Below are 71,670 nucleotides of genomic sequence, written 5' to 3'. Positions count from 1 at the left end.
CAACATCGGAGCCGTGGACACCCATATTGACTCCTATACCCACACGAATAAATATTCGAGTGAACCTCCAGTTGCAGTGAGCTATTCCTGTTGCTTTGCGATATGTCACAAACACCCGAGGTGAGATTTGTTGCATCCCCGTGGACGAACAATTTTTCCACCTTGCAAGTTACCTCGTTACCGATTTTTTTCTCTTTTCTCGTTTCCGTGTTCCGGCATCCCGGTGATCAAATCACAAGGTGTCTGGCCAGACGATTATTAATAATATAACACCAAGAGGGCCCGAGAATATCTCTCCATCGTCGGAGGAGCAAATCCAAATCTTGAGATATCTTGTTACTTGCCATACTTTTCCGTGAAGTCGTAAGCCGCCGTAATAGCCACCCGGTTATGAATGACGTTTAACAAACCCCAAAGTTCACGAAGCAAGCACGGAGGAACTCGATACTCTCATGGTCTAAGGAATTGTGCACACATTAACTATCTCTGTGATATTAACCATAAACTTGTGATGAAAAGAATCTCATAGCATAACATCAATTTGGGTCGATTCAACACAAGTGTTCTACCAACATCATGCCCTCAAAATTGCCAGCATAGACATGCCCATGATCACGAAAACGGGATCATCAGTATACCACACGTGCACATGAGTTTCCCTCCGAGCCTTGTGGATATTGTAGACTTGAGAATCATTGCAGTTATACCATGGAACATAAACATAATTATGAACTTGGAGATAAATAATATCATTTATTATTGCCTCTAGGGCATATCTCCTACATCCTCAGTTTGGATATGTCTGCCGACGAAGGAGATGGGCTTATTCTCAGCTCGATTTCGAATTGTAAGTGGAGGGGTTCCTCGTCTTGCTCAACTTAAAATCCAAAGGAGAACTGCGAGTAAGCTCAACTCTCCTCCATCGGCAGTCAGCTCCAAACCTTAGGAGGCCACCAAATCACCGACAAGCTCTTGCTATTAAAAGTCATTAATCTCGTACAAACAATTCAAAATCTCATGATATATAAGTCGTGATACCATGTGTTAATATCTGCAACGCCAAAAATAATAAATAAAGTACATGATGTACAAAGTGGATTTCATACAAAACATTCATTTCTAAGTATTTTTCTACCAATTTCAGTCCATTACCAACTACTTAATTAACTACTATACTAAATAGAACAACCAATTTTCGGTGTAATGATGCTTAGGACAATTAACAGAAGTTCATGTGATCCAACACTATATCTAAATATACAACATTTTACAGTTTACTTTCGGTTAGTAATATCAAAATATACAACATTTCACACTTTTAGTTAGAACTTCAGTACAACATTTGATACTTTCCGAATTTGAAACGACAAATGTCTCACATACAACACGGATGTGGGATTAGCTTGTTGAGTGCACGGATGAACGACGTCCTCAGCGAGTAGAATCACGAGGAGGAAGCTGATGAACAACGGATTAGAGAGAGAGGAAGGAGACGACACCTAGCTTGTCGAGCGCATGGATGAACAGCGTCCTCGGCAAGCAGAAGCACTTGGAGGAAGCCGATGACAGAGTTGCGTGTGTGCGTCGTCCCGCCGACGAGCAGTCCCCTATACCTGAAGCTTATGTGCCGGCACCCCAGGCCGCTAGGGTTAGTGGTGAGGGGTGTTGGAGGAGAGGAGCATCGAATCTACTCGGTGGAGGAGATAGATCGGGCCAAGAGGATCTCGGATCTACACATCCCCGCTGGAGACGCAGAAGAAGAGGTCTGAGTTCACGGGAATAGGGTGGCGGGCAAGGCGAAGATAAGAGGATTGGTTATTGCGGCAACAGAGGAGTGAGGGGTGAGTGAAGAGGACCAAAATAGCCGATAGGGTAAAAAAGATAAGGTAGAGTCATCATCTATAGAATATATAAAAAATAATACAAAATAGATAAAGCTCATTGTGTTTCGTCCATCCGCCTGAGCCGCGGGTGCAGAAGAACACGCGAAGAGACACTAAGCGAGAGAGAGAGAGAGAGAGAGAGAGGTACACATAAAAACTAAGTGGGGGCACACCTGCGCCAGAGAGAGCTAGTTAGGCGATTATAAGGTTGATTTGTTACGTCCATCCGCCTGAGCCGCGCAATGGACCGCATGAATTCACTACAAGAAATATGTCAACTTTTGACCTTCTCTCAGTAACCGTGGGTGAATTGGTCGTAAATCTACGACCATTTCGAACCAATTAATCGTAACCTGTTTGGGAGGGTCCAAACCCTACATCATAACGACCATTTTGGTCAGAAAGGTCGTTATTTTCTTACACGAAATGGTCGTAAATTTATGAAGATGATTGCTACCTCTTGAGCATGCGTTGGTTTTCCCTTGAAGAGGAAAGGGTGATGCAGCAAAGTAGCGTAAGTATTTCCCTCAGTTTTTGAGAACCAAGGTATCAATCCAGTAGGAGATTACACGCAAATCCCTAGTATCTGCACAAACAATTAAGAACCTTGCAACCAATGCGATAAAGGGGTTGTCAATCCCTTCACGGCCACTTGCAAAAGTGAGATCTGATAGAGATAATAAGATAAATATTTTTGGTTTTTTTATGGTATAGATTGGAAAGTAAAGATTGCAAAATAAAATAGATCGAAAACTTATATGATGGAAAATAGACCCAGGGGCCATAGGTTTCACTAGTGGCTTCTCTCAAGATAGCAAATTCTACGGTGGGTGAACGAATTACTGTCGAGCAATTGATAGAAAAGTGCATAGTTATGAGAATATCTAGGCATGATCATGTATATAGGCATCACGTCCGCGACAAGTAGACCGAAACGATTCTGCATCTACTACTACTCCACACATCGACCGCTATCCAGCATGCATCTAGAGTATTAAGTTCATAAGAACAGAGTAACGCATTACGCAAGATGACATGATGTAGAGTGATAAACTCAAGCAATATGATATAAACCCCATCATTTTATCCTCGATGGCAACAATACAATGCGTGCCTTGCTGCCCCTGCTGTCACTGGGAAAGGACACCGCAAGATTGAACCCAAAGCTAAGCACTTCTCCCGTTGCAAGAAAGATCAATCTAGTAGGCCAAACCAAACTGATAATTCGAAGAGACTTGCAAAGATATCAAATCATACATATAAGAATTCAGAGAAGAACCAAATATGTTCATAGATAATCTTGATCATAAACCCACAATTCATCGGATCTCGACAAACACACAGCAAAAAGTATTACATCGAATAGATCTCCAAGAGAATCGAGGAGAACTTTGTATTGAGATCCAAAGAGAGAGAAGAAGCCATCTAGCTAATAACTATGGACCCGAAGGTCTGTGGTAAACTACTCACACATCATCGGAGAGGCTATGGTGTTGATGTAGAAGCCCTCCGTGATCGATTTTCCCTCCGGCGGAGCGCCGGAAAAGGCCCCAAGATGGGATCTCACAGGTACAGAAGGTTGTGGCGGTGGAAAAAGTGTTTCATGGTGCTCCTGGATGTTTTCAGGGTATAAGAGTATATATAGGCGAAGGAAGTAGGTCGGTGGAGCCACGAGGGGCCCACGAGGGTGGGGGCGGGCCTACCCCCTGGGCGCGCCTCCCTATGTCGTGGCCGCCTCGTTGCTTCCTTGACGTCCACTCCAAGTCTCCTGGATTGCGTTTGTTCCAAAAACGGTCCTCGCGAAGGTTTCATTCCGTTTGGACTCCGTTTGATATTCCTTTTCTGCGAAACACTGAAATAGGCAAAAAAACAGCAATTTGCACTGGGCCTCCGGTTAGTAGGTTAGTCCCAAAAATAATATAAAAGTGCATAATAAAGCCCATTAAACATCCAAAACAGATAATATACTATCATGGAACAATCAAAAATTATAGATACGTTGGAGACGTATCAAGCATCCCCAAGCTTAATTCCTGCTCGTCCTCGAGTAGGTAAATGATAAAAACAAAAAATTTGATGTGGAATGCTACCTAGCATAATTCTCAATGTAATTTTCTTTATTGTGGCATGAATGTTCAGATCCGAAATATTCAAGACAAAAGTTTAATATTGACATAAAAATAATAATACTTCAAGCATACTAATAAAGCAATCATGTCTTCTCAAAATAACATGGCCAAAGAAAGTAATCCCTACAAAATCATATAGTCTGGCTATGCTCTATCTTCATCACACAAAATATTTAAATCATGCACAACCCTGATGACAAGCCAAGCAATTGTTTCATACTTTTGATGTTCTCAAACTTTTTCAATCTTCACGCAATACATGAGCGTGAGCCGTGGACAGAGCACTAAATTTGGAATAGAATGGTGGTTGTGGAGAAGACAAAAAAGGAGAAGATAGTCTCACATCAACTAGGCGTATCAATGGCCTATGGAGATGCCCATCAATAGATATCAATATGAGTGAGTAGGGATTGCCATGCAACGGATGCACTAGAGCTATAAGTGTATGAAAGCTCAACAAAAGAAACTAAGTGAGTGTGCATCCAACTTGCTTGCTCACGAAGACCCAGGGCATTTTGAGGAAGCCCATCATTGGAATATACAAGCCAAGTTCTATAATGTAAAATTCCCACTAGTATATGAAAGTGACAACATAGGAGACGCTCTATCATGAAGATCATGGTGCTACTTTGAAGCATAAGTGTGGTAATAGAATAGTAACATTGTCCCTTCTCTCTTTTCTCTCATTTTTTTTGTTTGGGCCTTTCTCTTTTTTTATGGCCTCTTTTCTTTCTCTCTCTTTTATTTATTTATTTTTAGTCCGGAGTCTCATCCCGACTTGTGGGGGAATCATAGTCTCCATCATCCTTTCCTCACTTGGAACAATGCTCTAATAATGATGATCATCACACTTTTATTTACTTACAACTCAAAAGTTACAACTCAATACTTAGAACAAAATATGACTCTATGTGAATGCCTCCGGCGGTGTATCGGGATATGCAATGAATCAAGAGTGACATGTATGAAAGAATTATAAAGGTGGCTTTACTACAAATACGATGTCAACTACATGATCATGCAAAGTAATATGACAATGATGGAGCGTGTCATAATAAACAGAACGGTGGAAAGTTGCATGGCAATATATCTCGGAATGGCTATGGAAATGCCATAATAGGTAGGTATGGTGGCTGTTTTAAGGAAGGTATATGGTGGGTGTATGATACCGGCGAAAGTTGTGCGGTATTAGAGAGGCAAGCAATGGTGGGAGGGTGAGAGCGTGTATAATCCATGGACTCAACATTAGTCATAAAGAACTCACATACTTATTGCAAAAATCTACTAGTTATCGAAACGAAGTACTACGTGCATGCTCCTAGTGTGATAGATTGGTAGGAAAAGACCATCGCTCATCCCCGACCGCCACTCATAAGGAAGACAATCAATAAATAAATCATGCTCTGACTTCATCACATAACGGTTCACCATACGTGCATGCTACGGGAATCACAAACTTTAACACAAGTATTTCTCAAATTCACAACTACTCAACTAGCACAACTCTAATATTACCATCTTCATATCTCAAAACAATCATAAAGAATCAAACTTCTCATAGTATTCAATGCACTTTATATGATAGTTTTTATTATACCTATCTTGGATGCACATCACTTAGGACTAAAATTTTAACCAAAGCAAATTACCATGCTGTTCTAAAAGACTCTCAAAATAATATAAGTGAAGCATGAGAGATCAATAATTTCAATAAAATAAAACCACCACCGTGCTCTAAAAAGATATAAGCGAAGCACTAGAGCGAAATTATCTAGCTCAAAAGATATAAGTGAAGCACATATAGTATTCTAATAAATTCTGATTCATTTGTGTCTCTCCAAAAGGTGTGTACAGCAAGGATGATTGTGGTAAACTAAAAAGAAAGACTCAAATCACACAAGACGCTCCAAGCAAAACACATATCATGTGGTGAATAAAAATATAGCCTCAAGTAAAGTTACCGATAGACGAAGACGAAGGAGGGGATGCCTTCCGGGGCATCCCCAAGCTTAGGATTTTGGTTGTCCTTGAATTTTACCTTGGGGTGCCTTGGGCATCCCCAAGCTTAGGCTCTTGCCACTCCTTGTTCCAAAATCCATCAAAGCTTTACCCAAAAACTTGAAAACTTCACAACACAAAACTCAACAGAAAATCTCATGAGCTCCGTTAGCGAAATAAAACAAACCACCACTTTAAGGTACTGTAATGAACTCATTCTTTATTTATATTGGTGTTAAACCTACTGTATTCCAACTTCTCTATGGTTCATACCCCCCGATACTAGCCATAGATTCATCAAAATAAGCAAACAACACACGAAAAACAGAATCTGTCAAAACAGAACAGTCTGTAGTAATCTGTATCAAATACAAACTTTCTATAACTCAAATTCTAACAAAATAGGACGAACTAAATAATTTGTTTATTGATCTACTGCAATTGGAATAAGTATTTTATCACGTTCTGGTGATTTTTAACAATTGTTTTGTGAGCAGAAAGTTTCTGTCTTTTTCAGCAAGATCAAATAATTATCATCCAAGAAGATCCTATAGGTTTTACTTGGTACAAACACTAATTAAAACATAAAACCACATCTAACCAGAGGCTAGATGAAATATTTATTACTAAACAGGAACAAAAAGCAACGAACAAAAATAAAATTGGGTTGCCTCCCAACAAGCGCTATCGTTTAACGCCCCTAGCTACGCATAAAAACAAGGATAGATCTAGGTATTGCCTTCTTCAGTGTTGGGAAAGAAAAGAGAAAATTTCTTATCTATAGCATTTATCTTTCTATTTTGAGAAAGCACGTGGCCATTAATGGTGGAAGAAAGATTAAGCACGCTACGGAAATTTGCATCTAAGCTAGCCTTCATCTCTTTGATAATTTCATTCTGGTAAAAACACAAAAGAGAGGTGGATTCAACCCTCTCACTCATGGGGTGCCCAAATATAGTTTTCATCTTTTCATAGGTATCTATGGGATCCCCCTCAAGAAAACCTTCTTCAAAAATAGAATCTAAAACTTGCTTGAACGAAGAGGGCAAGCCAACATAAAGCTTTTTAGGTATATATCAATTTGATATTGGGGCACATAGCTAGCTCGGATCCTTAATAGCCTATCCCAAGCATCTTTTAAAGACTCATCAAGTAAATAACGAAAAATTCCGGGATCACCTTCATCGAAATTATTCAAACCCTCATTGATAACCCCGGTAGGTCTTTCCATAGCATCATTATTTATGAGCTTAGAGAGGACAGAGGGACTATCCAAAGTATTAAAACCCGAGAAAGAATCCTTAGCCCTTTTTGATTCGGCCATGGCGCAAGAAAAACAAACGGGAAAGAGGCGAATAAAACGGCAAAGGTGAAGTGGGGAGAGGAAAACGAGAGACAAATGGCAATAATGTAATGCGAGGGATAAGAGTTTATGATGGGTACTTGGTATGTCTTGACTTGAGCGTAGATCTCCCCGGAAACGGCGCCAGAAATAGCTAGTGAAGGAAATATCCCCTAGAGGCAATAATAAAGTTATTATTTATTTCCTTATATCATGATAAATGTTTATTATTCATTCTAGAATTGTATTAACCGGAAACATAATACTTGTGTGAATACATAGACAAACAGAATGTCACTAGTATGCCTCTACTTGACTAGCTCGTTGATCAAAGATGGTTATGTTTCCTAGCCATAGACATAAGTTGTCATTTGATTAATGGGATCACATCATTAGGAGAATGATGTGATTGACTTGACCCATTCCGTTAGCTTAGCACTCGATCGTTTAGTATGTTGCCATTGCTTTCTTCATGACTTATACATGTTCCTATGACTATGAGATTATGCAACTCCCGTTTACCAGAGGAATACTTTGTGTGCTACCAAACGTCACAACGTAACTGGGTGATTATAAAGGTGCTCTACAGGTGTCTCCAAAGATACTTGTTGGGTTGGCGTATTTCGAGATTAGGATTTGTCACTCCGATAGTCGGAGAGGTATCTCTGGGTCCACTCCGTAATACACATCACTATAAGCCTTGCAAGCATTGCAACTAATGAGTTAGTTGCGGGATGATGTATTATGGAACGAGTAAAGAGACTTGCCGGTAACGAGATTGAACTAGGTATTGAGATACCGACGATCGAATCTCGGGCAAGTAACATACCGATGACAAAGGGAACGACGTATGTTGTTATGTGGTTTCACCGATAAAGATCTTCGTAGAATATGTGGGAGCCAATATGAGCATCCAGGTTCCAATATTGGTTATTGACCGGAGACGTGTCTCGGTCATGTCTACATAGTTCTCGAACCCGTAGGGTCCGCACGCTTAAAGTTTGATGACGGTTATATTATGAGTTTATGTGTTTTGATGTATCGAAGGTTGTTCGGAGTCCCGGATGTGATAACGGACATGACGAGGAGTCTCGAAACGGTCGAGACGTAAAGATCGATATATTGGACGACTATGTTTGGACACCGGAAAGGTTTCAGACATTTATCGGAGTACCGGGGGTTACCGGAACCCTCCCCCCCCCCCCCCGGGGAACTAATGGGCCTTGTTGGGCCCTAGTGGAGAGAGAGAGGGGCCGGCCAGGGCAAGAGGCGCGCCCCCTCCCCTTGAGTCCGAATAGGACAAGGAAGGGGGGCGGCGCCACCCTTGCCTTTCCCCTCTCCCACTCCTTCCTTCCCCCTCCTTCTTCGACTAGGAAAGGGAGGGGCAAACCTACTTGGAGTAGGTTTCCCCCTCCTAGGGTGCGCCACCCCCTTGGTCGGCCCTCTCCTCCTCCCCCCTTTATATACGGAGGAGGGGGCACCCCATAGACACAACAATTGATCTCTTGATCTCTTAGCCGTGTGCGGTGCCCCCCTCCACCATAATCCACCTCGATAATATCGTATCGGTGCTTAGGCGAAGCCCTGCGTCGATAGAACATCATCATCATCACCACGCCGTCGTGCTGACGGAACTCTCCCTCAAAGCTCGACTGGATCGGAGTTCGAGGGATGTCATCGAGCTGAACGTGTGCTGAACTCGGAGGTGCCGTGCGTTCGGTACTTGATCGGTCGGATCGTGAAGACGTACGACTACATCAACCGCGTTGTGCTAACGCTTCCGCTTTCGGTCTACGATGGTACGTGGACAACAATCTCCCCTCTCGTTGCTATACATCACCATGATCTTGCGTGTGCGTAGGAAAATTTTGAAATTACTATGTTCCCCAACAGCTAGTTGCCAGGAGATCAAATCTTGACTTGACTTGGTGCAAATCTCCCCGGCAACGGCACCAGAAATCCTTCTTGCTACCTCTTGAGCATGCGTTGGTTTTCTCTTGAAGAGGAAAGGGTGATACAGCAAAGTAGCGTAAGTATTTCCCTCAGTTTTTGAGAACCAAGGTATCAATCCAGTAGGAGATTACACGCAAATCCCTAGTATCTGCACACAAAAATAAGAACCTTGCAACCAACGCGATAAAGGGGTTGGTAATCCCTTCACGGCCACTAGCAAAAGTGAGATCTAATAGAGGTAATAAGATAAATATATTTGGTATTTTTATGGTATAGATTGGAAAGTAAAGATTGCAAAATAAAATAGATCGGAAACTTATATGATGGAAAATAGACCCGGGGGCCATAGGTTTCACTAGTGGCTTCTCTCAAGATAGCAAATTCTACGGTCGGTGAACGAATTACTGTCGAGCAATTGATAGAAAAGTGCATAGTTATGAGAATATCTAGGCATGATCATGTATATAGACATCACGTCCGCGACAAGTAGACCGAAACGATTCTGCATCTACTACTACTCCACACATCGACCGCTATCCAGCATGCATCTAGAGTATTAAGTTCATAAGAACAGAGTAACGCATTACGCAAGATGACATGATGTAGAGTGATAAACTCAAGCAATATGATATAAACCCCATCATTTTATCCTCGATGGCAACAATACAATGCGTGCCTTGCTGCCCCTGCTGTCACTGGGAAAGGACACCGCAAGATTGAACCCAAAGCTAAGCACTTCTCCCGTTGCAAGAAAGATCAATCTAGTAGGCCAAACCAAACTGATAATTCGAAGAGACTTGCAAAGATATCAAATCATACATATAAGAATTCAGAGAAGAACCAAATATGTTCATAGATAATCTTGATCATAAACCCACAATTCATCGGATCTCGACAAACACACAGCAAAAAGTATTACATCGAATAGATCTCCAAGAGAATCGAGGAGAACTTTGTATTGAGATCCAAAGAGAGAGAAGAAGCCATCTAGCTAATAACTATGGACCCGAAGGTCTGTGGTAAACTACTCACACATCATCGGAGAGGCTATGGTGTTGATGTAGAAGCCCTCCGTGATCGATTTTCCCTCCGGCGGAGCGCCGGAAAAGGCCCCAAGATGGGATCTCACAGGTACAGAAGGTTGTGGCGGTGGAAAAAGTGTTTCATGGTGCTCCTGGATGTTTTCAGGGTATAAGAGTATATATAGGCGAAGGAAGTAGGTCGGTGGAGCCACGAGGGGCCCACGAGGGTGGGGGCGGGCCTACCCCCTGGGCGCGCCTCCCTATGTCGTGGCCGCCTCGTTGCTTCCTTGACGTCCACTCCAAGTCTCCTGGATTGCGTTTGTTCCAAAAACGGTCCTCGCGAAGGTTTCATTCCGTTTGGACTCCGTTTGATATTCCTTTTCTGCGAAACACTGAAATAGGCAAAAAAAACAGCAATTTGCACTAGGCCTCCGGTTAGTAGGTTAGTCACGAAAATAATATAAAATTGCATAATAAAGCCCATTAAACATCCAAAACAGATAATATAATAGCATGGAACAATTAAAAATTATAGATACGTTGGAGACGTATCAATGATTTACAATATTATTTCTTGTCGATTATGACCAATTTAGATAGTCATAGTTTCTACGATGATTTGATTTGGCATGACTTGGCAGACACCTCATCATTCTCGCCTACATGGCGTGTTTAGGTGTCATTCTCACTTACATGTCACTATTTAGGACTTATTTGTTTTTCCTATTTGACAGGTGGGACCCGTTGATCTTACACTTGAGACCAACACCACCCACATGCTCCCGTTTGACATGTGGGGCCTGCCCCACTTATGGGTTTCCAATGACATGTAGGACCCACCTCACCCAGCAATAACAGCACAGGACCCACCATACTTATATGTGAGACCAGGGGGCCTACATGTCAACAGTAGGTGGTGGAAATATTCCTAAGTAATAAAGAGAAGAGAGAGCACCAACCATCGGGCTACATGGCATGTTTAGGTGTCATTCTCACTTACATGTCACTATTTAGGACTTATTTGTTTTTCCTATTTGACAGGTGGGACCCGTTGATCTTACACGTGAGACCAACACCACCCACACATGCTCCCGTTTGACATGTAGGGCCTGCCCCACTGATGGGTTTCCAATGGCATGTAGGACCCACCTCACCCAGCAATAACAGCACAGGACCCACCCTACTTATATGTGAGACCAGGGGGCCTACATGTCAACAGTGGGCGGTGGCAATATTCCCGATTAATAAAAAGAAGAGAGAGCACCAACCATCGGGCTAGCCTCGGCTTGTGATAATAATCCACACAAACTGTCTTATAGATAGCCTCAGCTTGTGATAATAATCCACACAAACTGTCTTATAGATAGTCCTTTGTTCGTCTAAAACCAAAGAGAACGATGATGCGTGGGGGATTCAAACCTGCGCCCTTCTACATACATCCAGTGAGGCTTACCACCATACCATGCCTCAGCTTGTGTCAATCTACCCTGCCAACTCCTTTTAAACTGAAAACGCCTTGCTGGGTTTGGGCCTCGGTTAGACAAGGCCATATTTTCTTTCTTTCTATGTGACGATTGGGCCAACAGCCCATAGGCCTATAGAACATGCATGTGTGGAAAATACCGGCTTCGAACAACTTTGAGTCCATATAAATAAAGGGAGTTCAAATTTTAATCAAGCATTTAAAAATGTTTAAATGTGTATAGAAAATTTTTGACCATGTATTCAATAAATATTAATCTTCTATATGAAATTTTGAATAAAGCATTTGAAAAATGTTAAAATGTGTATAAAAAAGGTTGACCATGTATTAAATAATTGCTAATCTTGTACATAAAAAATGTTAATCAAGCATTTGGCAATGTTAAAATGTGTATAATTTTTTTAACCATGCATTCAAAAGTAATAATTTTGTAAAAAAAATGTTAACCAAACATTTGAAGAAATGTTTAAAATGTGTATAAAAAATGTTGAACAAGTATGAAAGAACCTTCAAATCTATTTGAAAATTTTTAAACATGTATTAGAAAAATGTTCTTGACATATACAAAAAAGGAAGAATGAGACCAAAAGAAATAGAGAAAACGCTAAAAATATTGAAAACCAAAAAAAGTACCAAAGAAATGAAAGAAAAAATGAACCAAAACAGAAAAATGTAAAACTAGTGCAAAATAATGGAAACAAAGAATAATAAGTAACCGTTGAATACCAAGAAAAAAGAAAAATAAACAAAAAAATAAAGTGAAAACCTCCTTCGTTTCAAAACGAAGGTTTTCCAATTTTTTGATTTTTTTTAATTTTTCATGCCCGTTTCAAAATGCGGTCAAAACTGCGGGCATGACCGTTCCTACCTAGTGGTTGAATGTTGGAAAACTTTTGGCGTTTCTCTGATTAAATAGATACTTATGCACCTAGAAATGGTTTTTGGAAAAAATAAAGAGCAAACTATAAGGCAGCTGCAGTTCAAACTTGACCCGCTTCCTGCTGAATCGGCGGAAATTTGTCTTTTTCACGAGAGGTGGATCAAAACTTTTGACACCTAACCATTTGTTTAATTGTACATTAAATATGGCCTAATATGTTAGAAAATTGATTTGGTTCAATTTTGCAAAATGATTTGGTATGTCCTTCACAAAAAAACTCATTTTGGGCACTTGAAAAAAATGAAATAAGAAATTTTTGTCCAAAGAAAATGAAAACTACTTTAGGCAACATTGTTTGTCATTCCGAGATGCACCCTTGTGCAAAAGATGAGATGAACAAACTAGGCCATGAATGTGGCCATAAAATTGATTATTTGGCTTGAAAGCCATTAATCTTCACACATGATAGCTCATTTCTAAAAACATTTTTTTTAAATAATTGCCGTATTATAAGTTTATTATTTCTTCTGGTAACTTGGTCACATATAATGACACAATGCGAAGGTTTTCCAATTTTTTGATTTTTTTTAATTTTTCATGCCCGTTTCAAAATGCGGTCAAAACTGCGGTCATGACCGTTCCTAGCTAGTGGTTGAATCTTGGAAAACTTTTGGCATTTCTCTGATTAAATAGATACTTATGCACCTAGAAATGATTTTTGGAAAAAATAAAAAGCAAATATGAGATGGCTGTTGTTCAAACTTGACCAGCTTCCTGCTGAATCGTTGAAAATTTGTCTTTTTCATGGGAGGTGGATCAAAACTTTTCACACCTAACCATTTGATCAATTGTGCATTAAACATGGCCTAATATTTTATAAAATTGATTTGGTCCAATTTTGCAACAAATATATGGTAGGTCCTTCACAAAAAAACTTATTTTGGGCATTCAAAATATTTCCCCGACATGTCATATGTGGTCTAGTGTGATTTCAAAATATTTCTTAACTATTTATATTGAACTTTTTTATTTATTCATAACTCAATTTGTCATTGAATTCATTTTTTAGGTGTACCAACACTTTCATTATAAATATGCACATTTATATTAAGACTCAGTTTTTCATATAGTTACTACATTTCTCATTATAATAGATTTTCTAGTGCCAAAGTGGAACATATTTTTTTGTAAATAATTGTCTATAAACTTTTGTTAAGGATCCTTGAAAATATTTTGTTATAATTGGTTTTACCAAAAATCTGAATAAATAATATCATATTACTCAGACTATATACAGCCCATAATGTATTATAGTGAGTTCGCATACATTTTTCATAGTATGCTTAAACATCTAAATAAACTATTAAAGTGCTTTGGAGCATATGTATCTAGCAAATAACTTGGTAGAATATTTTAGACTATGTTTCTAGCATATAACTTGGTGGAGGATCCAGGAGTACAAGTCTATCAAGTGTATGTGTAACTAAATAGATAATTCTAGAGTGTATGATGTGTCAACTAGTAATATGTACTCGAAACCCCATTTTTGCTCTTTGTTCAGGTTGCTTGTTTCAAATTTGACCCTCGGAGCTAAAATCGCGCAGTTGATAGCATCCATGTGTATTTTGAACTTGAACTTTCATATGTTTTAATGTTAGTCATTTGATTATTATTATTTGACATTGATTCTCCTTAGAGAAAACTGGTGTCATGTGCCTCAACATGTAACCCCATTTCAAAAATCCTAAAATCTAAAAAGCGGCCGGCAACCAACTAACAGACACGGGCGGCTGATTCCTGGCCGTTCGATCGCGCCAGCGATCGCGCCCAGACCCGCCAGGTGCCACCTGGTCTGGATTGACCCCGCACCGCGGTCGTGGGCGGTTGTCCATATCCGGACGTGGGCAGGCCCACCTGTAAGCGGTAGAGGAGGGGAGTAGTGGGGGTCGTGGGCGGCGGTTTTCGAAATGTGTGCCTGAAATCCCTCGTCGCAGCGTGCTCTCTCCCCATTCCGTCTTCGTCTTCCTCTTCGCAATCCTCTCCACCGAACGGGGCGTCGCGGCGGAGTGCTCAGATTGGCGGCGGCTTGCGGGTGGTTCTCCTCGCGGGGGAATCGCTGGTGCTCCTCGCCGTCGGAGGTATGCTCGCCCTCCACTTCTACATGCTTCTCCTCCCTCTCTCTATCTCGCGGAGTGCGGATGGTGCTGAAATGTGAGGGGAATGCTCTCTAGAGTTCGGGAACGGCGTGAACTACCCCCGCTTATCCTCGATTTTGGTCACGTTGAGTTCCCTTCTCCTATCTCGTAGCACGCGCCCAACGGTGGTCGGGATCTACAAGGAGGCGTAGTTCACGGCACGGGGGTGGCTGGCCAGGGTCAACGTGTAGTTGGCCAGGGTACGCGGTAGTCGTTAGGTAGAAGGGATGCATGTCCACGGCGCCCGTTGCGCGATTTTAGGGCGATTTGGCTGTTTAGTTCATGTTCCGTTCAATTTTGTAGAGGTTTGAGATCTGTTCATGATTCTTAGTCATTCTGCAAGTTGTATTAGATGTGCGCAATGTTGTGTGCAATGCATTGGCTGATTTTGTAGTTGGTGTTCAGTAATTTAAGTGGTTAGTTGCACAAAATTCTCCTCAGTTGGCTGCGTCCATATAGTACTTGGCTGTCCATATGCTCTGCAGTTGCAGCAGTTGTTTTGGTCAGTTGGCTCACTGTTTGTACTAGTTGGTTGTCTATACGGTGTTCAGTTGCACAAGTGGCCTGCTCAGTTGGCTGCATCACTTTTTACTAGTTGGTTGTTCATATGTTATACACTTTGTGCTAGTTGCTGTACTTAGTTGGCTTTGCTGTTTCCCCCTCTGCTGTGTGCAACTAGGGACTCTTGTTTGTGCAATCTAGCACCAATGCTTGCCAGTTTTCCAATACAGTCTACCCAATCCACCAGCCTTGTGGTGGCTGTGGTGGTTCATGTGTTTTCTCCTGCTTTGTGCAACTAGGGCCCCTTGATTGTGCAAATTAGTACCAATGATTGCCAATTTTCCAATTTAATTTTTCTCAATGTGCAAGTCTTTGTTGTGGATGTGGTTGTTTTCATGTGTTTCCCCTCATGTGCAACTAGGGACGCTTATTTTTGCAAATTAGCACTAATGGTTGCTAATTTTTCAATATAGTATACCCAATTGTTTTGCTGGATTTTTTGCTTTGCATTTTTTTCTTGTTCCAGTTTGCACAAGTTATCTTACTGAGCTTGTTGCCTTTAGTTAACTATTTTCTGCCTAGTTATTACTTGTCACAGTTGGCAAGTAATACCTAGGCAGAAAATAGTTAGTTGGCTTATATGTTGTCCAGTTTGCACAAGGTTTACTGCCCAGTTGGCTGCATCATTGTAGTAGTTGGTTGTCCACATGTTTTTTGGTTTTTTGCATTTTGTGTCCTTCTTATGTGTAGATGTCTGCAGATCAAAGCAACCTTCTATGATTTCTCAAGTTTGTTTCCGCATCTTCTAACTATGTTTTCTTTTGTTGTATTTCCTCCCGCAGGGCAAAAATGGTTATAATAGGAGGAGATGCGGATGGCAATGAAGAAGATGTATTTTTTCAATTTTTCTGTGTTTTTGAGTTGTTTTCAACTTATGCACGTATGCTAATGTCCTTTTTTTCATGTTTTCTTTTTGGGTTGCTTAATCAGCGTTCTGGAAGTCAGTCGCTTCGCCGGAACTCGAAGCGTCCTGCTAATCGCCAGCCACGACCTGCGCGGAGTGTTGAGCAGGGAGAGGATGTTGAGGTAAGTGGCATGCTGATGACACAAGCCCATTTTTCGGTTTTGTTTGGGTCATATAACATTTTTTTATTTTTTTCCCATGCTCATGTTTTTTATTTTTTCTTAGGATGCTGATCACTTCCGTGTTGTAAAGCGGACTAGATGTGCAGCACATGGAAAGGGAGTTGAGTCATCTTCTAGGGTAAGTAAATTCTCGAATATAAGTGTTTCTCGCTTTTTAGACGCTGATGAAATTATGCAGCAGTTCTCACCACTATTTTTGTTTTTAGTTTGTCAATAACAACCTTTGTAGTTGACATCTCTAGTCATCTTGATCTAAATACAGTTGACATTAGTTGGCATCTTGTAGTTGACAAGTTGGCTTCTTTATAGTTGACATCACTGGTCATTTTTTTGTGCAGGCAGCAGTTGCTGGAGGAGCTGTCGCATCTTCCGCAACAGATGCTGAGGTATGTGGTTTTTTTTGTGTTTATGAGCTACTGAACAGTTCCTTGCAAACCTTTTTTTTAGTTGTTATTATCTTGTTGCAATATCATTTCTTATTGTTGCACATCCGCTAGAACTTTTTGTAGTTGCCAGGTATCGTATATTTCTTTAGTTTTTTTTGAAGGTTGCACACTAGCAGTCTTCAGTTGTCCTCATGATCTTTATTAGTTGCACAAATACATCATATTAGTTGGCATGATCCATTTTATGAATATATAGCTTTTTCCAATACTGAATCAAATGATGATTGCTAGATTTTTTTTCATTCTTGTTTTTTCTCTTGTTTTTAATGTTTCCTTAATGTTTTTATATTCTCATCAACAGGCCAGCGGTGAAGGAGTTGAGGTGGCTGCAGGGGAAGATGTGGAGCGACCATCACAAGCGGGCAGGATAAGGGCATCACCAGCGCGGTTTGCAAATTTCAACGCCTCTCTAACCCCACTACAGAAGTCAGAGCTAGTTTCGAGGTTGTTCGGGGGCTATTGAACTTATCAGACACTTCCAGTGGACCTCACTAAGTTCCTGGTGCATTCCTACCAGCCACAGACCTCTGAAATGGTTTTCCCAGGAAGGGGAAGGATCTGTGTCGATGCTGACAGTGTTCAGAGGGTATTTGATCTCCCAAACAGGGGTCAAAAAGTCAGATATTTAGTTGACAAGGATGCCACTAGGAGATTCAGACAGGCTTTCAACATAACTGGAAATTCTCATCCCCAGATCACTACATGCCTCAAGATGATTCAGGATATGGCTGGAAGAACGGATGACACATTCTTTATGGCCTGGCTTGCGGTTGCCTTCAGCACTTTTCTAGCACCAACCACGGCCTTGAAGCTCAGCCCAAAGTGCTACGGACTTGTGCTAGATCATCAAATGCTCAAGAACACAAACATATGCCTCTTTGTAGCAGAACACATTAATGAAGCTTTCCGGAACATGGACCAGGAGAAGCAAACTGTCTGCTGCTGCTTGTATCACTTGATGGTTAGTGAAAACGACCACTTCCATCTGTTCTTGTTCTTTTGTGCAGTTATAGTTTGCTCAAATACTCATAATAATAACTGAACTTGGCTTTTCTTTTGTTGGGTCTGGTGAAGATACTATACCTTGATGCGCTTGTCCATGACATCCCAGTAAGCAACTGCGCGATACGATCGAATGCATGGGATAGTACTCTAATTGCCAAGGTGATCAAGAAGGATACCATCTCTCCTGGTGTGTTCGGCAAATTACAAGTGAGTTCTCTTTGTTTTTTTCCAACAGTTTCTTCTTTTTATGTTCTTTTGATGTCTGGTCACTTTTTTGGAAATTGCACAAAAAACTGTCATCAGTTGGCACAACAATGCATGTAGTTGCACAGCTTGTACCTTTAAGTTTGGCATCTGCACACATGTCCATTTTAAATCGGCACACCATCTTTTTTAAGTTGCACAGTTTTACTAATCTTGTTGCACAGATGTGTGGCATCAGTTGGTAGAAACTTTTTTTTAGGTGCCATGTGGGTTGCACGGTTCTTGTGTCTTTGTTCAGTTTCATATATGTATAGTCGAATTGTCTACCCCAGTATCTTGTTGTAGTTGCACAGGTTATAATGTTTGGTTTCGTTCAACACACAAATCTATTTTGATAACCTTGTTCTTTTCTTTTTCTCTTTTTTTACATCAGCTTAAAGAGGAGTATAGAGGCACGGAGCAGACACCACTGTTTGGTGGAATTTTGCAAGCTGAAGCGTTCGTGGCATCCAAGTTACCAATAACCTACAATCCGCAGGTTAGTGTTTTGCATACAAAAATTTGTACCACTTACCAACATTTTCTTTTGGCTGGGATGTATGTTCAGTTGGACATGTATAACTTTTGTAGTTGCGAGAATACAGGATTCAGTTGGCTGTGATGTATGTTCAGTTGCACATATAAGCTTCTGTAGTTGCACATGTTCTTTTGGACAGTCAAAGTGTTCGTTTACAACCATTGACATCAACTTGGCAGAATGCATGTTTTTAGTTTGTGCCACAGTGCATGTGTAGTTGGCTAGAATCATGTTTTTAGTTGGCCAGAAAGTGTGTATTAGTCGGTTTTTGCTTATCACATCATGGTCAGTTACAGACATTTTTCTTTTTAATATTTTTTTTGTAACTGAATCAGTACTGAATCTTTTTTTTGTGTTGATGCAGAAAAAGGCAAAGATTGCGAAAGTGGTCAATGACCTGTGCAAGGCTGTAACTGAACAGGTTGGCACCTTCATTGAAGCAGTTGCCAAGATCGATGACGAGGAACCGGATATTGATCCTTACGTACAGCAGCCATCAATGCAAACCGGGGCGTCACGCCGTGCTCCAAAAAGAAAGAGACGGGGGTCAACTATACAAGAAGAAGAAGAGTTTGTTGAGGATGAGTCAGAAGAAGATGAGGAAATGGAAGCAGCGATAGATGTTGACGATGACGAGGACACAGATGTGGATGAATCAGAGGAGGAGGACAAGGATGAGGATGACAATGAAGAAGATGCAGAGGAGGAGGAGGAGGAGGAGGAGGAAGAGGAGGAGGAGGAAGAGGAGGAGGAGGAAGAGGAGGAGGAGCAGGAGGAGGAGGAGGACAAACAAGAAGAGGACAAAGGAGAGGAGGAGGACAAGGAAGAAGATAGTGAGGCAGAGGAGGAGGAAGAAGAAGGTGAGGCCAAAGAGGGGGACGGGGATAAAGGTGCAGCAGTTGATGGCAGTGAGAGGGGAGAAGACAAAGGCGCAGCAGTTGATGGCAGTGAGAGGGAAGAAGACGACGATGAAGAAGACGAGGATGGTTATGGTGATGATAAAGGGGGATCCAATGGAGGCAGCGACAGCAGCGATGATGATGATGATGACAACGCCCCTGGTTCTGGTGGTACAGGCGGCAACACATCCAGGAGGACTAGCACTTCTGCCACCCCTGCCAGCAGCAGCAATTCATTGAGTAGCAGGAGCACACTACAGATGTTAATTGACAAAACGTGCTGGAAAGACAAGGATTTGCCTAAGTCAAAGAAAAATGACGAAGCAGAGTCTCAAGGCAGCATTGATATGTTCAAGCTCTGCAACTTGAAGCCAGCTTTGCCAACCACCTTTCCTGTGCCAGATTTTAGCGACCAAGATATGTGTGAGAAGATCAACTTTGCCATTGACAAGAGCCTGTTCTTATCAAGTGATGCTGAAAAGAATCAAATTGACATGGAGGAAGCAGGAAAGGGTCTTGACTGGGTTCATTCAAAGGAAAAATACAAGGAATATTTGAAGCAGCTTCCAGACCTAAGCTCCGGCAAGAGCAAGGCAGCATCCATGGCAAACCCTCACGTGGTCCAGAAGCGTAAAGCAATTTCAATGAAGAAGAATCTGCAGTTGCCTCAAACCAAGGAGAAGATGGTGAGTGCAGATGCTGAAGTAAATATGGTCAAGGAAGCTGTGCTTCAAACTGATATGCCAACTGTAGTGAGCAGAGAGCCAACCACCATCACAGGAGTTCAACTGATATGGTCAAGGACTCCCCTTTCAAAGTCCCACCAATACCACCTAAGCAGCAAAAGATTGTCAAGTTTGCCATGGGCACAAAGGGGGAACAGGCCACAAAATGTTTGGGGTTCAGAGACGAGAGAGAACTGCGAGCCGCAGCCATTGATGCAGGGGTGCCAAGTTCTGCTAGGTTGCTGCCAACTCAGACTGGAAAGATGCCAACTATAGATACCAGTGTGCCAACTGATGTGTCAGTTAGCAGCGTGGTCACAGTCAAAACCACCACAGCTGCTCAGGAAGGCACCACTGCAACTGCAAGCCCCAAGGTGCCTACTCATAGAGATGCTTCAATGCCAAACACAAAAGGAGGTGATCCTACTACCAAATTGCCGTCCCCAAGAGCCAGCACACAGCAGCCAAGCAAGCCTGCATCACCAAGAGCTGACTTTCAGCAACCATTAACACAAGAGGAGGTGTTCAACATTATAAGTAGGTGCAAGCCTCCAAGGCCGCCAACTACAACACTATGGCGAACCAAGTCAGTGAACGATGCACCCGTGTTTGTGCCGCAAGGAGATGCCCTGGTCCTTGAACCCATACGAAGATCAAAGTCTTATCATGGTGACGGGTTCTGCGATGCACCATCTTTTGACCTCGGCATAGATGGTGATGCTCCAGCACCTGCTCCAGCAGCAGAAACAGCGGAAGCCGGTGTGATTTGTATTGATGAGTGTGAGTTGGACCCAGCAGTTGTGAATGAAGGATGCGCTGCTGCTGATGCTGGCAAGGCAATAGCTCAAGAGCTAGATGTTGGATCACCAGAGAATTGCCACACCCCGATCGCAGAACAAGAAGCTGGCACGAGCAGTTCTTCGGGACCACCTATTGCACGAAGACAGAGGAGGGTAATAAGGCCCGCAGCATCTCAAAGGTCTCCATTCATTGACTACAACAAGAAGAAGACTTTCAGCTCCAATGAGGCAGTGAACAAGCTTTACGCTGCCCTCTTGTATTGGGTCAGGCATCACGAAGGAGCAAATGATGAAGCTACCAGGTAAACTAACTCCCCACAGCCTACATACATATCTTTTTCAGTTGCACAGGACCAGCCACTTAGTTGCACAGAAAGCATAGCATGTTGCACAGAACAGGGCTTTTAGTTGCACACTGTTCTGTTTTCAATTTCATGCACTTTTTTTTGCTGCTGTGACCCTTCGAGCTAACTTGTCTTTTTATTGCTTTCAAAAAAATTCAGCCCTGAGATAATCAGGTATGGTGCTTTCTACATTTCTTTAAAGGAGTTAGTTGATTCGATGAAGCCGGTTCAATGGCTGTCAAAAATTGTTATTGAGACTGGAATCTTACACATCATGGATAACTTACCAGAAGGGTCAAAGAAGGTTGTTATGCCACTGAGGTTTTCTGTAAGTTTTTCCAAAACCTGCTTTACCCTCATCTTTGTTCTGTAGCACTTTTTTTGTTGACCAATTGAGGGAGGCCTTTCATCTACTAAGGAGTTTGAGCCATGCTTTATAATCTCTGCAGATGAATTTACAGCAAGGGATCCACAACGTGAATGAGATAAACAAGAAGTTTGATTACAAGAACCGTCTCGACAAGAAAGACTTGGTGAGTGTTGTGCCCACATGGTCCATCTCTTTTAGTTGGCACCCACAGCATGTTCAGTTGCACATGACACATCTGTTAGTTGGCACATAATTGTTGCAACCTGTTTTTAACTTGACCAAGTCTTTTACTGGTTTTCTTAGCTATAGCCTGTATCTGTGTCTGAAATCGTTCACGCTTGCAGGTCATGCTGCCAGTGCTCGAGTGCGCTGATGTAACCGATAAAGAGGGAGGGAGGCATTATTGGGTCTTCAATGTCAACTTGAGGGACGGACTCTTCGAAGTTCTTGACTCAAACAGGACGCTGGACAACATTGAGCTCATGACCACCGCCTCTACCATCGCGGGGGCAGTACGCCAGCTATGGAGGAAGCATTACCCAAAGTTCAGCATCGAGCACTTCCAGATTATTGACATTGACGTACCGAAGCAGCTCGGCAAGAATCTGAGATACGACAAGGACTAGGTCAGTACTCTTTTTCTTTCTCTGCTCCATGGAGGAAGTTGCTGGTTTGCACAATTTTTAAGCAGATTTTGTAGTTGCACACTAGTAGTAATTCCGTTTGCAACTCAATATCATCACTTTTGTTGATACATTAGGAGCACTGGACATACAATTGTTCAACAACTAAATATTTAACCAGTTGCCAACTAAAAAAACATCATTCTTTTCCTTTTTTGTCTCAAAGTTACAAACGATGAAACAGAATCACAGTAGCCTGAGTGGACACACACCAGCAGTGTGCTCTGTAGATTGGCACTGGCTGCATTTGTTTTTCTTCTTTGGGTGTAGCTCCAGCGCCGATTTGTACCGTCGACTCTTTGCCCTACCCTTTGTACTAGACCTTGGAGGATCCCTAGGCACAAAATCATCAGAAGATTGTGCAGGGGATGCAGCCTCCAACGGGGCAGTAGGACCATCACGATCACCTGTGTAATAATCATATAAAAAAATTAGTATTTTTTTTGTTGTGCAACCAGCACTGATGTTCTCTGCAACCACACAGCCCATGTTGTGCAACTAACTGGTTGCTGTGTGCAAGTTAAGTTGAAAAAAACACCTGTAGTAGCACGGCCCGTCATGGTACTTGGATTGTAATCGCCTATGGGCAGAACAGGAAAAACAAGTTAGATTTTTAGCTTGATCCTCAAACTAACACAGCGCACGCAACTAGGCAGCATGTTCTATGCAACTGGGCACTATGATATGTGCAACTGAAGTCACACACCCTAGTTTTGTTGGGAGTTGGGGAAGGTATTTTACCTGGGTGATGAGCCCCCTGAGTCCTGCCTGTAGGTCCATTGGGAGTAGCACGCAGGGCACTGCTAGTTGGGCCAGGCGGGGGAGGAGGTCTTTGAGGGTTGGCATCACCTATAGCCAGAACAGGACAAACAAGTTAGTTGTGTTATCTTTGATGCTCGAACTAACACAGCGTGCGCAACTAGGTAGCCTGTTTCTGTGCAACTGAGCACCATGATGTGTGCAACTAGAGTTACAGACCTAGTTTGATGGGGAGTTGGGGCAGGTAATTACCTGGACGATGAGCCCCCTGAGTGCTGCCTGTAGGGCCATTGGGAGGAGCACACGGGGGAGGAAGGTGGCAGAGGATGCCGTGTACAGCCAGGAGGTGGAGGAGGTCCTTGAGGGTTGACATCACCTATATCCAGAACAGGAAAAACAAGTTAGTTGTGTTATCTTGATGCTTGAACTAACACAGCATGCGCAACTAGGCAGCCTGTTCGGTGCAACTAGCCACCATGATGTGTGCAACTGGGTACAATGATGTGTGCAACTGAAGTTACACACCTAGTTAGATCAGGAGTTGGGGCAGGTAATTACCTGGATAATGAGCCCCCTGATTGTTGCCTGGAGGTGGAGGAGGTCCTCGAGGGTTGCCATCATCTGATGGCCCCGTGGCAGCAGTTGGTTTTTTCTTTTTCTTGGACATGTTCAGGTGGCCGATCTCGGTACGTGCTGCGTGCATATGCTTGTATACAATAGCTTGTGCTGGATCAGAACCACTCGCAAACTTTGCTAGTTTCCGAAAATCGTATATCATGTTCCTCTCCCTTATCTGCTTCTTTGATTGAGGAGGCATTTCATCCGGTTGCTCATAACCAGTCCCTGGCGCACTAGGTACAGCAGTAGGTGTCCACCGTCTTAGCAGGTACCTTTCCGGTTGACATCAACTCCAATATGGGTGAACACCTTGAGGATGTGGCAACAGAGGATGTCGTCCTTGTCCATTTTACAGCACTCACACAAATAGGAACCCTCCTCCACCCTTGCCTGCACCAAGTAGTTTCGAGAACCATATTTGGCAACAAATTCCTGGTTCGGTCTGAGCTCAAATATATCAGCACCAACTTGGAATGCATTATAACATCCAATCAGCTCAAACTCTTCTCTGAACTTGCGGTAAAGGTCCCTAGTATAGGTTTTGTAAGCTTGCTTCTCTATTGGGAAGTTGGACCACAACTCAATCTCAAGGTGTTTTGTCCTGTAATCATTGCAGCCTTCCTTGGCAAGGATGTGGTTCTGGATTTTTTCATATTGCTTGACGAAGTTCAGCATTGAGTTGTGTGGGTTCACATATCTTTTCAGGATGGCGTTGAACCCCTCACTACGCTGTGTAGACTGTAGGAACGGGAAGAACCTGTGTTTGAAGTAGCACGGCACCCAAGTTGACCTGTATTCGTACAACTTCTCAAAGTGCGTGTGTGTCATAGCCTCGTACTTCATCATTAACCCAGCCCAATTCTGCTCAAACTCGTCTATAGTGAAGCTGAAGTCAACACACTTGTTGAAATCATCAGAGAGTCCTGGATTCCGGCACAGCAGCCAACCAACTTTTTCCTGAGCCTTTTTCATGATGTGCCATCGACAACAGCGGTGCACGGTGGTTGGAAAGATGCTTTGTATTGACTGCCTCATTGCACCATCCTGATCGGTGATGAAGTTGTCAGGAGATTTGCCATCCATAGCCTCTAGGAATGCTCCAAAGACCCAATCAAAGCTCGATGCCAACTCCTGCCTCACAAACGCGCAACCCAGCATGAAAGATTGGCCATGTCGGTTTATTCCTATGAAGGGCGCGAACGGCATATTGTACATGTTGGTCATGTAGGTGGTGTCAAACGATATGCAATCGTGGTACGCCTCCACATAAGCTTTTCGAGCTAAGCCATCCACCCAAAATATGTTGACAACTCTGTCCTCTTCATCATATTTCACCTTATAGAAGAAGTCTGGATCGGTTTTTTGTATATCCTTGAAGTGCGCAATTGTCTCAATCAGATCACCCTCCTTTGTGTCATCTCTACGGAAATTTGTACAAAGATTTGTTATTGCCTTTGGTCCGAATGGCACCATCATCTCAGATCCATAGAACTCTGCCATTACATGCATCATACGTCCTGCATAATACAAAAACAAACAGTATATCCTTTTTTTAGTTGCACGAATGCGCACATCCAGCTGCACAGTAATAGGACATGTGTTGGCACAGAAGATAATCGCAGGAAATGGACACCTAGCTGCACCTTTTTAAAAACACTTTTGCATTTTTTGCATACAGGACATTGTGTAGTTGCACAGTAAAGACAATCTAGTTGCACAACAAGCACCAAAAGTGATATACAGACAGTATGGGAAGTTGGACACCAGTTGCACAGTTAAGTCATTTTAGTTGCACAGTAGTACCATAACAGTTGCACACTGGACTGCCTAGAGGAAAACTTAATTCTTTAAGGGATATAGAAAAACACCACACCTGTAGTCAAGTTGCAGTTATACAAGATGCGCAGAAACTCCTTTTCATCAGGTGAGATGCCTTGGTGGGATCTCAAGTATTTGGACAATGAAGGTTTGTTCACGAGCGGATGATTGTGGTCACGAACAAAGTGCGTCACCTCCCATCGCCCATCTATCAGCTTCACCAACATTTTCGCTTTGCACTGAGTCTGCTTTATTGTCTCGCGTTTGCGCTTCTTCTTCTTCTTACTAGTACCAGCCTCCTCTTCAGCAAATATTGGAGGTTCTTCTTCCATCTCCTCATCACTGTAAACAGATTTTGGATCTGGAATAGGGTCCAGGACAGGAGGAGCCTCAGCTCCTCCATCATCAGCTTTGGGCTTCTTGAACTTGTTGCAGCAAAACTGTTGTTTTATCAATTCATTGGTGCGGGGTGTCCGTCTAGATGTGTTCATCTTGATAGAGAAACCCATCCGTAGTGCGTAGCTGTTGTAGTTATCCTTAGCAATTTGAAGGCTGTCAAACCTCATGCCAACATAGGGTTCCATAGGTTGAGAACCAGCCTCATCCTCTCCTTCTTCTCCTTGCACAGCTCCGTCAACAGCCCCAGCTCCTAGCTCAGTCCTGGTTGGACCAGGAACATTTTCCTCGGTTCCCGTGTCATCTAGAGTATGGCTCTCTGACTACAAAGACACCACTACAGGAGCACCACGGTCTGATGACTGGCCTGCCACATTGTCATGGCCCATAGGGTTACCATCATGACTTGCCTGCGTGTAGTAAACAGATCGACCATTTTCTGTCCATTTCCTTGTTGTATGCTGGGTTGCTGCTGATCCGTATCATGAGGAAGCTCATTGAGATCAGGAGGCAACTCATTGAGATCAAGCATTTTTTTCCTTTTTTGGATGCTGCCACACACTCCCTGCACATATTAAAAAGTAGAAATTGATGTCATCTGTTGGTAACCACAGAAAAGAGTGTTTCAAACAACCTAAAAACTTAGAAATAGGCAGTTGCACACCATTTTGTGACAATCTTAGTTCCAAAAGCAACATGACTGTAGCATAATCTTTATTATAACGGTTATGAATTTTTTTTGTTTGCACAGAGTTGTTATGTTAGTTGCATAGTTTACAGTAAATAGCTGGCAAGAGCATGACTTCTTTTTATTACGGAGTTTTCTGACTTTTTCCCTTTGTTTTGTTGCAATGATCTGTAGGTTTTCTGTGTTGGCAAGGAGCTGTTTCAGATTTTTCTGCACATAATTTGATGTTACATTTGAGACGGAAAATCCAGGTGAAAGAAGAAAGAAGAATTGGAGGACAGATTATAGTTATATATTTTCATCGCCGTTATGTTTTTAGTTCCGGTATATTGAACATATTTTTACACTATAGCTTTGCAATAGGTGTGGGACCAGAATATATGTGTGGGACAAGATTATATGCGTGAATATGTTAATATGGTTTGTGGCTTCATTAGCTATGGACAAAAGTTCTTGTGTTTTTGCTGTCACACTACAGATCTCTGGTTTCGCTAGAATAGACGTCTCAATTGCCAGGATGCATTTTTCCACTTGGCCAGCATACATATTCAGTTGGACATTCAATGTTTTTAGTTGGCTAGAATAGATGTCTCAGTTGGCCAGGTTGCATTTATTTTAGTTTTTGGCTAACATGCATGTTCAGTTGGACAGTTAATGTATTCAGTTGGCTAGAATAGATGTCTCAGTTGGCCAGGATACATTTTCTCAGTTTTGGCCAACATGCATGTTTAGTTGGCCAGAAAACATGTTTTTATTTGCACATATATTACAGTTTTGGCTAGCATGCATGCCGAGTACACGTGGGGTACAATGCATGTTTTAGTTTTGGCTAGCATGCATGCCGAGTTGCCAAAATATAGGTTCAGTTGGCTGGGATGCATGTTCTGTTGCACATTTATGAATTTTTCATTGCACATATCTATTGGACAGTCAATTTGTTCATTTGCAAACAATAACTACAAGTTGGTAGAATGCATGTTTAGTTTTTGGCTACAATGCTTGTTGAGTTGGCTTTAATCATGTTTTAATTGGCCAGAGAACTGGTTTTTAGTTGGCTTGTTTAACACATCCAGGTGGGAGAAACTTGTTTGGCATGCATCAAGTAGTTTTTGGCTTGTTTAACACATCCAGCAGTAACATCAAGTAGGCTGGTGTGATGTGCCAGATTCACCTCTTTTTTGAAGCAGCTTCTCCATGGATTTGTCCTAGATCCATGGAGAAGGGGGTTTACATATGCCTACATATATGCAGTAGAAGAAAAGGGGAAGTGAAGAGAGGCAGAGGGGGCTTACCTACTTGATGTTACTGCCTGGTATGGCTCTGACCACCCTGCCCTTAGATCTTCTTTTTTGAAGCAGCTCCATCTTCTACTTTAGGGCTCCCATGACGGCTGTGTAGGAGGAGGAAGAAGGGTTGGGGGGCGATTCTGTTGGATCTCCTTCTGGCGTGCAGAAGAAGAAGAAGGCAGCGTGGGCGGGGCTGAGGCGTGTGGGGCGAGCGGGCGTGGGTGCGAGCTGGTGGTGGCCGCTCGATCGGTCTGTTTTGGTGGCCGGTCGATCGGCCGGGTTGGTGGCCCTTCCTTTTCTGTTTCGCGGGGAACAGGGGGTTTCCTTTTTCAGCCGGCCGCTCGGTTGCACTAGTGGGCAGCCGGCCGCCCACTAGACGCGTCCTTCAAAAATATATCAACTTTGATTCTCTCCAACTCACACAAAACCAACAGAATCCACATTAAATCAACTCAATCCAGTATTTTTTCAACCCACGTGCTGATATAAAAAATCATTCATGGTTCCAAAAATAATGGTTATACAACACCAACACCATTACCTTGTGTCTGTTACTACGGCACCACTCATTTGTGTACCCTTTGAGGCCTTGTTCGGTACTAGTGTATTTCTAGGGATGTGTTGGGATTATCCCCAGCAAACAATAAATCCCCACCTATTTCTAAAATCATGTTTTGTTCTAGTGTATTCGGCTAGTTTAATCCCCACTTTTCCCTATTTTTTACACCAAATCTTAGGGTATTTTCTCCAGTACCCAATACACTACCCCTGCCTAGTGGATTGGGGGTTGGGGTTTTATGGAATTTGAGAGGATTGGGTGAAGGTAGGGGTTTCACCCGATCCCTGTGGGGATTATCCCAACTAATCTCCACAAAACCTCTATACCAAACAAGGCCTGAATGGTTTTGATCCCTGCAAATATGTGATGAGCACATCCTCGACCTTCACGATGCAGCCTGCTACCGAATTCTAGCGGCAAGGTACACACACATACAAAGCTTAGACCAAAAGCTGCTGCAAAGTTGGCCAGCTGAACTAGCGATCAGATTTGTCGGATGGCCGCATACAAATGAGTGGTCAAATTAGCCTTGGAGATGCTCTCAGGGGGCCGTACAGCACACATCAGCATAATGCGAAGAAGTGGCAAAGTGGGATCAAAACCTGTATGACGACCAAGTTACCGGCAAGAACACAACCAAGTTACTTGCAAGGACTATCAGCAATGCCCTAAGGCTAGGCAAAATTTGCTTCTATTCGTAAGTCGTTCTGCTACCCACATACAGCGAAACACACAGCAATACACCTTCACGCATCGATCTTCCATACAACATTCTACAAGAACGTCCGCTAATACAAGTTGTAAAAAGAAAACCACAACCAGCAGTCTAAGAGCCTATAGCAACCAGCCATCGCGTAACAAACAGCAACCAGGGATCGTAAAATGGCATATGGCTACTCTTCTTGGCCAGACTCTTCCTTGTCGAGCTTGATCATGTCGTCGATCCTCACAATGGTAATGGCTGCTTCTGTGGCAAACTGCGGAGCAAAAAGGTATATGAGATGTGCCATGGATCTCAGCATAAACAATGTGGGTGACAAGCGAACAAGCTAACCAACTAACCTGAATGATCTTCACTTTGCTCATTGCTGGCTCGATCACGCCATGTTCAAGGTTGTTGCGGATTACACCTTTCGTCAGGTCAAGACCCATGCTGCAGCAAATTCAAACAAAGTTGAAAAAATGTGCAGTAGTGCAAGAAAAAAAAACTGAAGATGTGGAGTAGCAGAACAAAACAGAAAATGGACAAATATATTGAATTACTGAAGTATAAAAAATTTCTAGTAGCCATCACTGTTACCAAATTATGCATCTAGGTGCGCACTTCCCCAATGACAATTCAAAATTTAAATCATAAGTATTCTGGTACTCTACAAAAGAAAGCTCAAGTGGACACTGAGATGGATCTTGCAGTCTCCTGTACAGGAAACCGATGGGAATATTGTCTATATATCATTTGCTCAACACGCACATCTCAGCCCAGAGTGCATAACTATTTTCCTCAAGAGGGTGGTGATACTAGCCTTCAAGGCAAGGTTTACGAGTCGACGAGTCGTTCCGAGGTTGAGACTCATAGACTAATCATGACTAGTCTAGACTAGTCGACATGGTACTGTAATACTCAACTATTAATACCTAGTAGTAGTATGTAGTACATACTAACAGTACAGTATGCAATAAAACCAGAAGTGCTATGCGACGCTTGCCAGGCCCAGCCCAGCGCCACGCAGCACCCCCACCCCCCCCCCCCCCCCCCCCCAGCTGGCCCATTTGGGCCCAAGTGGCCAGCCTACTTAGCCCCCCAGTCACTGTAACCCTAGCTCCCGATCGATCCCATTTTTTTTTTTTGACTATTTACTGTGAAGCAATAGCTCCACAGTCTTTTATTCAAATAAATAAAGGAGGTCCATATAATTACAAACTATGAAGGAGGTGGGTAGAGAGAAAGAAACTTACCTACTTACCTAAGAAACAAAGTACAACAATCTAAGGTAGGTTGTTAACCCAAGCTAAGAATACAGGTTTAACACTATCCCATTGCCGCCGCCAGCACCATCACGCAAAGGAGCATGCACGCGAGACCCGCGCCTCCGGCCGCCTTCAACCGACCACCGCCATGCCTCCTCCTCTCCTCTCCTCTATCTCTCTTCCTTCTCTCGCGTCTACGGGCCGCGCGCGCCTACGTGTCACGGCCATGGCTGCCGCTCGAGCATGAGCTCCAGCCGGGCTGGGTAACTTATCCCCTCAAAATTTTGAGTCGCTCGACTCAAATAGCTCGACTAGTCCAGACTAGTCTGTCGACTGCTCGACTCGACCAAGTAGTCTAGACGAGACTTGTAGTCGGCACTCAAGTTGCGACTCGTAGACTAGTTTGTCAACTAGTCTCGACTAGTCCCTCGACTCGTAATCAGTGCTTCAAGGCCTATGTAACATAGTGGAGCCACAATATGCTCAGATCTTTAACAGAGATAAATAAGTTCAAGTACCTTGATAAGTGCTGCTTATCAGCATTTGTTTGAGCTTTATTATGATATGCCCTAAGTTGTGCGACAAGGTCAGTTGCATCTTTTGCGGCATTAACAGCGAGGACCTATCATCACAGAGCCATACTCACATTAGTATATCATCATGTGGTTCAGTATGCAAGTGTCATATGTACAAAATATAACTGATTAAACCTTCGGTATGATCAACAAAGATTCTGCAAATTCAGCAATCGCCAGCTGTTCCCTGGATCCAAGAGTTGTAGCAAGATTCTCCAGGTACACAGATAATGCAGCTTCTACAGCACCACCCCCAGCAACTACCTGCATGACCAATATACATGTTAAATACACTCTACCTACAAGAAAACAACAGCTTACAGAACTACATTCACCGACCAGGAAAGAAGAGATCTAATGTTAGCATATTATGTGAAATGGTGAACGAGAGATGCAGATACTACAGAATAAAGTGCTACATTTAAATGATGGCTTTTAACTGTTCCTATTCTCCTTCAAGCATGAAAAAAGTTCTCAGGAACGAGGATTGCAACTTTTGGAAACAAGGCCTCAAAGAAAATTACAAAAAAAAGATTGCACTAGTATGGATCGGCAACAAACATGATATACAAAAGAATCTTAAATATCAAAATTGGGAACAAGGAAGCACCAGCTAAACTTTGAACTCCAAATCACACTTAGTAGCAAGAAAAATGCTAAACAAAGACAAAATAAGATTAATCTCACACACCACATAAATCATGACAACAGGGAACCAACAAGGCAACTAATAAAGCAACAGCAGAAGAAGGATTTACCGTATTGGATTCCAAAGTTCTCTTCACAATGCACAATGCATCATGCAAAGACCGTTCAATCTCATCTAGCATGAAGTCATTTGCTCCTCTAAGTATAATGGAGACCTGCATAAAAGAAATGCAAGTGTGATGCCTCTAGCTTTGAAACTAATGCTTACGTCATTAATCGTAGTATAGCTAGCTCAACATTGGCATGAAGATACATACCGCACTTGTATTCTTTGTGCCTTTCACCAGAATTATTTCATCATCAGAAATCCTTTCCTCAACAACCTCACTGGCATGTCCAAGGAATGATGGATCAAATGTTTCTTCACCCTCCATGTCAGCAAAAGTAGTCACCTGTAGGTTCTTATTACTTTAGGATACTGACAGGCAGTTCATTTTGGCTTGAAAAAGTAATTATTTCCATTATTACTTGGGAATATCAATGATAGAAGTTGTTTTTTTTATTAATATAAAGTCCTACTGTAATACTCCCTCCATCCCATTTTGGGACGGAGGGAGTAGATTGGTAAGCTGCTACGCTGGAATAGCATATATTCGAAACAGGAAATCATCAAATAAATGTATTCCAGTATTGCGAATTTAGTAATATTTCAACAAAATCAAGTCATGAATGAGATTAAAGACTGTAAATTATGAAAATACTCCCTGATCATAACTATCTAACCGGCAATATGAAGAAATAAGGCATACCATTGTTGCACCTGTAGCCTTGGCAACATGGCGCAAGTCCTCCTTGCGCACACGTCTTACTGCAATTGCTCCAGCCTCAACAAAGTACTAAAATAATGTTTCAGGTCATGAGATTTAGTTAGTCAACAGGAAGTGATATCCACATACACCACAACAGCCCAGTACATCTTTTCAAATTCGTAACAATCAAATCATATGAAACGAACACTTCTGAGGAAAAAAACTTGAGACTGAGTACTATTGACAGGGAATGGAAGGTGGCAGTGATATGATGATAACTGTAGTATAAAAGATTCTGCTGTAAGGCCAAATTAACAAACATATGATGCTAACTGTAGCATAACAGATTGTGTTTGCACCACCCCAAAAGTACCAGCAGCTAAGAAGAATGTGAAATTCAGTACTAACGTGGACAAGTTCAACCAAATACATAAATTGTCTGTGTTCTGGCAAACAGTATACAGAACTATATCAAGGATAGGAACAGCAATCTGACTCTACCTGAGGTATGAAAACGTACCTTCAATGACATATCATCAATTCCCTTGGTGGTAAATACAACATTAGCACCAGCCTTGAGAACTTTCTGAATTCGCTCCTTTGTTATGTCAGATTCTCTGCGGAAAGAAGCAAGGTGTTCGGTATATAATATTGGGTACCCTAAGATAGAAGATAAATTGATTGTGAATAGCGAAAGGCATGAAGACCTATCACAGGAAATGAGAAACAAACAGGATAACCAAGAGAGCACATTCATTGAAGATTAATTCTGGAGATAACAAAAGGAAATATATAATGAGATGCAAACTACTCCCTCCGACCCATAATATAAGAAATGCATATACCTCTCACGGATCTTCTCAAGTTCCCTTGGATCGGATACAAGGACTTGAACACCCATTTGCATTTTCGTCTTCTGAAGGTTGAAATCAAGACAAGCAATTCTAGCAGGGGTTACTCTGGTAGGCATTCCTTGAGCTGCACGGCCAGTGTTCAGCGCATAACCATTCAGCAGGTAACTTTCTTTGGCACTTTTACCATGAGCTTTCAAAATATTAATACTCTGCAGAATAAAAAACAAACATTTACAAGCGAAATTGTAAGTGGCACAGATAACAATTCCCCTAACAATGTGTTAAATAAATCAAACATCATGTCCAGTACATAAGAAGGCATTACAATATTAATACGGGAGAACAATTTTAAGTGGCAGTAGAATTGATTATATTAATATCAGGTAAAAGGCAGCCCAACATTAAGGTATATGTAAGATTACTACACACTAGCACAATGAATATCAAGATGTCTAATACACCCAGCAGGAAAAGACCAATGGTGCATAAAGAAAAACAACAGCACAAACTGGTAGAATAAATTTTGCCTAAAGAGTCCACACAAGGGTGTAAAGCTTATATCTACATTCAGAGAGAAGGTAACCAGCAACTTAAATCTACAATTGCAATAGCAAAATTGACATGCCTTGACATATAGCAATTACGAATACAAAATTTTGATTTAATGTAGTATTGTAACCAAATGCACTTTGCTTACCTTGATTGGATACTTCACTTCTCCCTTGGAGTTTGTAGTCTTCACAGCTTGAACTGCTTCTACAACCTAAGAAACCACTGCCACGTCAATTAAATATCACATTGTTTTAGCCAAAACTAATGGAAAGACAAAGGAACACCTAACATTTGGTTCCAAATATGAGCAACTTGTTAGATAGACACCATAAGATGGCAGCATTATCAAAACAAATAATAGACCGGCCCGCTGTAAATGCATGCATGGACTAAATAACTATTTGCAGTTTAACAAATGCCACCAAAATCAAATATATGACAACCATACCATCAGATTTCACTATTTCTGAGCTCCACTGTGCACAGATATGTAAAAAAGAATGCATGATTAAGAAACCAGAAGTACAAATGACCACAGGAACTTACCAGATTTGCAAAGAAATTACCATCCGTGGTAATCAGTTTCGAGGACATGCTGGTTTTAGCACAGTTTATAAGGGAGTCTTTTCCAAGTCTATCCACCTAAAAGTGTAGACGAATATTCATGTTAGCATGAGAGTGCGCATGGAATGGAACAGAGTTGTACTGCCATTTGTTATGCATAGAGTATTCCCTTACCTTGACAGACAGCTTTTCTTCAACATACTTGCAAGCTTCGCGCATAGCAAGCTGGTAAGAATATGAAGGTAGAAAGTAAGTATTAGTAATGCACGATATTACGTGTTTTGCTCGCAATGTTCAACTAAAATGGAAGAGATGCTGCAACCAATAGTATAAATTATAAGCTTACCCTGTAGCCACTAATAATGGAGGTCGGGTGAATCTTATTCCTCACAAGTTCATTGGCTCTCTGGCAAAAAGAAACAGAACAGCATGTGTGAGCACAAATAGCAGGGAAACTCATAAGACAAGAAAAACTTGCCACTAAATCTCGTTCCATCACCTTAAGCAACTCTGCAGCAATGATGACGACAGAGGTAGTCCCATCTCCAACCTCCCGGTCCTGGAGCTCAGCCAGTTCCACAAGAACCTACAGAGAAATGGAACCACAGGAAAATCTAAGAACAAAGCAGCGGTCCAATCAAAACGAGATCAGCTATGCGTGTGTGCCAGGCATCACCTTTGCGGCAGGATGCTCGACCTCCAGCATCCTCAAAATGGTGGCCCCGTCGTTCGTGATCGTGACATCACCAATATCGTCCACCAGCATCTGCAGGCCGCATACGCTAACTTAGCGGATTTCAAAACTAGTGCGGATCCAGAACCAATAGATATCTACTGCTTCACTGATCCTGGCTACAGACAAATCATTTTCTTCAGTGACGGTGTTTTGTTTTCAGAGTGGGAGGCGTGGCGCGTACCTTGTCGAGCCCGACGGGGCCGAGGGACGACTTGACGATGTTGGCCACGGCCTGGCACGCCGACACTGCGGCCGGAGGAGATTGAGCGGCGAATTAGACCTAGATCTCGCGGCGCACCACGCGATCCCGCGGCGCGAAAATCGGGAGGGGGAGGGGGAGGGGGAGGGGGGGTTACCGTTCTGGGTGCGGACGTCCTGGCCGGACTGGCGCTCGCCCATGATGTCGGGGACCTGGGCGGTGATCGCCATGGCGGCGGCGGCGGGGAGGGCGCAGTGGGACTGGAGAGTTCGAGAGGGGGAGGGAGGGAGCTCTTGGCGCTCGAGGGAATGGGGTGGGAGCGGCGGCGCTAGGCTTCGGTGTGGGGGGCGCTATTTATGGGCCGTCGTCGGCCCGTGGGCAGGCATTCCGCTCGCGGCCCGTGTTCGCGGGCCAGGTAGGCCGCTTTCTCCAGTTCTTTGACGCACGCACATCCCTAAAAAAAAAAGTTCTTTGACGCACGCTCTGCCTCCTGGGCGCCCTATTTCTCGCCTAACGCATCACTAAATGAGGAACACTCTCTCCAAAGATCACTTTCACCCTATGTTGCGACAAGTGGCGGCGCGCTGTATGTGGATCACTTGTCGTAAATTGGGAGTTTTTTTTTCGTACGTTCATTTATTCAAAACGTTTTACCTCTTAAACCATGCGTCCAAATGTTGAACCGTTTTCACCGTTACATTCCTCGCATCGAGATTTGAGAAACAAAATCTCATGTTGATAGGAACTTTTTTTCACGAAAAAAATCGGACAAAAAAAATGAACCAGAAGCACTCCTTTTCCTTTCAAAAGCCGTTTTCAAGAAGCACAGCTGTGCCTCTCGCGAAAACAAATCCATGCCTATCGAGGAAACAAAATCGTACCTCTAGCGAAAGGAAAAAACGCACTTTTTTCCATTTTTGAGAGGCATGGTCGTGCCTCTCACGTAAGCAATTGCGTACCTCTCGCGGAAGCAAAACAGTGTCTCTCATGGAAGGAAAAAATGTGTTTTCCCCGTTTCTGGCCCCGCCTCTCCCGGAAGCAAAACCGTGCGTCTCAAGTAAGGGGGAAAAAGAGAAAACGCGTTCTTTTTTCATTTTTCGAGAGGCATGGTCGTGCCTTCCCGAAAGGAAAACAACGCATTTTTTGCGTTCCCAAGAAGCACCTAAAGCAAATCCGTGCCTCTCGCGGAAGAAAAAAATACGTTTTTTCGCACAAATTTTTATTGAATATTTTTTTGTTGAAAAGCTAAGAAAAACCGATCAAAAACCGAAAAGCCGAAAAAAACATTTACAAAGCCAAAAGTATGTGCCAAAAATTTAAAAATATCCAAAGAGAGGGCCCAAATCGCGACACGTGGCGGCAGATAAGAGCGCGCCAAGTGGTGCACTCTCAGCCCAGGAGGCTCGCGAAGGAGCGCTCCTTAATTGGTTACTCTCAGTGAGACGAGGGGGAAGCCTCGCGTCAGCGGAGCCCCAGATGGGCCGGCCCAGCCGCGCGGGAGACCATGGCCTATTTTTTCTATTTTCTATTCTCATTTTTTGCTTTATTTTTGTACTTTTATTTACACTTTAAAATATACTATATATATATGTGTGTGTGTGTGTGTGTGTGTGTGTGTGTGTTGAAAAAGTCTTAAAAAAATTTGAACGAGTATTTAAAAAATGTTGAATAAGCGTTCGAACAATGTTGAACGTGTACGCAAAAAATGTTGATCACTTACTAAAAAATTATTATTGACATATACAAAAATGTAGAGTTCAGACAATGTTGAACATGTATGCAAAAAATGTTGATCACGTATTAAAAAAATTGACATATAAAAATTTATTTTCAATTACAAAAAACACTCTTTAAAAACACATTTGAAAAATGTTGAATAAGTATTAAAAGTGTTGAAAAAGAATTTAAATTTTTTTGAACAAGTATTTGAAAATATTGAATAAGTATTTTAAATGTCGAACAAGTATTTAAAAATTGAATAAGTATTATTAAATTGTGAATGAGTATATGAAATAGGGTTTTCTATTTATGTGGCCCCGGTTCCTTAGTTGTGCTCAGTTTTGTCCAAGCCAACTAACTTTGCTCCCTTTTCCCCTCCTCGCTCCACCACCTGCTCACAAAAAGGCCAAACGGAGCACTGTCGTCCAGTCAACGGCATTGACCGTTATGTCCTAACCAGTGGGCCCGCGTTTATCCTGATAGGTGGGCCAACCTACTTCATGCACGACATTTTTTAACGAGTAATAGAAGGAGAGAGACGCAGTTGGTAAAAAAAAGTTGTTGTGCGATGATTTAAGGCAGAAATAACTAATTAACGACCAGGCGATAAATGGACGTCAACGTAATGAGTTTATGTTAAGGCAGGCGGGTCCTCCGTGCAAGACTGAGCCCTCCCTGCTCCCTCCTTATTTCTCAGCGGCGGGTGGCGGAGCTATCATTCTCGGCTACGGCGGATGAGGTGAGTGAATTTGGAACCCGCGACCTGCCTTTGGCAAAGGTCTTTGCCGAGTAGCCGAGTATCTATCAAAAAAACTAGGTAAACCTGCCTTTGCGGATAGGAGTCCAGCCAGGGAGCTCCCATACGCTGCTTATTGCGGGAAGTAGTCGTTGTTTTGCACAGGAGGCGGGTCACCTAGGCCGGCCCATTCGCTTTACTTCGCGGGATGAAAATATCGCGAAAATAAGAAGCGCTGGGGAGTCGAACCCGCAACCTGCGACAGAGGCTTGCGATGTGCTACCTACCGCGGCACGCGACCTATTGCAAAAGATCTGCAACGCAAATTTATAAGAAACTACCAACAGCAGCAAAAAGTAAAACCACATTGCGAAATTCCAGAAAACATGTTGGCTAAGGATCGAACTCAAGACCTCATGCCCAAGAACCATGTCCATAACAATTGTATTAACTAAGGTTATGTGTCTAATAGGGGCAGCCAGATGCATATGATCTATTATATGCGGCAGATTAAAACTTTTTAAGAAAATTTAAATGTCATTTTAAAAAAGGAAAAACCTTTTGAAATGCAAACATTATTTGGGAAAATAAAATTGAATACCAGAACATTTTTCGAGATTATAAACTACTTCTTGTAAACGCAAAACATTTTTTGAAAAATAAAAAATTGAAAGAGTGAACATTTTTCACAATTACAAACTATTTTTTACAAAAATTTCAAAATTAATTTTGAAAACGTGAACATTTTTCTAATTTGTGAACAAATTTGGAAAACTGTAGCATTTTTTGAATATGTGACAAATTCTGAAAACAGGAACATTTGTTGAAATCGGTAGGCATTTTTTAATTTGTCATAAAACACTAAACATGTGAACATTTTTTGAATTTGTAAAAAAAATTGGAACAAGAATATTTTTGAATATGTGAACAAATTTTGAAAGTTTTTTTAATTTGTGAACAAAAATTTATAAATGGGAATATTTTTTAAAATAACAATTTCCAATTTGTGAAAAAATAGTCATGTGAATTGTTTTTGAATTTGTGAACAAATTTTGGAAATGGGGACTTTTTTGAAATAATATTTTTTTAGTTTTTGAACATAATTTAAATATGAACATTTTTCGAATTTCTGAACAAAATTTTAAAATCATGAACATATTCTGAATTTTTAGAACAAATTTCGAAATGGAGAACAATTCTGAAAATCTCAAACAAATTTCAAACTCGAACAATGGTTGAATAAATGAACAAAAATTTGAAACAAGAATATGTTTTGAATTTGTGAACATGTTTTCAAAATAGGAACAATTTTTTAAATCCGTGTCATAATTTGAAAAGTTTTGATAAATTTGAACAAGAAAGTTCCAAACAATTTTTGAAAAATATTCGAACAAGTTTTGAAAAATAAACTTTTCTTAAAATTCCTGAATATCTTCTTAAAATGTAAACATTTTTTGAATTTATGAACAATTTTTTAAAACACTACCATTTTTAAAAACATTGAACTTTTTAAAAAGCACAAACATTTTTAAGTTTCTGAGTAATTTTCAAAACATAGATATTGTGGGGGAATGAATTTGTATTCAAAAGATGTTTTCAATTATATAATTTTTTCCTCCCACCGTAGTCGGTCTCATTGGTTAAATTTATGGTCAAAGTTGAACCTCAGGAAGCGCGGGCGCACTATATTTTGAAACGGAAGGAGTACTTATCTGGCTCCATCCCTTCCCTACCGTGCCTATAAATAGAGGAGCAATACCACGCTGTAGTATCCATCACAACATACAAACCAGTTCACTAGCTAGCTTTGCATGGAGTAGAATCACACTGATCAGGCAAGCATGCGTTCCATCTAGCCTTTCTAGCTGTCATATTCCTTCTCTTTCTCTGTCGTCATGCCATGCTCTATAGCTAGTAGTACTTCTGAAGCTATATAAGGTGCACCGTTCTTGAAAATTTGATTCTTGTACATCCCTTCAAGCTAGCATGCTTATCACAGTACTACCTTTTGGTTTATGATCACGGTGGAGAAATTCTTGGTACATGCATGTTAGCACATGGATTAATGGCTCATGCATGGATGGTTGGTTATGTGAAAAGCCTAGAGATATTTATCTTGGTCTTGCATGTATTTCCTCTTGCTAATCCTTGTCTAGTAAATTTTATAAAATCTGGTGTCACGACGGAAAACGTATTGTACCGGTCACAGTTCAGGTATGTGACTGTCTGAGTTCTCCGCTAAGAACGACACTCGTTCGGAAGCGTGTCGATGATGGATCCGTAGGAGCGATCGACACTAGTAAGTCGAGTGGTCGGTTCTTGGGGGAATAAAGAGCTCTGCTCTTCTGGAACCTGCATGGTTCTAGTCGAGGCTGCCGACGTCGGAGTACCCCTCTTAAGAGCGTAAAAGTGTGAAATTTCACCCCTGTGACTCCCGGGGCGGGAAGCTTGCGGTCATATGTGCCAGTTATTTCCTATTTTTTAAAAAAATTAAATCTCCATTATCTTCCTCTGCCATCAAACTCTTTCTATACAACTAACCCTGTGTTTTTGTCGCATTTGCCGTGAGAAGTTCCTTTTGTACCCGTGTGCTTGCTGAGTATGAGATCATACTCACTCTTGCTATTGTTGTTGATTTTGCAGAGGTAGCAAATGATGGATGTGATGATGAAAATAATGAACAGTAGGAGTAGCTCTACGGGTTGGGAATAAATAAAGAAGTTGCATGTATCATGACCTTTGTAATAGCTAGTAATGAATAAAGTTGGCTTTTGTACATATTGGAAAATAATTTGTTTACTAGCCTAACATGCTTATAAGTTTGAGATTTATAAGCATGTGGCGATTGTCACAGCTAAGACCGACTTGGGGGCGTGACACTTTATTATCATCGTCTTGCAATACTTGAAAAACACTTATAGATGAGATCATATTAGTGACGGGCATGCTTTGGAATCCGCCACTGCTTATTTTGAATTCTTACCGATTTAGCCATGGGCTTAATGCGTCAATGGCGGGCTCTCGCAGCATGCCCGCCATAGGTACTTCTTACGGCAGTGGCGTGCACATCTCTATCCCAATTTAGGTGGATCTAGCTAATGGACATCGGACGTGTGCAGAAGGGGCCCCTCCTCGACCATGCTACGTCAGATTTCTACAGTGACAGACAAAAGGAAAAACGAGCATCGATTGGGCAGCGTAGGTCTTGTCTCAGACTTCCAGTTGGTCCACCAGATGCGGCCGCCTCCAGATACGCTGGGTGTGATAGCGCTGCAGAGGAAATATTGCGTGTGCTTCTTTCTTTTCCTCGCACTCACGCAACCTCCTCCTCTTCCCCTCCTCGACCCTCCGCCTCCTCTCGCGATTTTCGCGTCTTCCATCTGCCATCACGCCAACCTCCCCCGGCTCCCCGCCACCTCCTGCGCCGACGAGCTCATGGTTGCGTTTACTCCGCCCTACGACGCCGTCTACGTCGATCTGAAGCCCGCAGAGGACGGGGTCGAGGTGGGGGTGGAGATGCAGGTCGTAAGGAGACGGGAGGCGCTGCAGTCGGCCCGGGTCGCGCGGGCGCTGGGGCCGATGCAGTGCGTCGGCGACGGCGCCGTTGTCATGTACTCATCAGATCCAACCTCGCGGCCGCGCCCGCGCCGGCTGCTGACGGAGCAGACGCTGAAGGGATGCCCGTTCTCGTCGACCACTGGCGCTGCGCCGCGGTGCTCAGCCTATGCAACTACGCCGTGATGGTGAGTCCATCGCCCATTCATTCCTCTCTAACTCGCACACATTCAAATTCGTTGTCAGTTTCCATGCGTGTATTCTTAATAGGAGTACCAAATTTTGGCTGTGTTAAACAGAAGGCCTTTTTGTGTGTGTACCCAGCCTCAGATTGTTTGCATAATGTTCTTGATATTGAGTTGTATACTTGTATCAAGTGATCAGTTTCATAATAGGTGTTTCTGAAGTTGTACATGTGGAATGTTGTCTTCAGTTATCCAATAAGAAGCAGACCTACTTACGTAGATTCTGCATTTCAGAGCAAGCGAACAAGACCGGTCATCGATTCTTAACAAGACCTCATGTGCGCTTGTGATGCAAATCAACTCATTGCCAGCTCGAGCACACACGGCTTTGCATCACAAAAGAAACAATGTCTTAGAAGTTAATTGTATTCATAGATTCGATTCAGTTGTACATCCAATCATTTATGTGTGTGAGTAGGTGTTCCTTTCGTCCCTTGACATGAGGATAATATAGGTCATGGCAGGTTACGTATTTTAACTATTTTTTCCAGATTTGCAAAGAGGTTATGATTTTGGTGATTAATGCATATAAAATGCTTGCTTTCCTAACTATAAATTCCTTTGTATTTTCGGTTGGGTTCTAAGGTGATACGTTAAGCTAATCAGTATGCTGAGAAATAAATGCATGTATCCAGATTATATATATATTTTCCTGATAGATTGGCCATTAATTTCTTATAGAGCAAGAGTTTTTTTAGTCATCTCCCAAGGAAATCGATAAAAAGAAACATGTCTAAACACTAAATGTCTTTGCAGATCTTGTCCAGATTGTCAATTCAATGTGACCACAAGATATTCTCATGCAGTTTTAGAAGGTTCAATTTTAGGGATTAAAATGTTGATAATGCTTCTAATCCATTCGGATGACTTGGCTCTTATCCGCATTATGTTTTTAAATGCCGATGCTCCATATAATTGCTCATTCAATTAGCGTTAGATTCCTCAACCAGTGCAGCTTCATACTTTCCTTGCTTGCAGGAACACAACTATTCAAAGAGAAAAAAATCCCATGAATCCCCCCCCCCCCCCCCCCCGCGTCGTCTCCTCTGAGGCGACTCGGGGGCAACCCTAGCGCCGCCGCTCGCACTCCCTCCCCTCTCTCCCTCCCCTCCGCCGCTGCCAGAGGGGCTCGCGCGCGGCCCCGATGAAGGTGGCGGCGGGGGATCTGGCGCCTCCTCCATGGGTGGAGGGCTGCGGCTCCCGGGGCGGCGGCCCCGGCCGGTGGCGTGCGGCGTGGCCTGGGCGGCGGGCGGCGCCGGCAGGTGCTGGTGGGCGGCCTCCACGGCTGCGTGGGCAGGTGGTGGTCGTGGACGTCGGTGCTGCGGTGGCGCCTCGCCGGCCGCTGGTCCACCTTGGAGAAGCTTCGGCGCCGCCCGATCTGCTCTGATGCGTGCCTGTGTTGGTCCCCGACGGCTGCGGCCGGCGTTTCTTGGTGATTGCTGGCCGGATCTGGCGTTTGGGCGAGGATCCGGGGGAAACCCCTGGCCGGCACGGCGGCCCCCCCAAAGTTCGACGCCTTTGGCGCCGATCCCCTTCTTGGAGGCTTTGGGGTGGCTCCTCTCCCATTCGCCTCCCCCCTGAGCTCCGGCGAAAGTCGGCACTCCCCTGATCTGGGCGTCGACGACACCTTGGTGCCGTGATCTTTCTTGAAGGCGGCGACCGGGATGTGCTCTTGGGGGTGGAGCGGCTGGTGGCTTGGCTCCGAAGCATGACGGCCTGGTCTTCCTGTGACTTCCTGCTCGGCTTCGCCCGGTGCATAGTGATGCCTTCTTCGGTCTTCTCCATCGGTGTGCGCCTTCGTTCGACAGCTCGCGCACCGTGCTCCGTGCTGCCACTGCCGGCTTGGTGCTCGTTTGGTTGGTCCTCTGTGGTCCGCTGGTCAGCTCCGTCTGCTTCTCCTACGGCAGCTGGACACCTTGAGTTGGGCTTTGTGATAGCCATTCTGCTGTTCGCCGGTGCGACACTCATCGAGCCTGGATGAAAGGGTAGTGGCCCTTTGCGACGGTGGAGACAGCTCAAGTGTAGCCCATGTTTGGCCTGTGGATGCAGCCGACGCTCGATGCTTGCTCAATGTGGCCCTCCTCCCGTGTTCTTAGTTGGCTAGTTGGTGTAGGCGTAGTGCTGGGCGTCGGCATCAGTGTTTCTGCTGTTGCCATTGTGTTGTTCCACCTAGTGCCTTGTATCTTTCTTTCCGCTTTCCTTTGCATTTCATCTGTATCATGGTGCCTTTGTAATCCTGGCCGGTTGATGGCTTTGTTAATTCAAAGTCGGGCTAGGTTCGAGCTCTTCTCGGGCTCGGCCGGCGCCTTTTCTCTAAAAAAAAGGAACACAACTATTGATTTCAACAATAGGTGTGAAATAGTATGTGCACAGCTAGACACTGCAAAAGCTGCGGACGCCATGAGCGGCGGCGCCGTTCCTCGCGGTCTATTACCAATCGCCGCTGCCCGCAGTGGTTGCGCCACTGCTATTTCGGTGTCCAGCGGCCTCACCCTCTTCTCGTCCGCCATGGCGCTCGCAGGAGGTTATGTTCAAGATCTTAATAACTTTTTTTTCATGTGCTCATTGTTGCTTGATTCTCTATCAGATGTGGGATGGCCTGATTTGGAAGGCCAAGGTCGTCTTGGCTCTGATCCAAACTTTTATCTTTTGCATTGGATATGAGTCAAGTCCTCTAACATTGTACTGACTTGCTGATACCCTATAGTTAGCATAAAGAGGAGCTTGCTTGTGTGACAGAAGAATTTTATTATATTACAAGTTGTTGTATTGGGATTTTGGAATAAAGTGCTTCATTTTAAGTCCGTAAGAAAAACTTTGGTACTGCTTCATAGGATTTCGGTGAGGTCATGATATAGTGCAAACTTTCGTACTACCTATTTGATGAATGCTTCTACATATCTCTAGGATGTGCATTTCTATGTTTGATTACTGTATTTTCTCTCAAGCCCTGTTGGACTTGTATAATTTGTGTTTTATGTCATGGAACTGAAACTAGCATTTTGGACATCCATTGGACAATATTGTATACTCCGACTTCAATTCCATGTGAGTACTGAACTAGGCATTGAGAGTCATCCCATGGAATTGAAGTTGGCATTGATCTCTAAAAGCAGAACATATAGTTACTACTGAAGTAGCTACCAGAATTTCGCAAGGCGTTGGACATTTTCACATATGTTGTTGATCATTTCTTATATAATTTTATCTCTACTATTTCTTAGTTTTCTTCAGAAATGAGTGTATTTTATTAGAATGGAATAGCATAGTTGTGTCTATAAGATTTTGGCGTTGTTTTAGTTCTTCTGATTATATATTGCCTTCCTGAAGGGTTGATGTTGGACTCTTCTATTTTCTCAAACAAAAAAAAGTGTTTGTAGTCTGTATGATGTCCAGCTTATGGTTTCTTCTAAATGTTTATTAGAACTCAAGATGCTTTCTCTAATTGTGTCGTAATCAAGTGTTGAATAGGTTCCACTACTGATTGATTTTAAATATCGATCTACACTATTTGAAGATTTATTTTGACCATTATATATGCACAGTGTGATGAGCTACTGGTGCAAGAGAAAAGCCTAATGATCAAAATTAAAAAATGAACAGATATTATATATGCACAGTGCGATGAGCTACTGGTGCAAGAGAAAACTATTATCGCAATAGTTTCTTCATCAATTAATACCATAATAGGTTGTAAATTTCAGAATTTGGTTTATCTAGACCTGTCATTAGCCGTTTAACTTGACATGCATTTAAGAAATATCAGTTTCTACTTAAGCCGCTGGACCTTGGAAAATTATTTAGTAGAAGTGATTGATGCTCGAGTATCAGACTTGAGTACCTAACAGTGCACATGACCATGATACTATTAGCAGTATCTTGCCAACACGTGCTTGATGTCGCACTTCTGTGTAATGCTCCATGCTTATATTTGTTCTCATGACAACTTAGTTATAGATTTTTGCAGATAATGAAATGGTACAGTATCGAGCGTACTCTGAGCGCCATATGTATTGTAGCACGCCACGACGACCGGCGCAGGTCATGTTTCTCTCCATTCTCCTCCTCTAGCTCCCTCCCTCTAGATTCCACTGTAGCTTTTATGTGAAAGAGGCCAGATCATGAACATCTGCGGTGAGCTTTTGTGCTACTTTATTTTCAGAGTGATTACCAGTACTGCAAATGTCGGCAGAAACTTTATTCATTTTGTGATGCACTTAGCTCAAATTATTTTCTTTTGTTTAGATATAATTTCAACAAGTGAACCTGGAATTGTTTGTGTTTGCAACAAATACATATTTTTTCTGTTGGCTGATATTACGCCCCTTTGTGATCATGTGAGATATTTGCTACTACTCCCTCCGTTCCTAAATATAAGTCTTTTTAGATATTTCAAATGGACTATAACATACAGATGTATGTAGACATATTTTAGAGTGTAGATTCATTCATTTTGCACCGTATGTAGTCACTTGTTGGAATCTCTAGAAAGACTTATATTTGGGAACGGAGGGAGTAGATGTTTAGTACTCCCTCTGTAAACTAATATAAGAGCGTTTAGATCATTAAAGGTAGTGATCTAAATGCTCTTATATTAGTTTACAGAGGGAGTACAACCCTATTTCGCAAAAAAAGGTACAACCCTTCATTTTATTTAACTTGGCAAGAAAAGTTGTTTAATTATCTTAAAATTTCCTCCAAGATGATTATTCAATGCATGCTGGAAGAAGCTTTATCGTGAACTATCAAGCATTGTGAACTCATTTGGCTTTTGTTCATGTTTTCAAGATACTTGGTCAGCCTCATGTCTAATTCTATCAGATGTATCAGCAAACTGAGCCACTTCACTGAATATATTGGCGGCCCATGAGGCTCCTAGCCATTTTTTTCTTCTGAAGATACATGTCACTTGAGGTTTGGATGGAGTACGGGCAACAATGTCTTAACTTTAGGATCACTCTCTGAGTTCCTAAAGTCACATACTTCCATTTTTTTGCCTATGTTCATTGTCAAAATACTCTTTTGGTTAGCCTGTTGGATAAAACGTGGTGGGTAATACTTGTGTGGCAACAATTATTATGTTCCCATGAAATTAACCCTTTTCTTCTTTGTTAATTATCATCTTCCATGAATATTCGTTCCATCTATCTGTTCTTCTAGCTGAAATTGATCATGTCGGATAACTGTCTTTCCTGCATCACAAGTTCTATCCTTCTGATAGATTGTCGAAATATTTATCGGTTTGCTTGAAATCCTATTGATCCACCCCGAAACGCATGCTCTAAAGCTTCTTACTCTATGGGAATCATTTTTTATCAGAATCTACAGCTGTCATGCTTCAAACTGACTGGTTTTATTCATAATTTGCTCATGCCTGACATATTCTTCTTTCCTCTTAGCTGATTTGAGAAAAATGATCCACCTTGTAAGACTTCCATTATCAGAATCTATTGATCCACCTTGTAAGATTGGCCCTTCTATGTTAGTATATAAACCTATTAGTATCTATGGAAGTACTAGGCTTGCTCTTCTTTATGAATGGGCACTCTTCCTGCTGTAGTTATATTGTTGTATTCCGCGGGTTGGCGTTGGCCGCCAACAACGACGAGGCTGGCGGCTCGGGCGCGGGGTCATCAACCTTGATCAGTGTCCTGTTTTTTCTTTGGTTTTTAGTTTTTGTTATGATCTGTGTCCTGTTTTTTCTTTTATAAATTGCATTGAACGACCGAAGCTCGATGGATGTCCACGAACTTGTTGGTGGTATCTGTTTGCTGATCCACATTGGAGATGTCCTAATCTCATTGTATTTGAGTGTCAATTATTTAGCTCTTTCAAAATTATATTGTGACTTCTTATAACATTGCCATTTTCATGTGTTACCAAGATTGCAAAAAAGCAACTCGAATGGGCGGCTGTCAACCTGGCACCGCCCCAGTTTCCTTTGAGGAGGCGCCACAAGGTGGCGCCCCAACCCCTAGTAGAAATTACTAATGGGGGTTCCTTTACTCGTCGGCCACTGATAGCAACGCAGTAAGTGAGGTGCCTGAAACACTAGCTTTCCGAACCCCCATTCTTCTTCCTCAAAGTACACTCCTCCAGGCTCCTCTCCTCACCCCTACTCCTCTCCCACAATTTTTTCATCTTAGCCATATGCTCACCTCCACCACCTTATAATATAGCCAAGTGCTAACTATAGCATGTTGCCATATCATCTAAAGCCAATGTACTTCCTCCGTCTAGGTGTATAAGTCACCTCACGAAAACCAAATTATGTCAAAACACTTAGGCGCATTACATTTACTTCTACCTCGTTTCTTGTTTCTTGACATAAATAAAAAATCAACCAATAAGAAATGTGGGACATGTATGCTTTAATTGACTTCAGACTATCAAACATGACACACAGTGGTTAGTTCATTGCATGAATGCTATTAATTAGCAAATAAACTTTGAGTTCTCTTGTTTTCCCCTCCGCCTTGGTCGCAATGCATAATCTAAGATTTTTTTTTTGCATCGATGCACACAATCTAAGATGACTAATGCACCTGGATGGAGGGAGTAATAGTCAACTCGTATAATAGTCGGCTCTAAGAAAATACTACTTTATCAACATACGGTCCATCTTTCACTCTCATAGGGTCAACGACCACACCGCCTCACGCACGTCCATGGTCTCCACCATCGGCCACATCAAAGATCCCTTCGCGGGAGACACCCATGGGGTGGATATTCTTGCTTCGGTGGCCGTGCCGGTAGCACCGACGCCATAGCATGAGGAGAGCAAGCACGACACCCAGAGCAACAACACTGCATCCAACACCGACACCAACGCCAACGGCGACCTGCCACCTGCTGGATTCATGGGAACTCGCCGATGGGGATAAATCGGACGGTGCTGGTTCCGTCGCTGGAGCGTCCTGTGGCAGGGCAGCTACTTGAGACATGGACGGGTCCTCTTTGCAGTTGTTGGCAGACTTGGGCAGCGTGCGATCCTTGATGCAGGCTGCGTCGGTGCCTCGACACACGGTTAGAAAGCGTCGGGGATCCCTTCCCACTTGCTAGTTGACAGCGGATATAGCGTGACGGCATGTCAGGCTCTCTCGACGGTGGGGGGCAGTTGTCCATGACGCGGATGCCAATTTGTTAGGCTGCGGCGAGGTCTTGAATAGTCTGAGTGCCGCCGCCGGCTGTGGTTGGTGTTTTGACTCTCCGAGGTGCGCGGCCGCAGGGGTTATCTAGGAGCTGGACATAGGTACGCAGGTGTCGACAGCTGAACATGCTGCCAGCGTGTAGCCAGCGATGAGGCCTATGTTTTTTTAAAGGGAATACACTAATATTGGGTAGATATCAACTACACCCAGTCTCTGCATCAACATAAGTTCGATCAGCTTGAAAGCGGTGACTGGGATCGATCCCTTTGTTAATTGAGGAGCATGCAGTATGCACCACACTCTCTTAGTTTTAGCTGTCAAGTCCTCGGCTAGCGTAATAAAATTTTGAATTTGAACTACATCAACACGATCACGTAGCATGCGCACTAGTTCTATTCATGTGGTCGCCAGTTCGAGCTCTCACTACCTCACTTTATTTTTGGGATGTTTACAACAAAAATTGAAATGGGTGGCCGCAAAGGTTCCAACCAACGACCTGAGCTAGGTATGTAGGCTTGCTTGCAAACTTCAGTTAAACTTTTTCATTGGAAAGCTGGTTGGCTCGCTTGCAAACTTTAGTCAAAACTTCGTTTTGAATAGAACTAGTTGACCGAGGAGTTATATAGTTACCTCATGATCCAGCCCTCCGGTTTTTCAGTCTGCGCGCCGCATTACGCTGCAGGTCCGTCCTATTGACTTTGGAAAGAGTTGTGCACCTCATGCTCTGTAGTCTATACCATGAAATTCCTCTTGCTGTTCTATAACACTAGTATGCATCTATCTGCGTGTACAAGCAAGGGAGGCTGGATAAACCTGCCACTTGGAGAGAATTTTCCATATAATTAGCCGGTGCTGTTTTCCTGATAGTGGGCATAGTTAAGTGTTGTATGACAAGAGAACAACGAGCATGGCTTTTGAATCTCAGCTCAACTCCACATGGAAGAACACGCAATAACAGAGCCCATGTCTGCAAGAATCAGGAGTAATCCTACAATAAGCAGAGGCAGCAAAAGGCTCTGAATTCTGACTTCACCAAGAACTTCACGTGTTGGTACAAGCTATCCAATCATTGTGAATTTCCACAAGAATCAGTAATTTGCAAGGATTATACTTGTTCTTTTTGACAGGAAGGAATTCTACCTTTCTTTGACAGGATCAGGGTGGAATTCTACCTCTACTTCTACTTCTCTTGATACAAGCCTAGGTTTGGCATCTGCAGCTGCGCTGCTTATGGGCTTATTGAAGGTCGAACAATTATTTGTATTATTCTAGACAACAAACTGTTCTAACTGGAGTGAATTGTGGGGTTACCGCTCCAAGAAAGAATACAATTACATGCTTATGAATATTAACTATTAAGGCAGTGAAGGCGTTGCACGACCAGAAATGCTAACTTGTTCTAACTGGAGTGAACAGGGGCAGCATCACTTCCGTCTTCTGATAACACAGGGACAACCACAGGCGCTTGCTCTCTAGATGGAACATTAAGCCAATCCCTCATGGAATCGTACACAGTAAACCCTAGGGCTGCCGATGGGACAACCTGTAAAAATGGAGAAATTAAGAAAATTTATGCTTTTACCATGAACACAAACTGTACCTAAAAGAAGAAGCACGTTACCTATGCAATGCGCGTAACTATATCCATCGATAGTTGTTAAGCATGACACTGAATATTCTGATTTAGAACTTCTTAAAGCGTGATCACATACAGGGAGCAACAATCGTATGAAATATTCCGAACCAAGAAAATCTGAGCCTAGTGGATTACTAAATTAACATAACAACATAAGTGCAAAATGAACAAAGCATTGTGGAGATTTGGAATGACAGTACACTCAAGAAGTTATAGGCTAGTATTTTTTAATTTTTAATAATTAGTATCATTGACGACAAATGGGAATTGCAGTGTTCCAGCCGCATATGTCTACATCGGTCATCAGGAAAGAGCATGTCATTTTAACGACTACTAATTAGTGTTATAAGCTGCAGCCCTGCATCCCACGAGGGCTGAAAACTGCCCCCACGTCGTCCGCCTAGGCGACTCGGGCGGCGCTCGATCCGCTTTTTCAGGCGTCATCCCTGTGCGCCTTCCCCTCGCCGCCGCCGGTCGGTGTCATCGGGCCTTGCCCGAGCGGCTGACGGCGGCGGCGGGGTTCCGTTCCCGTGGATCTTTGGGCAACGTGTTCGACGAGATGCAGATGGCGGCTGGCGGCTGTGAAGGTTGATGCTGCAGCGGCGGCTCCGGCGCTCCACTTGAGATAACTAGGTCGGCACCATGGGCGCTCGTGACGTAGTCATCTTTGTTGACAGGACCACTGGAGCATGCACATATGTTGCTCTTCTGCGTCTTGTGATGTGACTTCCTCCAGTGCATCCAACCTGAGAGCACATCCATGCTAGGGCCACTGCTCCATGGGTGCATTTTTGGCGTTGGTGCGTAGTGCTCATGGTGGTTGTTCCCTCCAGTTCGGCCGTGAATCTGGTCCACAGGCTGCTGTGTGGTTGTGGGCTAGACCGGTTACCTGAAGAGCTTCAACCTGGATGATCTGCGTCCACTGGCGAGGACGGCGGAGGTAGTGGCAGCTCGTGGAGCTGCCGTCTGATACAGATCAGTCAACAGCTGCTACTTGTGAGGATGGTGTAGGCCTTCAGAGTGTCCCCATCCCGGGATTTTGGTGGTGCCGACAGTCCTTCTTCCCCGTCAAAGTCTTTGTCAGATGGTGGCGAGAGATGATCTTGTCTCGTCTTGTCAGCTTGCTCGTACGGGCGTGGACATCCCCCGTCACAAGGACCGTGCGCATATGCAACTACTGGGATCGAGGAAAGTGGAGGAGACGACACAAGACTACTTCGATTGGGTGGTACTTCTGTTTTTTCGATAAAGGGTGGTACTTCTGTAGTACCTAGTCTCGAGCTCCGTGGTGAAAACCATAGGTTTGACCCTAGTTGGTCATATCTGGCAATGGCGGAGTTCTTTTGCGTCGTTACCCTGATGAGGGCATTGCTCGGAATTGGCTCGGACAACATCTTCAGGGTGAAAACCCATGATCTAACCTTGGTGTGGTTGGATTCTGCGACGGCGGCGCTTGAACGTCGTTCCCTTCCTGGAGGCGTCGCTTTTGAAGAGCCTTTCTCATAGTCCCTGTGTTGTGAAGAGATGGTTGACACCGATGGTCACTGCTGTATACCGTTTATCGTCGCTTTCAATTCTTCGGGTTTTCTTTTCTCCACCTAGGCATATCTTTGGTCTTTTATGACTTTGCTCTTTGCCGAAGTGATCGTGTGGGTGCGTGTGTTGTGTTGGCTGTGTGCATCCTAGTTGTGCAGAGGCCGGGTGTGTACTCATTATGATTGTATCCCTCGACGCTACACTATGAGTCAATAAAAAAGCACCCTTTGTCGAAAAAAATTAGTGTTATAAGTGTCTCACCTTCAAATAGTTGATAGATAGTCCTGAAAACAGTTGCTTCCAACCTTGATGTTTCACTATCATAGCAAGGCTTCTAAATGTTTCTTTCCCCTTTACGAGGTTGGACGATGAGAGCGCCTGAACCTAAAATTGATGCATCAAAATCTACTTTAGAACAACCAAGATGTTTAACAACCACAAACAATGAAGGTAATTATACCTGCATTTGCCGCCTAACGACATCAAGGGGATACGTTATTGTCTGTCCTAACAAACCAGCAACTGACCCACAAGCAAGTTTTGGTATAATATCTTTTCTGTGCTCTTCAGGAACATGAGTCTTCATCTTCTCATAGAAATAGAATTTAAGACCGGAATAAGGGAAGATTCCATATAATGATGGAGCTGGAGACCAATAAGTCAGTTAATATAGCAACATACTTAAATCTTGGCAATAACAACAAAGACTTTTGTCCCAAGAATATAATCTTGGCCTTGAGCAAAATTTGGAAACCAAAAAATAGCATACCCATGCCACAGTATAGGCCTTTCAAGCCATTTTGCCTGTAAATTGTTTTCAAACAATGAAGGATCCCTTTGTAAACCTGTTCTGAGGGCTTAGATTCTCTTAAACTGAGGTTCACTGCACCTTTGACCTGCAGCTGATTATTAATCAGTTAGTGCTGAGTTGAACAGGTACAGTACCACAAACTGAACGAAACGAGTCAATACTCATATAAGACTAACAGCAAACTATTAGGTAGACAGGTCGACTCAAACACAGCAACATCAGTATCACCAAAAATCGTTCCTGTTATATTATTTCAGAGAACAAGTTGATGTGATACATCAAAAGCTAACTTTTGGAACCATACTGGACAAGTATTGTTTTCCTCTGCAGTTAAGGATACAAGAACTAAGTAGCTAACCTGATAAGCCAACTTCGTGCGAACCAGATCAAGCGGATATGTGGACACGACTGCTGTTCCTCCAGCTATTGATCCAGCCACTAGATCAAGAACAGGCCCTTGTTGAACATTAGGAAAACCAAGAATGATCCATCGGCGATACTCTTCGTATGCCATGTAATGCAAAGCTGCATAAGGAACAATCCTAGCAACGCTGGCACCATTGCCCCTTAAGAAAAGAAATTCAAAAGTCAGCTTACGTTTGCACTATACAAGTATGTATTGCTAGACTACATTTGTTACGTATCTATACCTATATCTATACCATTATATAGTGTGTGAATAAGTTTGAATATGGATCGTTGGATGAACTCAATCTGACGGTCAAGAGGAGGCAAATCCGAGCATTGCTGACCATTCGATTTCCTATCCGTTATATCAGATTCTGCCATTTGTGCTATCTAGAAGTTTCTAATAATTAAAAACTTAGTACAACCTTGCAATGCTCACATATACTATCTTTACACACTTCTCATTTATTCTAGAATCCTTCATGCATGACCTTGCTTAGAGTTTCTCGCTTGAATATAAGTGTATCCATTTTGAGATTACGTGTCAACTTTTACTCAAGGCAGAAGACTTCTGATCAACAATTTCTCAAAATACATATATTTTTCAGAGAATTTCAACCAAAATATCGCAACACTATCTTTGCATATTCATAACAACAAAATAATCCTTAAGGTTCATACATATAATGTGTTATATACACGTCTTGGAGCACTATGCAACAAAGGTTTTCCTTTTTCAACAAATTTAGCTATCATTAGTAAGAAATTTGTATCTTGTACTTTATGCACATAATATGTAAATGTCAGTTGTTTGTCAAAATTGTGTTTTCTTAGAGTATTTTTCAACATTGTGTTGTAACGACATCTCACAACCCACGTGCAAAGCATGTTCAGCTCACTAGTATACTAAGAAGTGACAAACCTGTAAAACCCTAAGGGACCTTCTGTCCGACAGATTGTCCGAAACGATCCAACCAATCCAGACCCACGGAATTCCGCCTTTCTTCTATACCATTACATAGTGTGTGAATAAGTTTGAATATGGATCATTGGATGAAATCTATCCGACGGTCAAGAGGCGGCAAATCCGATCGTTGCTGACCATTCGATTTCCTATCCATCACATCAGATTCTGCCATGTGTACTATCTAGAAGTTTGTAATAATTAAAAACTTAGTACAACCTTCTAATTGTCACATATACTATCTTTACAAACTTCTCATTTATTCTAGAATCTTTCATGCATGATCTTGCTTCATTAGAGTTTCTCGCTTTAATAAAAGTGTATCCATTTATGAGATTAGGTGTCAACTTTTACTCAAGGCAGAAGACTTCTGATCAACAATTTCTCAAAGTACATATGTCTTCTCAGAGAATTTCAACCAAATATCGCAACACTATCTTTGCATATTCATACCAACAAAATAATCCTTAAGGTTCATACATATAATGGTTATATACACGTCTTGGAGCACTATGCAGCAAAGGTTTTCCTTTTTCAACAAATTTAGCTATCATTAGTAAGAAATTTATATCTTGAACTTTATGCACATAATGTGTAAATGTCAGTTGTTTGTCAAAATTGTGTTTTCTTTGAGTATTTGTCAACATTGTGTTGTAACGACATCTCACAACCCACGTGCAAAGCATGTTCAACTCACTAGTATACTATAAAAAGTGACAAACCTGTAAAACCCTAAGGGACCTTCTGTCCGATAGATTGTCCGAAACGATCCAACCAATCCAGACCCACGGAATTCCGCCCTTCTAGTCTGAAAGCACCAGCAGAAAATTTTAACTACATGAGGGTTGCACAACTACCATGCAAAGTTGCAGGGAGGTGGTTCTGTACAAGCATAAATGTCAATAACTCGGTGAGTATTCGCCTCCCAGAAGAAGAAAATATTAGTACTCCCAGAGATCTCTTCCTTACAAAGTTTTTTCATTTCAACAATTGATATTTGCTGGCTTATCTCATCATTATACACTTAAAATTACTGTTAGGAGCTTAAGCATATAAATAGGGTTTGCGATCAAGCAGTAGTTCAGCAATCAAGAGTTACTGACGACGCTTCCCATCCTCTGAGAACGTAGCAATCAGGAACGGCTCAGAGTGAATTGCGGTGGAGATAGAGGATTGGCAATACGTGCCTGGAGGAGGATCTTGACGCGCTCGAGCGGCGCGACGGCGCACTTGGCAACGCCACCTGCGACCCCGCCAGCGATGAGCTCTCTCACGGCGAGCGGCACCGCCCAGCCGCCTCTCTCCGCTTCCTCCATCACACCCACCGCCGCCTGGGTCATCGCGCACAAATTGTGTGGAAGCGCAGGAGCAGAGAGAGACGAAAGTGAATTGTGTGTGCGCGCGCTCCGTACGTAGGGGGCGACCGGCCGAGGGACCCATAAGTAAGCTGTTTTCGTTAGTTGTTTGGTAGCAGATGGTGGGCGCCAAGCTGCCCATGAGCGGTCGAGCGTAAGGAAATGTTTTAAGCATGCACGGGTGTGTGCTTACATGATTTTTGCATGCGGACTAAAGCATCTATGGCACCGGTAGCTCAAGATGGGAACCGGGACGAAACCAACCGGGTTTTGCCTGCCCTAACCCATCTCCATGAGAAAATAGTAAACCCATCCCCGTCTCCGTCATCGTACGCGAAGCTAGTTTTTTGCCCGCCCCCTAAATCCGTCGGGTTTTCTAAACCCACGGGAAAATCGGCATATTTAAGATAACATAATAGGAACAAATAATAGCATTTTAGCAGCAAAAAAAGCAAATTTCAGTACCATAACTTAGAGCAAATTTCAGCACAATACATTACTACATGGTTCAGCAGCTACAAAGAGCATGTTTTAGCAGCATAGCTTGAGCAAAAAGATCAAAAACAGCAGCTACAAGCATCCTTTTTCAGCAAAATACAATACCCCATCTCAGCAGCAAAGATAAGCATATTTCACAATAATAACCGCGATAAATCGGCATATTTAAAATCATTTTGCCTCGTATTGTCGGATTTTGGGTTCGGGGACTACCGAAACGGGTGTAAACCCATGAAACATGCTGGGTTGTATAATGTGCCCAGCAACAGCCCCGCGGGGATGAAAATACGCCCATCCCCGTCCCCTAATAGGGAAAAACCCGCGGGGACGCGGGTTTCGGGGCCCCATTGCCATCTTTATCCGTAGTCGTCCTGAACGCCCGGGCGGCCTGTCATTCACTGACCATATAAAAAAGCCACCTAACCGGCCTCCACAAACGTGGCCCAAACCCCACTCACTCGAGTCCTCTCGACCTCTCCGCTCCACTCCCTTCTCATACCTTCCTCTCCCCAATCTCTCTCATCCTCTCCGTCATGGCCGGAAGCAGATCCGATGTCGCCTCCGATGAGATTGACTAGGCTAAGCTGGCCGCCGACTCCTCGAGCTCGTCCGGCGACGAGGAGGAACTCACACTCCGCATTCCTTACTGCGTCGCTAGTGGCCAGGGTCTGCAGCTACAACTCCGCGGTGCCCCACGGCCACACTAAGCGGTCTCTCCCTTCCCCAGTGAGGCGACAGGGCGACCAGCGGCACCCGATACCGCTAGTAGCTGATCCTACTGAGCGTCGCTGGGTGCTAGTCCCAACACCATTGATCCTGTGGTAGGGGTAGCCGGAGACCGAGGGGTGCATGTATCATTGTGCCATGAACAAGGTGCCTCAGGCCGTGTCAAGCCCCTATGGTTGCAGGTCGTTTAGATCTGCACCGAAGCCGGTGCCGCCCGCCTCCAACGACGCCGAGGCGCTCCGTGATGCAATCCTCTCATCATACACCTCCGCGGAGACCAATGCCCGACGATGGTGCCGCAAAAATGCGGCGCTGCTCCGCATCATGTTCGAGGAGTCAGAGAGGTTGGCGACGCAGAGGGCATTGGCGGCAGAGAGAGCCGGACGAATCACGAGGGAACAAAACCGCGCCGCCCGTCACATGGTAGGGATCATCAGTTCCTCCTCCTCCTCAGACAGCGGCACGACAGGTGATGATGAAGTGATGAACTCCAGCCGCCTCCATATGTTTAATTAGTTTTAAATCTTGTATTTTAGGTATGTTTAATTAGTTTTAAATCTTGCATTTTAGTATAGTGGTGAAGTCTGATGGCCCTTTTGGATGTAATTTTATGGAATTTAGCTATGTCGGGTTACCCTATCTATGTCCGATTGTTTTGTTCATATTAAGTTGTAGATGATCTACATAGCATACATCGGTTTGTATGTATTTGGGTGCGGACATACGGAGGGTGCATTTGTGGACAGGGACAAATGGTGTGTGCCCGGTCACTGATCGTGGACGTGCTCGGCAATGTCCGTAGGCGTATAGGGCCCCAAATTACGCAACCGGGGTTGTAGGTGCTCTTAAATAGTAGTCCTTGAATCATATCAGATCGCGGATAATTGTACCAGATCACGACACAACACCATAGTATCAGATCCAATGTTGTGTTGTATTTGTGTGTGTTAGCCGATCCTTCTATTCACTAAATGATGTGTTAGCGCGAGGACTCCCTCGATGATGTCATCTTGTGCATAACTGAAATGGCTGAGGAACATGCATATTTATTTTCCTGCCATCCCTCCCTCTCTTTTTTGCCCTTCTCCACCACCAATTTTTCTCGCCCTCCACCCACTTTTCCCCGCCCTTTCTTTCCTAATATTTATCTCCACGTCCTATAAAAAGGATCTCACCTATATTGTGTGTTGCATCGGTGTGTTAACCTATCTCCCGCTCTTTTCTCCAGACATGTTTGTTGATCCTTTTATTCATGGGTTTACTCCTTTGGTGTCTCATGAGATTTTGGAAGTGTCGTCAAGATCAAGCTGGGTAAAGTTAGAGGGGGGGGGGGGGGTGGAGGGCTCAGTTCCATTAGATGAATTAGTAAGGAAAGATAGCCACCTCATTGAGTGTGGTGCGATTTTAGCCTAATTTGGGCACCCTGAAAGGAACCCAGGGGCAATACAAGTAGAACTTCTGAGGTTGTGTGATAGGTGGAACATGGTGGTGAACTCGAAATGGAGGTGTGCCTTCATATGTTAACTATGAATGCTTCATCACCAATAATAAAGTCCCCACAAATGGAATATGCCTACCACATTAAGGTAATTGAAATCACAAATTCATTTAGTTATAAGATGGTGTCATAGTTCTAATTGTTGCTTATATTACTATTGGTATTTGTAAAGTGTAGTGGTACCTTGCGGATGCAGAGTCGTCGAGTACAAAGATCCCTAGCTAACTTTCAGTGGGTGGTAGATCCAATGTTGTTAGTGGACAGTGGCAGAGCTTGCCAAAGTTGCTTGGGGAGGCCAAGTATAGTATATGAGTTAGTGGGGGGGGGGGGGGAGCACACAACCTCGATGACAGAGAAAAAGAGTACAAGTAGTTAAGATGCCAGAGAAAAAGCTGGGTTGCAGTTTGTAGTTCCAGTGACTAAAATTAGTTGAGTAGTGCCATGAGTACTGTTTAATTACCTCTTATAAATTCTGGGACAACTTTTATACACACACGATGTTGTGAGAGGCAACCGGGTCTATTATTCTTGAGCAACTTGTTCTTGAGGGTAAGCAATGTAAGTAGCCCAAATGGAAGTCCTTTCAATGAATTTTTATATTGCCCTTAGTTGTAATTCCATCTGAAAAATCTTGTTTGATGATCCTAAAAAAAGAATCCTATTGACAATCTTCCATAGGTTCTGTTCCCAGAAACAATAGTATGAGTCTTCCATAGATGTCCTGATGAAAGTCTTGAGTGTGTCTTTATCTTCCCTATATTACTGCCACTAGTAGAAAACAGGGCTTTGGTTCGGGCAGGGCAAGCCCATTAGTCCCGGTTCTGTCACGAACCGGGACCCATGGGGGCATTCGTCCCGGTTCGTTAGCCCAGGGGGCCGGCCGGGGCCTCATGGGCATTGGTCCCGATTCGTGGGGACCCATTTGTCCCGGTTCTAGGCACGAACCGGGACCAATGTGCCTCGCTCCTAGCCCACAACCATTGGTCCCGGTTCTTGGCTTGAACCGGGACAGATGAGCTGCCTTTAATCCCGTTTTCAGCCACGCACTGGGACAAATGAGCTGCCTATATATACCCCATCGCCACAGCAGAGCACTCCACAGTGCTCTGTTTTTTCTGGCCGGCGAGGGGAGGGCATTTTGGTGCTCTAGCTCACCTCCTATGCACATGAGGTGTTCGATGAAATGTCTGAGCCACACTAGTTAATCTTTCTCCTCTCGAAACTCGACCTCCGAGCTCCATTTTCCCCGAGATTTGTCCAGGTTTAGCGGTCTGTCACGTCCCGTCCCCGTCTTCACCGCCTTCGATCGCCCGTGCCGATCTCGTCGCCGGCACCACCGTGGTGAGCCTCTTGTTCTTATCTTCTTTCTGAAAGAAAAAAAATCTTACTTCAGATAGATACTTGTCTAATTTTCTTACTTTTATTATTCCTTGTTATTATATAGTGCGATGGTTTTGGTATCCGCCCCCGTTGGCCCTCGTCCTGTCTATGATTTGGATGTGGTATATATTATCTTTTTATAACTATTTGGTTCATTTATTGTTTATGACAATTATGCCGACCACCGTGACATATATTTTATTTATCTAGAAGGTGGTTGAACCGAAAATTCCAACCGACCCTATTGTCGAGAGGTTAAAATTTAGTTGAAGAAGGAAACAATTACTTGAAGGAAAAAATAAAAAAATTGAGGAGGAGAAGATGATATTGGAGTTGCATGTTGCGGATGTCGTCGATGATCACAAGATCAAGATTGATGCAATGCGGTTGAAGATTAGAAAGATTAGAAAATATGCCATTCATACAGAGGCTTGGTATCATTATGCAGTTGGATCAATTGTTACCTTGGTTGCGATTATGATCACATTTCTTGTTGCATTCAAATGTTTTACATAATTTCAATGTATGGTTTAATTAGATGCTCTAGAGATCTATATATGTTGTTCAATGAGAACTATGTATGTACTTTGGTTTTAATGTGATGATGGACTTCTATTAATTTGGTCACTTATCAATTTCAGGGTCTTACAGCTCAAAATAATCAGTAAATGCATGAAAAATAACAAATGAAGTCAGAAAGGGTTGAAAATTGATGATGTGGCTTTGAATGGTGCATTTTTAACACAGAAAACTCTGGAGTTCAAATAAGTTAAAAAAATGAAATCCCTTTATAATAGACGAGTTTCCGTATGAAACCCTGATACTTCGTAAGAGATTGTCCGTTTTGTACACGAAGTCCATCCAGTTTTTGCCGTAACCCTCTCTACTTTCTTGCACATGCTATGTGGGTCAAATGATGATACCATGCCAACTTTCAACCTTTTCAGAGTTCATTTGAAATGCTTAACAATTTCAGGGTCTTACAGCTCAAAATAATCAGTAAATGCTTGAAAAATAACAAATGAAGTCAGAAAGGGTTGAAAATTGATGATGTGGCTTTGAATGGTGCATTTTTAACACAGGAAAACTCTGGAGTTCAAATAAGTTAAAAAAATGAAATCCCTTTGTAACAGACGAGTTTCTGTATGAAACCCTGATACTTCGAAAGAGATTGTCCGTTTTGTACACGAAGTGCATCCAGTTTTTGCCGTAACCCTCTCTACTTTCTTGCACATGCTATGTGGGTCAAATGATGATACCATGCCAACTTTCAACCTTTTCAGAGTTCATTTGAAATGCTTTTCAATTTCAGGGTCTTATAGCTCAAAATAATCAGTAAATGCATGAAAAATAACAAATGAAGTCAAAAAGGGTTGAAAATTAATGATGTGGCTTTGAATGGTGCATTTTTAACACAGAAAAACTCTGGAGTTCAAATAAGTTAAAAAAAATGAAATCCCTTTATAACAAACGAGTTTCCGTATGAAACCCTGATACTTCGAAAGAGATTGTCCGTTTTGTACACGAAGTGCATCCAGTTTTTGCCGTAACCCTATCTACTTTCTTGCACATGCTATGTGGGTCAAATGATGATACCATGCCAACTTTCAACCTTTTCAGAGTTCATTTCAAATGCTTATCAATTTCAGGGTCTTACAGCTCAAAATAATGAGTAAATGCATAAAAATAACAAATGAAGTCAGAAAGGGTTGAAAATTGATGATGTGGCTTTGAATGGTGCATTTTGAACACAGAAAAACTCTGGAGTTCAAATAAGTTAAAAAATGAAATCCCTTTGTAACAGACGAGTTTTCGTATGAAACCCTGATACTTCGAAAGAGATTGTCCATTTTGTACAAGAAGTGCATCCAGTTTTTGCCGTAACCCTCTCTACTTTGTTGCACATGCTATGTGGGTCTAATGATGATACCATGCCAACTTTCAACCTTTTCAGAGTTCATTTCAAATGCTTTTCAATTTCAGGGTCTTATAGCTCAAAATAATCAGTAAATGCATGAAAAATAACAAATGAAGTCAGAAAGGGTTGAAAATTGATGATGTGGCTTTGAATGGTGCATTTTGAACACAGAAGTGCATCCAGTTTTTGCCGTAACCCTCTCTACTTTCTTGCACATGCTATGTGGGTCAAATGATGATACCATGCCAACTTTCAACCTTTTTAGAGTTCATTTCAAATGCTTTTCAATTTCAGGGTCTTATAGCTCAAAATAATCAGTAAATACATGAAAAATAACAAATGAAGTCAGGAAGGGTTGAAAATTGATGATGTGGCTTTGAATGGTGCATTTTGAACACAGAAAAACTCTGGAGTTCAAATAAGTTAAAAAATGAAATCCCTTTATAACAGACGAGTTTCCGTATGAAACCCTGATACTTTGAAAGAGATTGTCCGTTTTGTACACGAAGTGCATCCAGTTTTTGCCGTAACACTCTCAACTTTCTTGCACATGCTATGTGGGTCAAATGATGATACCATGCCAACTTTCAATCTTATCAGAGTTCATTTGAATGCTTTTCAATTTTAGGGTCTTATAGCTCCAAATAATCAGTAAATGCATGAAAAATAACAAATGAAGTCAGAAAGGGTTGAAAATTGATGATGTGGCTTTGAATGGTGCATTTTGAACACCTAAAAACTCTCGAGTTCAAATAAGTTAAAAAAATGAAATCCCTTTGTAACAGACGAGTTTCCGTATGAAACCCTGATACTTTGAAAGAGATTGTCCGTTTTGTACACGAAGTGCATCCAGTTTTTGCGGTAACCCTCTCTACTCTCTTGCACATGCTATGTGGGTCAAATGATGATACCATGCCAACTTTCAACCTTTTTAGAGTTCATTTGAAGTGCTTTTCAATTTCAGGGTCTTATAGCTCCAAATAATCAGTAAATGCATGAAAAATAACAAATGAAGTCAGAAAGGGTTGAAAATTGATGATGTGGCTTTGAATGGTGCATTTTGAACACAGAAAAACTCTGGAATTCAAATAAGTTAAAAAAAATGAAATCCCTTTGTAACAGACGAGTTTCCGTATGAAACCCTGATACTTCGAAAGAGATTGTCCGTTTTGTACACGAAGTGCATCTAGTTTTTGCCGTAACCCTCTCTACTCTCTTGCACATGCTATGTGGGTCAAATGATGATACCATGCCAACTTTCAACCTTTTTAGAGTTCATTTGAACTGCTTTTCAATTTCAGGGTCTTATAGCTCAAAATAATCAGTAAATGCATGAAAAATAATAAATGAAGTCAGAAAGGATTGAAAATTGATGATGTGGCTTTGAATGGTGCATTTTGAACACAGAAAAACTCTGGAGTTCAAATAATTTAAAAAAATGAAATCGCTATGTAACAGACGAGTTTCCGTATGAAACCCTGATACTTCGAAAGAGATTATCCGTTTTGTACACGAAGTGCATCCAGTTTTTGTCGTAACCCTCTCTACTTTCTTGCACATGCTATGTGGGTCAAATGATGATACCATGCCAACTTTCAACCTTTTCAGAGTTCATTTGAAATGCTTTTCAATTTCAGGGTCTTATAGCTCAAAATAATCAGTAAATGCATGAAAAATAACAAATGAAGTCAGAAAGGGTTGAAAATTGATGATGTGGCTTCGAATGGTGCATTTTGAACACAGAAAAACTCGGGAGTTCAAATAATTTTTAAAAAATGAAATCCCTTTGTAACAGACGAGTTTACGTATGAAACCCTGATACTTCGAAAGGGATTGTCCGTTTTGTACACGAAGTGCATCCAGTTTTTGCGGTAACCCTCTCTACTCTCTTGCACATGCTATGTGGGTCAAATGATGATACCATGCCAACTTTCAACCTTTTTAGAGTTCATTTGAAGTGCTTTTCAATTTCAGGGTCTTATAGCTCCAAATAATCAGTAAATGCATGAAAAATAACAAATGAAGTCAGAAAGGGTTGAAAATTGATGATGTGGCTTTGAATGGTGCATTTTGAACACAGAAAAACTCTGGAATTCAAATAAGTTAAAAAAAATGAAATCCCTTTGTAACAGACGAGTTTCCGTATGAAACCCTGATACTTCGAAAGAGATTGTCCATTTTGTACAAGAAGTGCATCCAGTTTTTGCCGTAACCCTCTCTACTTTGTTGCACATGCTATGTGGGTCTAATGATGATACCATGCCAACTTTCAACCTTTTCAGAGTTCATTTCAAATGCTTTTCAATTTCAGGGTCTTATAGCTCAAAATAATCAGTAAATGCATGAAAAATAACAAATGAAGTCAGAAAGGGTTGAAAATTGATGATGTGGCTTTGAATGGTGCATTTTGAACACAGAAGTGCATCCAGTTTTTGCCGTAACCCTCTCTACTTTCTTGCACATGCTATGTGGGTCAAATGATGATACCATGCCAACTTTCAACCTTTTTAGAGTTCATTTCAAATGCTTTTCAATTTCAGGGTCTTATAGCTCAAAATAATCAGTAAATACATGAAAAATAATAAATGAAGTCAGAAAGGGTTGAAAATTGATGATGTGGCTTTGAATGGTGCATTTTGAACACAGAAAAACTCTGGAGTTCAAATAAGTTAAAAAAATGAAATCTCTTTGTAACAGACGAGTTTCCGTATGAAACCCTGATACTTCGAAAGAGATTATCCGTTTTGTACACGAAGTGCATCCAGTTTTTGTCGTAACCCTCTCTACTTTCTTGCACATGCTATGTGGGTCAAATGATGATACCATGCCAACTTTCAACCTTTTCAGAGTTCATTTGAAATGCTTTTCAATTTCAGGGTCTTATAGCTCAAAATAATCAGTAAATGCATGAAAAATAACAAATGAAGTCAGAAAGGGTTGAAAATTGATGATGTGGCTTTGAATGGTGCATTTTGAACACAGAAAAACTCGGGAGTTCAAATAATTTTTAAAAAATGAAATCCCTTTGTAACAGACGAGTTTACGTATGAAACCCTGATACTTCGAAAGAGATTGTCCGTTTTGTACACGAAGTGCATCCAGTTTTTGCCGTAACCATCTCAACTTTCTTGCACATGCTATGTGGATGAAATGATGATACCATGCCAACTTTCAACCTTTTCAGAGTTCATTTGAAATGCTTTTCAATTTCAGGGTCTTATAGCTCAAAATAATCAGTAAATGCATGAAAAATGGTGCATTAAAAATAACAAATAAAATAAATAAGTAACTAGAAACAAAATAATATAAACTTGAATAAAATATATAAGTCGAAACAAAAAATAATAAACTTTAATAACATTAATAAAATTTATGAAACTAAAATCATCAAATTATTTTCTGTTCAAAACATTATAAGCAACCTCTAGTATTATTGAAAGTAAAATTATATAAAATTGATGCAACTAAAATTATTGAAGTATTTTTTTTCAAATCATTAAAAGCAAAAAGAATTTTCATAAAGAACTTTTTAGTTAGAAACTTTAATAGCAAAAAAATTATCATAAAGTAAAATAAATAAGTAATTAGAAACAAAACAAAACAAAATAAATAAGTTTTTTGTTGTAAGTAGAAACAAAACAAAATAAATAAAGCAAAAAAATAAAACAAAAAGGCAAAAAATAAAAAATATGCCACCTACTAGGCCACCATGGCCTGAATACGACTACAAACCCAACGATGGGCCAGGATTCAGGCCCGCAGAAGGCCCACTAGGCCCATTAGGCATAGCAGTGACAATTAGGCCCGTTAGCCTGCAATGGAGAGGAGCTCGAGATGGGTGCGGCAGTGGGGCTTATAAACCACTGCGCGCCCCTCTCAACTAGCGAGGTGGGACTAAACTTTCGACGCGGGCGCAGCAGCACAGGGCCTTTGGTCCAGGTTGGTGGCACCAACCGGGACTAAAGGGGGGGCATTGGTACCGGTGACCAAAGGCCGCCGCTTCCCGCCCTTTGGGCTGCCGAAAACTGACCTTTGGTCACGGTTGGTGGCACCAACCGGGACTAAAGGTAGCATTCGTCCCGGTTGCTGCCACGAACCGGTACCAATGCTCTGTTTATATAAGCTGGACTTGTGAAAATTTTACAACTTCACCGTCAGTTCGTGCCCGACGCCCCAGCGCTGCTCCTCGTCGCCGTCGCCGTCGCCGTCATCGCCCCTGCCTCCGACGCCGTCGCCGCACCGCCCCTGCCTCCGACGCCGTTGCCGCACCGCCCCTGCCTCCGACGCCGTCGCCGCGCCGCCCTGTCTCCGATCGACGCCGTCACTGCGCCGCCCTGCCTCCGACGCCGTCGCCGCACCGCCCCAAACCCTTGAAGCGTTGCCGATCGAGGCCACCCCAAACCCTAGAGAAGCAGCGTCGAGGCCACTAATTAATATGATTCCTTATTGTGATTAGCTAGCTAGTTCTACCTTTGCCACTAATATATCCATCTGTCATGTTTGAATAATAATTGCCATGTTGTAAAAATTTGCAGAAACTATGGACCCCCGAGACGAAGCAAAAGAAGCGATGTTGGGGGACATAATCGCACACGGAAGTGAGGCCGTCTTGTCGTTTCTCAACGACACCGATGGTCTGGAAGGAGAGGGTGAAGAAGCAGACTACGGTGATCGAACAATGGAGGAGGAAGGACATGATCATGTTGGCTCCGGTGACCCAATGCCGGTGCAAGAAGGACACCGTGATGACGGCTCCGGTGACCGAACGGAGTCCGGCCAGGTATATATATTAATTAAGCATGTGCTGAATATAGCTAGCTAATTGATGCATTAATTGTTTTTGGTATGTACACATATATTAATGAACTCTCGTCTTTCTTCTTTTTTCTAGCCCTCCGGATTGAGCACAACTTCGGTAAAGAGACGAGGCCCGAAGAAAAAGTTGCGCTCGGATGAAAGGTTTGAGATCATAGAAATCGCGCGTGATGGCATGCTGATTGAACCGATCCGGACAAAGGAAGCATTTGCTGCTCAGTGCGGGGTTCTTGTTAGGGACAAGATCCCGATCAGCATCCACCAATGGTTAAAGCCGGCTAAAGAAGACCCTGAGGTGTCTTATGTCTCCGATATGCAGAAAGAAGATCTTTGGACCGCGCTGAAGGCAAATTTCACCCTACCGCCAGAGGAGGATCCGGAGAAGCCAGTTAAAGAGCAATTGATCAAGTCTCATGCTCTTAAGAAGATGGCATAACTATTCAGGAGGTGGAAGAATGAGTTGAAAAGATTTGTCGACAAAGAAGAGACACCAGAATTCATCGGCTGGTATGAGAAGATCAGAGATCACTGGCCCGCATTTGTGGCCCACAAGACATCGGACAAGAGTAAGAAGATGTCAGTGACAAACAAGAAGAATGCTGCCAAGAAGAAGCTTCACCATCGCACGGGGTCAGGTGGCTACCTCAAAGCCCGGCCGTTGTGGGCCAAGGCTGAGAATGACCTGCTTGATAAAGGGGTCGAACCAGAGACATTAAGGTGGCCAGACCGTTGCCGGACTTGGTTCTTCGGGGCTGGCAGAACCTTGGATCCTGTATCAGGGAAGTGCGTTTGGACGGACGAGCACATGAGAATACCAGTCACGAGGCTTCAGGAGTATATCGATGCAGCCCAGAAAGGGACGTTCATTCCAGATAGAGAGAACGACGAGCTCACAATGGCCCTCGGGAATCCTGAGCACCCTGGACGGACACGAGGCACGCCAGGCTCCGTTCCGTGGAAGGCTGGGTTTCTGGACGCAGGCAGTTACAAATGCCAGGACAGGAGGAAGTAACAGGAGCATACCCAACTGCAGGCGCTGCACGCAAGGGTACTAGCGATAGAGGAACGAGAAGCAAATCGCAGGAAACGACCTGCCAAAGTTTCCCCCGAAGCTACCCCGCCATCTCAGCGGAGAAGCAGCGTGGCTTCCACCGAGCTACTTCAGCAGGAGCCTGTCTTCACGGCTCCTGCTAGCTACCCCGTGGATGCTATCACGGAGTCTCAACATTGCCATCTTATGACGCAATGGCAGAACTTCAAAGTCAAGGCGGCTGTTGGTTCTGTTTTACCCACTGAACCTGGTGCAACCTACCACTGCCGGCCGATTCCAGAAGGATATGCTAGGGTGATGGTGGATCAAATAACAGACGGATTTGAGGACCTCCAGCTTGACCACCCTACGGGTGAAGGGGAGACTCGGCTGGGTTCTTCTCTGAAGACTCCATGCCTATGGCGGAAGGAGCTCATCAACCTGCCGAACTGGACGCCTCCGCCTCCTCCTCCTCCTCCGGCGAGTCAGGGCACTCAGCCTTTTTCTCCGGCGCGTGGCGGCACTCCGCCTCCTTCTCCGCCTGCGCCGGCGCGCCCGAGCAGCCAGCCTCCTCCTTCTCCGCCTCGCCAGCAAGGGCGGAAGAGACCCGCCGCCGCCCCGGCTGCTCTGGCGCGTCGTACTCCTTCTCCTCCTCCTCATAAGCAAGCACGAAAGAAGACAGCCGCAGCCGCTCCGTCTGCTCCGGCTTCTAGCAGTACAGCCAGAGGCGGGAGGCAATACAGATTCGGTCCTTCTCTGAAGACTCCAGAGAAGTTACCATACAAGAGGACCGTGGAGGAAAACACGGAGATCTGTCAAACCCAAGTGACGAAATTCTTTGAAGGGGTGAAAGCAAAGAAACATCCACCTCCAGAGGAGAAGATAGATCCGGTGAAAGCGAAGCGCACTCTGGATGCCCTGAAGAAACCACCAAAGTCTCCGCCAAAAGCCAATTATGACTGCATTATTGAAAAGTCATTTAACGAAGCGAAGCGGTCGGGAAGTACTATCAGTGATCAAAGGTTAGCAGAACGACGAGCTGGAAAAAAATTGCCTAGCTTAGCGAACAAGCGGACCAATCGTGCCCCCCGCTCAAGGTGTCTAGCGACATCGTCGCTAATGATCCAAGGATGGTGCCCGGTTATAGCAATTTTGGAGATTACCTGTTCGACGATGTACATTATGATTTCTTTGAGGTGGACGAACACAGATACGAGTACGGGAAGCCTCTCGTCAAAGATGAAAAATCTCTAACAACGATGATGCGAAGATTCCATGATTGGTACATGAAAACCTGCAGAGAGTCTGGGGGACGAATACTTTGACGCTTTTCGTTAAAGAGGAGCATGACCTCGTTGGAATTGATCTCTTGCATGTTCCATTTGAGGAGTTCTTCTAGTTTTTCAATCAAATGGCCCTCGATAAATTAACGGTCACTTGCTACTGTATGTAAGTAGTACTATTTCTGTCATTAAGTCTCTATATATAGGTCAGTTCTTTCATTGCATGTATTTATAATTATCCTTACTATATTATGCAGATTGAAGATCGCCGAATTGAAGAAAAGACAAATCGGTGATATTGGGTTCATTAACACAAATCTCATAGATGCAAATGAGGTTAAATTTCATGCCAAAGATACCGAGGCCAACTTGCTACGATCGTTGGTAATAAATGAAAACAAATATATAATACTCTTTCCTTACAACTTCAAGTGAGTGTTACTATCTTGTGCATATTTGGTTTCCCTTATTAGTCCATGTTATAGTAATGTAATTGATGAGTTATGCATGCGTGCACAGCTTCCACTATATTCTCCTAGAGATTAAGCTTGAGTGGGGACTAGTAACCGTCTTAGACTCGAGACGAAAAGATCCTAAGGAGTATGCGGACATGACTGAAATGCTCGAGAAGTAAGTTAAATCGATCATTATCGCACCATATCAGCAACTTTGTTCATTTCCTGATATCAAGTAATTGTTTTCTTTGTCTGGCAGGGTTTGGACAAAATTCACCAAAAAAGCTCCGGGACTGCCGAAGAAGCTGCAATTTAGACACCCGAAAGTAAGTACTACTAGCATGTTCCGCGCATCTCCTAGTGATTCAAGCGCTAGTTTCATCAATACCATTTATAGCATGCTTGCTTATCAGTTTGATTGACCTCTATTTCTTGTAAAGTGGTTGTGGCAGGAAGCCGGGAATAATTACTGTGGATACTACGTTTGCGAGTCCATCCGCCACACGATCTGTGGGCGGGGCTACTCTGACGAACAATATGAAGTGCGTAAGCAATAATATTCACAATTTTATTTTATTACCATCATTTGTGTTGAGTTTCATTTATTCATATATATATGTATTGACCCCCTTCTTCAAATTAGATCTTTCGGATGCGGGATGAACTCCTACCACCAGATCGTATGCGAGCAATTCAAGAGGAATTGGCGGCATTCTTCCTTGACCACGTGATCGCTAAAGACGGAGAACCATGTGGACCTTGAGATCATATATAATTAGGAGATTATATTGTAAGAGATAATTATATTGTATATATGTAGCCAGTAGTGTCGGATACATATACGAGAACTTGTTGTTTGACCAATCTCTCGGAGAAGGAGAGGTGGTCGATATCACTTCTCTCTGTATGCATATGTTCATGACGATTTTCTGTTTCCTTCATTTTCTTACTAGCCAGCGTGTCGAGTCCTCTCTATACGTATAATACGTAGCGTACATCGACCAAGCACGGAGATAAGAGAGGACACTTCTCTCTATTAATTAGCTAGATAACACAATATATGAAACACCTAAATTAATCCCCCAAAACCCCTAAACCACCCCCTTTCAAAAAAAAAACCTCAGCTCCTGCCAGCTGCTGACGCGTGGACGCCTATTGGTCCCGGTTTGTGCCACCAACCGGGACCAAAGGCCCCCCTGCCTGGGCTGGCCGCAGCGGCCACGTGGAGGCCCATCTGTCCCGGTTCGTGTAAGAACCGGGACTACAGGCCAAGGGCATTAGTAACGACCTTTTAGTCCCGGCTCCAAAACCGGGACAGAAGGCCCTTACCAACAGGGACAAATGGCCCTTTTTCTACTAGTGTACCATTCTGGAATGCCCGTAATGCAAGCTGTGAACTTGAAGACTGCTCGGGGGGGGGGGGGGGGGGGGGGTGGTGGTTTGCTGCGGCACCCCAACTATGGTAGGGCAAAGTCTCCGAGGAAGTGTATGTTGCCAAGTATTGGAAGCGAACTCAGCTGTATTGTATCAATCGGACCACAATGGATTATTTCCAATACATGTCGCTGCCTCTGTTGGTGAAAGAGGGACAGTCATCATGTTTATTAACAAGTCCCCAACGAGCGCCGGTTTGCGTGACAGTATGGGAAGGACATTCCTTCATGTAGCTGCTGAGAAAAAGAAAGTCGGGATAGTCAGTTTTGTTTGCAGAAATCGATCGCTCTCATGGATTTTGAATATGCAGGATAATGATGGAAACACTGCACTACACCTAGCTATCCAGACAGGGAGTCTTCCAATGTTTTGTGCTTTGTTAGGTAATCGGCAAATATGTTTAAACTTATCAAATTAGAAACGGCAAACTGCTCTAGATACGTCGCAGTATAAGATCCCCTCAGGGTTTTTTGATGATCAGGTAATGTACTCTATCAGTTTATTTGTAAGCACTGCCCTTTATGCGAAAGAAAGCAATGGAGATTTGTGTGGTTTGGCTTCACCTATTTCTCTTTCTTTTTGCATAACAGTGAAGCCAGGATACACTTTGCACTTAAAGTCGTTAGTGCTAGGAGTGGTGGCTGTCGCCGGGATCACTTTGAAGAAACTACAATGACCAGTTAAAACATTATGAAAAAGAAGAATTAGCAAAGGTGAAAGATTCAACACAAACATTGTGTATTGCTGTAGTTCTAATTGCAACTATGACGTTCGGTGCTATTTTTGCCCTTCCTGGAGGTTACAGAGCCGATGAGCATACCAATGGAGGCACGCCTACACTTTCTGGAAGTTATGCTTTTGATGCATTTATAATAGCCAGCACACCCTCTTTCATCTTGTCTG

The 71,670-nt window shown here is 42.9% G+C and overlaps 3 protein-coding genes and 2 long non-coding RNA genes across 5 annotated transcripts; 1 reads left to right on the top strand and 4 right to left on the bottom strand.

Annotated features, from left to right (window-relative positions):
• Positions 1-22,575: 22,575 nt before the first annotated feature.
• On the bottom strand, positions 22,576-23,708 carry LOC120969334 (uncharacterized). The gene is made up of 3 exons (XR_012190125.1): positions 23,597-23,708; positions 23,327-23,434; positions 22,576-23,165 (listed from the first exon to the last, which is right to left on the bottom strand). It is a non-coding gene; the product is annotated as an uncharacterized lncRNA (long non-coding RNA).
• Positions 23,709-23,908: 200 nt separating this feature from the next.
• On the bottom strand, positions 23,909-28,282 carry LOC120967944 (protein FAR1-RELATED SEQUENCE 5-like). Its single transcript, XM_073505259.1, has 3 exons — positions 28,157-28,282; positions 25,836-26,741; positions 23,909-25,479 (listed from the first exon to the last, which is right to left on the bottom strand). Exons 2-3 carry the CDS (start codon positions 26,362-26,364, stop codon positions 24,224-24,226), a joined length of 1,785 nt encoding a protein of 594 aa, XP_073361360.1. The 5' UTR covers positions 26,365-26,741; positions 28,157-28,282; the 3' UTR covers positions 23,909-24,223.
• Positions 28,283-29,350: 1,068 nt separating this feature from the next.
• Positions 29,351-35,956, bottom strand: LOC109770785 (T-complex protein 1 subunit alpha). Its single transcript, XM_020329496.4, has 17 exons — positions 35,772-35,956; positions 35,597-35,661; positions 35,356-35,445; positions 35,179-35,265; positions 35,026-35,085; positions 34,854-34,904; positions 34,662-34,757; positions 34,261-34,326; positions 33,555-33,772; positions 33,230-33,326; positions 32,710-32,796; positions 32,218-32,352; positions 32,011-32,115; positions 31,388-31,516; positions 31,196-31,299; positions 29,772-29,862; positions 29,351-29,686 (listed from the first exon to the last, which is right to left on the bottom strand). Exons 1-17 carry the CDS (start codon positions 35,842-35,844, stop codon positions 29,603-29,605), a joined length of 1,638 nt encoding a protein of 545 aa, XP_020185085.1. The 5' UTR covers positions 35,845-35,956; the 3' UTR covers positions 29,351-29,602.
• A 5,445-nt stretch (positions 35,957-41,401) lies between these two features.
• Positions 41,402-42,410, top strand: LOC141026509 (uncharacterized). The gene is made up of 2 exons (XR_012188726.1): positions 41,402-41,812; positions 42,104-42,410. It is a non-coding gene; the product is annotated as an uncharacterized lncRNA (long non-coding RNA).
• A 7,809-nt stretch (positions 42,411-50,219) lies between these two features.
• On the bottom strand, positions 50,220-53,565 carry LOC109770802 (mitochondrial carrier protein CoAc2). Its single transcript, XM_040397243.3, has 5 exons — positions 53,362-53,565; positions 52,962-53,088; positions 52,653-52,837; positions 52,454-52,576; positions 50,220-50,563 (listed from the first exon to the last, which is right to left on the bottom strand). The coding sequence occupies exons 1-5, from the start codon at positions 53,515-53,517 to the stop codon at positions 50,420-50,422; spliced, it is 735 nt and encodes a 244-aa protein (XP_040253177.3). The 5' UTR covers positions 53,518-53,565; the 3' UTR covers positions 50,220-50,419.
• Between the last annotated feature and the right edge of the window lie 18,105 nt (positions 53,566-71,670).

The sequence above is a fragment of the Aegilops tauschii genome, chromosome 7 (genome assembly GCF_002575655.3).
Source record: "Aegilops tauschii subsp. strangulata cultivar AL8/78 chromosome 7, Aet v6.0, whole genome shotgun sequence".
NCBI classification, from domain to species: Eukaryota; Viridiplantae; Streptophyta; class Magnoliopsida; order Poales; family Poaceae; genus Aegilops; species Aegilops tauschii.
The sequence above is the reverse complement of the archived record's forward strand: the minus strand, read 5'-3'. Positions and strand labels throughout refer to the sequence as shown.

What these genes read in the sequence shown, in the direction of transcription:
- LOC109770802 (XM_040397243.3), bottom strand. Translation starts at nt 53,517, where the DNA reads ATGGCATACGAAGAGTATCGCCGATGGATCATTCTTGGTTTTCCTAAT. An exon ending in TCGTTAGGCGGCAAATGCAG is followed by an intron (nt 52,577 to 52,652) that starts GTATAATTACCT and finishes CATCAATTTTAG; the next exon opens with GTTCAGGCGCTCTCATCGTC. An exon ending in TATCTATCAACTATTTGAAG is followed by an intron (nt 50,564 to 52,453) that starts GTGAGACACTTA and finishes CCATTTTTACAG; the next exon opens with GTTGTCCCATCGGCAGCCCT.
- LOC120967944 (XM_073505259.1), bottom strand. Translation starts at nt 26,364, where the DNA reads ATGGAACCCTATGTTGGCATGAGGTTTGACAGCCTTCAAATTGCTAAG. An exon ending in TAACTGCAACTTGACTACAG is followed by an intron (nt 25,480 to 25,835) that starts GTGTGGTGTTTT and finishes TGTATTATGCAG; the next exon opens with GACGTATGATGCATGTAATG.
- LOC109770785 (XM_020329496.4), bottom strand. Translation starts at nt 35,844, where the DNA reads ATGGCGATCACCGCCCAGGTCCCCGACATCATGGGCGAGCGCCAGTCC. An exon ending in CCATTATTAGTGGCTACAGG is followed by an intron (nt 34,905 to 35,025) that starts GTAAGCTTATAA and finishes TATTCTTACCAG; the next exon opens with CTTGCTATGCGCGAAGCTTG. An exon ending in CTTTGTTGATCATACCGAAG is followed by an intron (nt 31,300 to 31,387) that starts GTTTAATCAGTT and finishes CTGTGATGATAG; the next exon opens with GTCCTCGCTGTTAATGCCGC.